The 72,089-nt window shown below is 35.7% G+C and overlaps 4 protein-coding genes across 7 annotated transcripts; 1 reads left to right on the plus strand and 3 right to left on the minus strand.

Moving 5' to 3' along the window:
• Window positions 1–15,584: 15,584 nt before the first annotated feature.
• LOC130048594 (ankyrin repeat and protein kinase domain-containing protein 1-like) lies at window positions 15,585–20,123 on the minus strand. The gene is made up of 3 exons (XM_056145567.1): window positions 19,619–20,123; window positions 18,300–18,905; window positions 15,585–15,616 (listed from the first exon to the last, which is right to left on the minus strand). Exons 1-3 carry the CDS (start codon window positions 20,121–20,123, stop codon window positions 15,585–15,587), a joined length of 1,143 nt encoding a protein of 380 aa, XP_056001542.1.
• Window positions 20,124–31,840: 11,717 nt separating this feature from the next.
• On the minus strand, window positions 31,841–42,984 carry LOC125655931 (interferon-induced protein 44-like). Of its 4 annotated transcripts, none has more exons than XM_056143412.1 (7): window positions 42,849–42,984; window positions 39,224–39,268; window positions 36,972–37,063; window positions 36,009–36,116; window positions 34,686–34,832; window positions 33,500–33,671; window positions 31,841–33,030 (listed from the first exon to the last, which is right to left on the minus strand). In XM_056143412.1, exons 1-7 carry the CDS (start codon window positions 42,871–42,873, stop codon window positions 32,726–32,728), a joined length of 894 nt encoding a protein of 297 aa, XP_055999387.1. In that variant the 5' UTR covers window positions 42,874–42,984; the 3' UTR covers window positions 31,841–32,725. The 4 variants fall into 4 exon arrangements, with proteins under 4 accessions (XP_055999387.1, XP_055999386.1, XP_048742427.2 ...); XM_056143411.1 differs by having other exon boundaries at window positions 36,009–36,206; XM_048886470.2 differs by lacking the exon at window positions 39,224–39,268.
• Window positions 42,985–51,101: 8,117 nt separating this feature from the next.
• LOC125656711 (uncharacterized) lies at window positions 51,102–53,127 on the plus strand. The gene is made up of 3 exons (XM_048887303.2): window positions 51,102–51,116; window positions 52,526–52,710; window positions 52,815–53,127. Exons 1-3 carry the CDS (start codon window positions 51,102–51,104, stop codon window positions 53,053–53,055), a joined length of 441 nt encoding a protein of 146 aa, XP_048743260.1. The 3' UTR covers window positions 53,056–53,127.
• An 89-nt stretch (window positions 53,128–53,216) lies between these two features.
• LOC125656710 (putative nuclease HARBI1) lies at window positions 53,217–54,340 on the minus strand. Its single transcript, XM_056145568.1, has 2 exons — window positions 53,750–54,340; window positions 53,217–53,423 (listed from the first exon to the last, which is right to left on the minus strand). The coding sequence occupies exons 1-2, from the start codon at window positions 54,338–54,340 to the stop codon at window positions 53,217–53,219; spliced, it is 798 nt and encodes a 265-aa protein (XP_056001543.1).
• Between the last annotated feature and the right edge of the window lie 17,749 nt (window positions 54,341–72,089).

The following is a 72,089-nucleotide window of genomic DNA, read 5'->3' on the forward strand; positions in this document are numbered from 1 at the left end:
TATAATTTGCTCAACTGAAGTGTCACACTTCTGTCAAAGGAAAAATGTGCAGAGAACAGTAAAAATAGATTGCTTCTCAAGAACAATTTCATAATTTACAAGACATGCAGTATCTTCATTATACCGTATCATAAAATATTAAGTTATATAAACCACGATCTCTGGGTTCTCTAGCCCTACGTAGGAATAACAAGCGTTAATTCATACAGTGCGTTTAATAGATCTAGATGTCTAGCCTAGCAGCTAGGCTAGCCGCTACGATCTTGAACGCAGCCCTGACATTAATGTGTAACCTTTTTAATGTCTTGATAACAACTGAAAGAAACTATCAGATTTTGCGTCTTTCATACCTTTCCTTAATCGTAAAGTTTAAGTATGTACTCGTAAAGTAATCGTGTCTATACGTAAAGCGTTCGTAATGACTCTGAAAAAGCGTAAAAGCGATTGTAACCCGACGTGAATGCAATCGTAAATATCACTTGGGCATTCGTAATAATCCGTAAACAACTCGTAAACTATCCGTAACATATCGTAAACTAGCCGCAAAGATTCGTACAAAAAACTTTTTACGAGTGTTTTACGGATTCTTACGAGCAGTTTACGTGTTCTTGCGACCAGTTTACGATACTAAAGTCTTACGGATTGTTACAAGTTATTTACGGGTTATTTACGGAAAATGAAATCCGTGGACAATCGTGAATTTTTTTGACATGTCAAAAAATTTGCCCCTACTTTCACGGATCCTTACGAGTGTGTGCGAGTTGTGACGAGTTATCAACGGATACCGACGAGTGATTTACGAATGCTTGCGATTGACTACGAGTCTGAGATCCGTAAGGACTCGTAAGAAAAATCCGCGAGTGTGAAGGTGGTATTATGCAAAATCCACATGGGTTCAATTTACAAAATCTGGTCCACTGCATAAGTATTTTCACCTCTGAAATCTGTTTCGCTGTCTTGTTTCAACGCCCTCTGGATCAATAACTTGAAGCAACAATCGAACACTCTCCTGATTCACAACAAAAGCATTCTTGATATACTTCAAGTGTAACAGTTTATATCCTTGTAACTGACCTGATTTATCAACTTGTTCCGTTATAAACATAGCCACAGCAAGAATATTCGAATAACCCTTGCGGCGAAACAAACCCATTTTTGCCAAAAGACGTCTCAAGCTTCTAATACTAATCACGATCCCATTATAAAAAGCTAGCGATTGCAAAATTTCGTTGTGGTTAGATCCTATCTTGAAATAAAACTTCACAAGCTTGTCAACTGTTTCTACGCCGTCCATATTTGTTGTTTGGTGAAAGTATGTCATTCATGCGGCTTAATTATGTCGTAATAACGACTTATTATCTCTTAATAACGACTTCTTATCTCGTTCGTATGATTTAGTATCTCGTTATTATGACTTAGTATCTCGTTATTACGACTTAGTATCGAGTTATTACGACTTAGTATCTCGTAATAACGACTTATTATGTTGTTCGAACGACTTAGTGTTTCTCGTACGTACAAGTTATTATGTCGTTCGTACGACTTATTATCTCGTAACTACAACTTATATCTCGTTATAACGACTTATTATGTCGTACGTACGACTAAGTATGTGTCGTTTATACGACTTATTATCTCGTGATTACGACTTATTACATATGTATGTCGTTCGTACAACTTAGTATCTCGTTCGTACGACTTAGTATTTCGTACCTACGACATAGCAAAAAAGTATATCAATTGGCAGCAATACCCTTACGTACGAAAGAAACTGGATGAAACGTCTCCTAATCATAAGGGAAAAAAAGCGCTATTTCTTTTGTCTTGAAATTATTGCGAAGTCGCAAAGAAATTAGTCAATCAGTATTGACCGTGTTGATATATACCCATAAGACCTATGGACATCCTATTTTTTCGTCGTCATTAATACTTTCTCTTTTTAGCTCACCTGAGCTGAAAGCTCAAGTGAGCTGTTCTGATCGCCTGTTGTCCGTCGTTTGTCCGTCTGTCTGTAAACTTTTTTCGACTTCTCCTCCAGAACTACTGGACCAATTTCAACCGAACTTGGCCATAAGCATCCATGGGTGAAGGGCTTTCAGGTTTGTTCAAATGAAGGGCCATTTCCCTTTCAAAGGGGAGATAATCACAAAAATGCAAAAATAGGGTGGGGTCATTTCAAAATCTTCTTCTCAAGAACCACTGGACCAGAACAGCTGAAATATATATGAAAGCTTCGTGACATAGTGCAGATTCAAGTTTGTTGAAATAATGGCCCCCGGGGGGTTGAAATGGGGTCACAATAGGGGATCAAAGTTTTACATACAAATATATAGGAACAATCTTTTAAAATCTTCTCAAGAAAGAGGGCCTCCGTGGCCGAGTTGTTAGAGCATTGCGCTCAAAATCACACGGCCTCTCACCTCTGGTCGGCGGGGGTTCGAATCCCGCTCGCGCCGGTAAGTGAGAACGTTTCCCATATTACTTTCGCAAGTTCGGTGGTCTCTTCCCAGGTATATTAATTGTATCCGGGTTCTCTCTTCCACCAAAAAAAAAAAACCCCACCGAAAAACTGGGCGCCACCAAATAACTGAAAAATTGTTGAGTGTGGCGGAAAACATCAATCAATCAATCAATCCATTTTCTAAAGAACCAATGAGCCAGAAAAGCTGAGATTTGCATGAAAGCTTCCTGACATAGTGCAGATTCAAGTTTGTTAAAATCATGGCCCCCGGGGGTTGGATGGGGCCACAATAGGGGATCAAAGTTTTACATACAAATATATAGGGAAAATCTTTAAAAATCTTCTTCTCAAGAACCACTGAGCCAGAAAAGCTGAGATTTACATGAAAGCTTCCTGACATAGTGCAGATTCAGGTTTGTTCAAATCATGGCCCCAGGAGGCAGGATGGGGACACAAGTGGGGGTCAAAGTTTTACATAGGGAATATCTTTATAAATCTTCTTTTCAAAAACTACCGGGCCGGGAAAGTTGAAATTGACATAAAAGCTTTCTGACATAGCGCAGATTTCAGTTCATTAAAATCATGGCCGCCGAGGACAGGATGGGGCCACAATAGGGGATCAAAGATTTACATACAAATATATATGAAGGATCTTTTAAAATCTTCTTCTCAAGAACCACTGAGCCAGAAAAGCTGAGATTTACATGAAAGCTTCCTGACATAGTGCAGATTCACGTTTGTTAAAATCATGGTTCCATGGGGTTGGATGGGGCCACAATAGGGATCAAAGTTTTGCATGTGAATATATAGGAAAAATCTTTAAATATGAGCCAAGGTGACTCAGGTGAGTGATGTGACCCAATGGCCTCTTGTTTCCTTAAAGTGTTTGAGCCTTCTAATAATTAGAGTTTGGAACACTTGATATGATACACCAGATTCGCAGAACTGATAAATAGTTTCTGTTGGTCAATTTCCAAATTTAAGACAAATGTTAATTACGCTGTGGAAAAATACACTGTCCGTCATGGTCATTTTTTGTATACAATGTTTAGAACTTCATTCACGCAATCGACCAAAAATCCTTAGAAACGGTTAAAATAACGTTAAAATTTGCAGCAGTATGTATAATTGTACTACATTATATTTCTAGAGATTCACGAACCTTTATCAATAGATATAAATATCATTCCTTGATCCTTATAAAAAGCAGAGTACTAGTATCTTATATAATTTTAGGGTTGTGCCGTGTCGACGTATTGCCCGGTGTTTTATCATCAATAATACTTAATTAATGAATGAATATCGTATATATAAGTGAAACTTGTGTATATCTATAAGTATGCCAAATTTCATTCTTGTAGCTTTGCCGATGATGATTTTATAGCATCAGTCCACGAACATTTTGATTACCATAACCCCTCATAAACTGATTTTCAAAGTCTTCATTTGATGGTGTGTGTATCATTGTGACATCAATTGACTGTGTGTATATCAAAGTCCTCATCTGATGGTGTGTATATCAATTTGACATCAGTTGACTGTGTATATGAAAGTCCTCATTTGCAGGTGTGTGTATCAATTTGACCTCAGTTGACTGTGTGTATATCAAAGTCCTCATTTGCAGGTGTGTGTATCAATTTGACATCAGTTGACTGTGTGTATATCAAAGTCCTCATTTGACGGTGTGTGTATCAATTTGACCCCAGTTGATTGTGTGTATATCAAAGTCCTCATTTGACGGTGTGTGTATGAATTTGACCTCAGTTGACTGTGTCTATATCAAAGTCCTCATTTGCAGGTGTGTGTATCATTTTGACCTCAGTTGACTGTGTGTATATCAAAGTCCTCATTTGCAGGTGTATGTATCAATTTGACCTCAGTTGACTGTGTGTATATCAAAGTCCTCATTTGCAGGTGTGTGTATCAATTTGACCTCAGTTGACTGTGTGTATATCAAAGTCCTCATTTGACGGTGTGTGTATCATTTTGACCTCAGTTGATTGTGTGTATATCAAAGTCCTCATTTGCAGGTGTGTGTATGAATTTGACCTCAGTTGACTGTGTGTATATTACAGTCTTCATTTGACGGTGTGTATGAATTGATCTCAGTTGAGTGTATGTATATATTAAATTGTTTTGCCTCGGACTAGAATGACGTTCTGTCATTAATTAAAATGCGTCACGTGATTGACGTCTAAACGTTGGCGAGTGACGAAATTTAGCAACTTTCTTATATATAATAATATGAAAAGGTTTTGGTCATCAACAAAACAAAACTCTTATTAAGTATGTTATTCTCTATGAAAAAATGTCAGTAACAAACCTAAAAAGTAATAGTCTTCATTTGATGGTGTGTGTATCGATTTGACCTCAACAGACTAAGGTTATCAAATCCTCTTACACGGTGTCATCAATCAAATGTTTGGATTGTTTCAAAGTGAATATATACTTATTTGACACTCTCTCTACTAAAGTTGTCTGTTAATGTCATATCTATATCGGATCATTGTTAAAATCCTTCTGATGTCTATGTCAGGAGAATGCCGACAGATATCATGATGAGCTAAAAACATTTCTGAAGTATATTAACAATATTTCAGGAAATACTCATTAAATGACATTCGACATTTGAAATTTCACAAATGTATATTGTGATTTTAAAAATCGTTCCAATATTCAAAAGAAATGAACATTAAATTTTAGAAAAATATATACATTATGCTTTCGACAAACTAAAACTGGATATGCAACATCAGCGGAAACCTCCGACGTATTTCGCATGCGCTATTCGTATAATTTATGCATGTGCAAGACTGGCCGTCGAGATGCAGCGTGAAGGGAATGTCGACATGTACTTGAATTTTCAAGTTTAATGCAACTATTCTATGTTGCAAAAATCCTTTCATTGTCTATTCGTTGTCCTGACAATTTCATGATTTTTCTCTAAAAGGAAAAACCTGCAGCATTGCTAAATACATATGCTTAAGTTTCCGCATATAAATTTCTCAAAATTTTAAATTTCCTCGGGGAGAGACCGGGCAACAAAGTCAATAGTTATTTTCATTTTGCTCTTTATGATGAATATAAGTACATTCGGTTTAAGATTTTCGTAGTGAGCTCGAAAATGTAATAGGAAAATATTCTCACTTTTATGTAAAAACTGCAAGAATGTTTTGATACAAATGAATTAGCTATAATTGCTATTCTGTAACGGTTTCAGTTGTCAGTATGTATATGGTGTCCTCAGTTGATTGTGTGTGTATCGGTGTCCCAAGTTGGCAGGGTGTATCTGTACCGGAAGTCCTCACTTGAAGGTGCTAGGTCATATTGTGAAATACTTGTCAAATCAAAATTTGAAATAGCACATGTCTTTGGTAATATTAAAATCAATATGTAGCCAAAAAACCATTACAAAATACCAGCTAGAAAAGGGGGTTCCCATTTGCCCGTGCTGAGTTAGAGGACCCAACTTGAAGGTGCTTACGTGTGTGTGTGTGTGTGTGTGTGTGTGTGTGTGTGTGTGTGTGTGTGTGTGTGTGTGTGTGTGTGTGTGTGTGTGCGCGTGCGTGCGTGCGTGCGTGCGTGCGTGTGTGTGTGTGTGTGTGTGTGTGTTGCTGTATGTGTGTTGCTGTGTGTGTGTGTGTTTGCATAGGGAATTTGAACATAGTTGATCGTCTAAAAACGAGAGTTTTGAGACAACATACAATCAGGGGAGACGTGCCCCTTCATCCTGTTTCATCTTCGGTCATATCTTATGAGCTATTTATACGACATCTTTTTTGTTTGGGATTAAAATCAAAACAAGCTCAAAGTTCACCACACACAGCAGAACATTCAATTAGGGATTCGGAATAATGTTTTGTCATGAGGCTGATATTCGACAGTTTTTTGTTAAGGGGATATGATTGTGACGTTTTTGAAGTCACTGCGCAACTCGAACTAACGTACATACGTCATGATTGTCGTGACATATATTGATTATGACTTTGACTAAAGTCATATTTTCGAAATATAAAAGCATAAATCATAACAGTTGGGGCCTTATTTTGATAAAATAATTTTTTATTATGTCGTTATGGTGTGTTTTTAGGAAATATGAGGTAACGACATAAGCGCGTGATTTTTGACGCCATATTTACGTTGTTTACGTTGACAGCAGACAGTTTGACAGATGTCGTAGTATCGCATGTTATTATATATTTCTAGATCTGTGTATTCTGTTCAAAATAGACTCAAAATAGAAATCAAAGACGGAGTCGCAACACGTCGAACAAAATATCTGCACAATTTTAAAAGTACATAGCCAAATTGAACATCAATAAACTTGGGGCTAAAAAATTCTGCAAAATTTTTATCATGACAGAGTAATAATACATATTTTGTATTATATTCCGAGATCTCGTAAATAATAAAAATAATTGAAAAATATATTTACCCGAGGACTAAACATTTTGTCCACACATAGGTACATGTGGTATCGCTCACGTTTATACCTCTACCGGTACATGTATATACTGTCTGCGTCTTGTGAATTATTTGTGGGTTCATCTATGATACATGTAACCTCATGTACCATAATAAGTAGATATATACAAAGCAGGCTACGAATTATTTAGCACTGATTTATGCATATACGTTGCGGAATTTAATTACCGATGATTTACTCAATAGGACTGGAATTGTTCCTATTCACATTCCCAATGTAACAATAAGAACTGTTACAGTTCCAAGAAAGACCTTGTAATGTGCTTTACAACCTGTAACTGTTGAGGATGTTACACAGCTGAGAAATACTCCATCCGGTGTTAATATTTTAAATTTATTTAGGATATCTAGAGGAGATGAAGCACTACCCCCCCCCCTTTTTAGGCATCTGATCCCACTTCTGGTATGTCCAGGGATCCGTGTTTGTCCAACTCTTTATTTTGTATTCCTTATAGGAGTTATGAGATTGATCACTGTTCGTTTTCTTCAACTTTCATTAATAGTTTTATGAAAATGTTTAATGCACCCAACTTGTTACACCTCCTCACTTTTCGAAACAGTAATAGGTTTCACCAGAATATCAGTTGAAACTTTAGAATAATTAGAATCAATAGCAATCAAATAATTTACACATACATCTAAAACAATATTTGCAGTTTAGAGGGGTACATAATGTAGATCTGCGATACGTAATTTCTTTACGGGAGTATCTAGTTGAATCATTAATGATCTAATTAGTATGTGTCCATCATCCGTTGATTCATGTCATTTCTATTGTATTTTTCACAGTTTACACTTTTACTATAATGAATTACATGCACTGATTCAATTACAACTAATGGCACAAGACTATCTTAGATTATTAAATACTAAGGCGCAATTACGGTGTCAGATTGCTACTTATTTGAATTATTTTTTCAAAGCAAAATAAGGCTGTGTTCAAAACAATTCGAGCCAAACATTTGATTATTGTGGTTAAAGATTCACTAAAGTATTAAAGTTTTAATGAGATCAGAACATTTAGGTTGGTCGGTGATATTTTAAAAATTTTAATATGATTTTAAGTGAGGTAGTTTTTTTTGTTTGGTTTGGTACCTTTATGCATTCTTTATATGAAATTTCAAAAATTCTGTATACATTCATACAGGATATGATTTTTTTTGCGTTTATCTGAACATGAACAATTTACGCTCAAAATGCGGGGGGAAAAAAGACAGAGGAAATTCAGCCTGTTTTCTTTCCAAATTGAATTCGTTTTCATGCCAACTAAAATATTTTCACAAATTAACCACTTTTAAGAACATAAGATTTAAACGTTGTGATTGATGTTTTTAAAAAAAATACTTTTTAGAGAAAAAAATCAATCCGATTTATTTGTAGCAATTTTCAATGACCTCAGATGACCTTCAGTTCATCATATCTTTTTATCCAAGTCATTGACATGCCAATATTTGTGGTTAGTCCTGTAGCTATGGATGCCATCTTTAAATCATAGTAAAAATAATCAAAATTTAATTACATTCCGTACATGTTTTTGACCATTTTCCTAGAAATCTCTATCCTCAAAAAGATATTTTTAGAGGCGCTGAGGAAATTCGAACTGAACTTTGGGCAATTTGTTTTTGCGTTACGTGGAAAATATTTTCACACCATAGTGTCTGCTCATAGACTGTTTGTATGATGGCCATCAAATATAGCCGTATTACAACCTGTTTGTTTGTTTGTTGTACATATTTTTTTTTTATCTACAACTGCTAAATTTTGGACTTTTGTGTTTTTTCAACATTGTTAGGTTCAGGGGTTGTTTTCATGGAAACGAACTCATTTACATCTATAAAAATTGCCATTTTTCAAACAGGAGAGACCTCCTTTCTATGATAAAATGATTTTCAGAAAAATGTAATTACTTTCATCTCAGCATCATATCCCCTTAAGTGAAGTTTCCATTGTTTGCTGTATGACATATTACACAACATTAAATACAGGAAACAACGAATGTTTAGAGTGGTGGCTTTCATTTCGCTAGTGAGAGATCCAGCACAATTAGTAGTAAAGATCAAATCAAGAAATGATCAGGAAAAACCAACAGTCTGAAGTCCTCGTTATCTGCTGTCTGACATACAGCCGCGTTATATACATATACTATAGTTGTATTATTCACAACTTCTAATATTGTTGCTATTTCATCCCATTATTTAACACGATATCCTGACGCCATGAAACATTTAAATAAATCAGGAACACTAATGGACACTAATGGGCGTATCTGACACACAATGAAAGAAAGATATTTGTGTCATTCCTCTAGGGTTTGAATATCAATTAACAGTAACATCAACCGTGCGCAGTTGCTTTCACTGCCAACATTCTTCATTGACATACATGTACATTTATAATCATATTTAATATTTTTTCGATGTCACACTTTTCCCAATGGACAAACTAATCAATTTGCGAGTTAAAGTTTCATAAAATTTTGAAATGTTTGATAATAGTTTGAAAATTGCAGAGGAGGACTCATGTTTACAATGTTTAAAGCGTTTTGCAAATTGCACAATAAATATATATGTAATTCATACAGTATTGACGAAATAATTTACAGTTACGTGATAGGCAAATATTTAATGGCTATGCTAACTAGTCGTCAATTTGTTCATCATCCTAAAGTGTTTTAGAATTTGATGGCATATTCTAAACATTCAATGTGGGTTTTTTTTTTACAAAATTATTATTTTGGAAAAATTGTTTGCATATTGCCCTGGCTATGTAAAACAATGTCATCATACACATTCTTAGTAAAGTTTCAAGTGAACTTTTTTGATTGATTGATTGTTGGTGCTTTTATGTTTTGTCGGCAATATTTCAGCCATTTCACGGCGGTTAATCAAATTAAATTGGTTCGGTGGTGATTGTTAGATGTTCGTTGACTACTCTTTTTCAAACATCAGGGAAATAATATTTTGCATGTCAAGGAGGTTGTCTTCCTTTACATGGAGTACCCTTCGACGTCCCATCCGACGGACATGAAAGTTGAAAATATGTAAACAAGTTAAAAACAACTACAAACAATATGTATAGTATTTCGCTGAAAGGTCCCAGGTTACAGGATTTCTCCAAAATTACTTCAACACTAGCTCCCATAAATCTAGTAAGAAAATATATTGCTCCCATCAGCCACGTACCTCAACAATCACTTGACTCTACACTAGTTAAGTGTTTCGACGGTGTGATACGATGTTATTATATTGAGCTAATTGATTTGATTGATCGATAGATTGAATTTTCGCTGCATGCAAAACCGCCTCATCAGAACTTTATTTGCAACTTCACAATTATCATGCAGTTTCATTATTCTAAAATGAGGTTGTGAGCATATCTCATCTCGTTGGTATGAACCACACGATAGGTACATTTTAGAACTGAGAAAACGTCTTTGTCTCCCAGGAGGATATGCGAGAAATTTAAATGGTTTTGCTTTATGAGCTGTATTTGGTGAAAAAACAAGGGGTATACCCGTTGTTTTTTTTGTTTTTTTTCATTTTTGCTTTAATTTACAGCTGATTACAGAGTTGGCTCGATCATAGTTATCAAGTACCCCTCGTACTTTTGTGATTGATTTCATTATCAATATAGCCTTTCACTAGAGGGTTTGTTTTGAAACTTTTAGAATTTCTTTAATTCAATTCAGTTGGTTTATTCACTCAAATCATTCATACAATGGTATACAAGGTACGTTACTATATAAGTTGGTATTTACACATTACCAAGGGTACAAGTATATAACTAATACATACACAAAATAAAGGTGGAGGACATAATGCATATAATTTAATATATAAACATGTTAGGAAGGATAGCAGACTAACTCATGGATATAGGTAGTTTTATTTTTTTTAAACTGTTTTAAAGTTTCATGCTGTCATTAACTCTCTACATTTCAGTGTATTTGGTACATGACAATATCTAGGAGCCCAAAATGCTCTCCGTAGAGCGGATAGTTATTTACATTCTTAAATAAAGTGGTATTCGTCGGTTAATTTACCGGTGATTTCTAGCAATTGCTATCTTGAAGTACATTTTCATCACTTGTGTTTCTCATATGACAAATAGTTTCAGCTTTTATAAATCCCTTATAAACTGAAGAATTATGTGCACTTTTTCGTTTCAATTTGTAGGTTTGATGTACATTTTCAAATCTAGAATGTGAGTTGTCTCAAATTGATGAGTTGAATTTGTTGTAGTGAATACATCATGGATTTCTTTTTTCTTAGTCATTAAACATAATGAAATAAAGCCACCATCATGATAACGCACGTGGTACGTCATTCGATGTTTACCTGGAAACGTGTTTGTAATTTCGTTGATTATCTGATGTAGTCGGATATCGCATACAGATGGGGAGCATTTAGACCCTTATAACACATCTAATTATTTGTTCATAAAATTTTCAATTTAAAAGCATTATTTTCCAAACTAATCTGAAGAGAAGGCTCAGATCGCGAATGGATGATGTATTTATTGAAAAGGCAGATTTGTCCGATTTACTGTAGTATGTTTCTACTCCAGTGATTAATTCCTCAAATTGCATATCTGTGTAGAGTGATATGATATAATAAGCTAGCTGACCGTGTATAAGTAATAAAATATATTGCTCCCATCAGTCAGGTACCTCAACAACCACTTGACTTTACACTAATTAAGTTTCGGTGGTGTGATGCGGTGTGTACCAGTGTGGCTGCTAAACCTGGTGGCCTTTGTTTATGCCAAGCACTAAATGCTGTGTGGTGCCAGGTAGAATCAGTTCACATCAGTAGAGTACGTTTCTTTTCTTATTCATTAATTTCGTTTTTTATTTAATAATTTCATTTTTTATATAATTTCGTTTTTTATTTAGTTTTAGTTTTTATTTAGTTATCTCTCTTTAAAGTATTTCCGGTTTTTTAAATTTAGTTTTGGATTTTTATTAAATATTTTCGTTTTTTTTTTTAAATTTAATATTTGCGTTTTTTATTCAATAATTTCGTATTTTAAATAATAATTTTGGTTATTATTTAGATTTGGTTTGCACTAATGGGCTTCCCTAGAAAACGCGTGTTGTTTCTTATTTTTTAATATGACAAAAGAAATTTTACCACATTACTTTTCGAGGTCAGTAGTTTGCTGGCGCAGCATCACGAAGACGGAATTAGTTTGAGTCGTGGCTTAGCTATATGCATTATACATATATAACCAGCCGTTCTATATCAAGAAAAGGCGAAGATAACGAACAACAATCAATTTCAAAATTTTTGTTTGGAATATACAATGAAGAGTTGAGTAAACACGGACCCTGGATATACATATACCAGCGATGGAACCGGGTGTCTAGGAGAAATAAAAATCACCTGTCGAAAGTTCACACACGCAATAAAACCTATATCTTGATCAGGTAAACGGAGTAATCCGTACTCAAATCAGTGTACCAAGAACCGCCTATATTTAACAATTGGTGTGAAATACGTCAGACAGTATTTGACCCAATGAAAGAGGTTATACTAGCAAACTAGATTGTTATAACGACAAAGTTTTATCAAGATGAGTATAAAACGATCGATTGGACAAGCATGGACTATATATTGTTGTATTACAAATGAAGTTAGACGCTAAATAACTAACTGCATTTTAATTGTTGCTCATCCTGTAATTAAAACATTACAAGAGTTACAGGTATAAGCTTTATCAATGATCTCAATATGTACAATAATTCCACCCTGAAATTATTTAGTTGCGATTCATGACCAAGCATTGCATATTTCAGGTCAGTTCCGTCCTTTTCGAAGTGAAATGAATCCATACGCAACTGGTGGTGAAATTCTAAGCCATGAAAATGAAATGATTCAAAATATTGCACCACACATTGCCGCAGTAGAAGAGAATGATTGTGCACATTTGAAATAGGAAGAGATTTTCTCAACTTCTTTTGGGACTGGTCTAGATTCATTTATACATATGCGATTATGTAACCAAGTACTCGTATCTTAGTTACAATATATTTTAGTAGACGACAAGAACGTTGATACAAAGGAAAGTGCGATGAAGCTGTTACAATACGTGGAATAAAGTTACTCACAAAATATTCCTCCCCACAACAGCTACTGCCAGAAAATAAACATCGGACAATAATGTCAGTAATTACTTTGTTATGTGCAATACTACATTTCCTTTCTATGTACTGGAGTATGTTTTGTTAGTTTTAATTAATGTCAATGAATTAAATTTGAAAGAAATGTGTATGTAACATTTCTTATATTTCTTGCATATACACGTAAGAATGTAGTTTATGTAAAACGTATACGGCACCAATATTCTTTTGCATGCTTATTTAATGCCATTACATATATTGAAGATGTGCAGCTATATACTATACTTATAATACATGTATGTAAAAAAAAAAACAATAAACAGCTGCTGCAGTTATGTTGAAGACATGTATTAATTGTCCCCCTTCTGTTCCAGGTGTAATGTTAGGTGAATAATAGCTATCCACTACACGTTAATGGGTGCTGAATTCCAGCCGACATAAATTGTATTCATATTTTTCTGGAGATATTTTCAAAATAACCAAAACAAAAAAAAATCAATATTTATTGCATGATAGGTGATGATAACGATCAGTGATCGATCTCTTAACTCTGATAAGGAATACAAAATAGATAGTTGGGCAAACACATACCCATGGATATATCATACATGGAATCAGGTGCTTAAGAGGAAAACATCCTTTAACGACCGGTCACATACACCGTGATCCCTATATCTTGATAAGGTGTAATTTGTAGTCAGAATCAGTGTGCCAAGAATGCTCTTACCATTGGTATCAAACAACGTCAGACATTTGACCAAATGATAGGTTGTATTGGCAAACTAGATCGTTATAACGGTCATAGAATTTGCAAAATGCTGACTTTAAAACGATACTGTTGAAACCCCTGTGACATCAACTTGTTTGTCAATAGCATGCATCGATTTAAAAACTGATCATACTAAGAACAACCTCTTGCGTATCGAATCAGTTGAGATATATAAACACCATATGCATGTGATAATGGAATTTTGCTACATATTTATGGGAAGTTAACAATGACGAACCTGAAATCATCCTCGTTTGTCATAAAGTTGAGTTATTAGTTTCATTTATTGCCTGCAAATTAACATGAAACTTACAATTAAAAAACAAAAACTAAAAAACGCCAACATGAAAATCGTGTATTCAAAATACATACTTATTTATCACAGAGCAATACGACCATTTTATTTACATCACTAACATATACTAAACAAATGATCAAAAACATATTACATTCTCCTTTTCGTGATCATCATGTTTCAAAACATATTGAATATATGTTTAATGTATGCTAGATATACGTTTACGGTATTTTAAACATATTCCGTATTTATATATGTAAAATTTATACGGTACCAATTTTGATGCACCAGATGCGCATTTCAACAAATAATGTCTCTTCAGTGATGTTCAAGCCGAAATTTTGGAAATCCGAAATAATAGCAATCTTGTAAGAGCTAAAATGAAAACTAGAGTGCCAAAAAAAAAACTGAAGCCAAACTCGTCCAAGGATAAGAGCTATGCATGAGGGAGATACCATCCTTAATTTTGAAATGAATTTCTAAATTTTATCCCAGCAATTAAATATTCATCCGTATTTTCAACCTAGTCACGAAGTACTTAGCTACTGGGCTGTAGAGGCCCTCGGGGACTAAACAGTCCATCAGCAGAGGCCTCGACCCAGGGGTCATAATGTAAAATTTATACGCTTATATATAATGCAAAAAGGAACCCATTAACATCATATGAACAAACTATACGTTTATCATAAAGTTATCTATACCATTAACGAAATTATCTTAATCTTATCATTCAATACCTAGAAAGCGCCTGATGAAAGGTGAAGATTACGACTAGTTATCAATCTCATAACTCCCATAAGCAATACAGAATGGGTAAACACCGACCTATACATACATGTACAATTAGTACAATCACTTTAAAGCGTTGTACAATGCAAAAATACTTAAACAAGTCATATGTAAGAAGAAAAAACATGGAAAAATTATACAAAATAGAAGCAACGTTGAATGACTTGACAAATAATTAAAAATGGAGCATATAAAATGTAACTACGAAAAAAAACCTGAATAAATATTGATACATATCAAGATTGTATTTGGTAGGATGGTAATACTTGTACTTGATCAGTCATAAACCGAATGCCTTCTTAAAGGGGTGAGTTTTAAGTTGCTTTTCAAAAGTGTACACTGATAGACAAGAATGGAGATATGATGGTGAACAGTTCAAGAGAACGTTGCAATCACATCTAAACGTCTGTTGTCATATTTGAAAGTTTTGGTTTGAGTAGAGTTTGCTTGTTTTCTGGTCTAAGAGATCGTCCAGGTTAGTAAATGTGTACAAGTTCATTATTGTATTGCGGCGCAATGTTGTTAATCGCTTTCTATGTATAGAACAGCAACCTGTTTGCAGTTATGTTGCAATTAGCTCTTTTTAAGCGTCCTAGCAACCACTTCCAAGAACGGCCTGTAACCTGTCGGAGGCTGCGGCTGACCTAGTATCACAATCAGTCTAAAACATCAGAGGTACTCCACCAGGCCATGCTGCAATCAGAGCCACAAGAGTCATGCATCAAAATTCTGGAGAAAGAGTTGACAATGTCAATGTGTTCAACTCTCTCGGCAGTCACATGACCTTCGATTGTAGCCTGGATATGGCAATATCAAGTCATCTGTCTAAATATAGGGCTTCCGTTGGTCGCCTTTCGACTAGAATGTGAGTGAGCGCGGCCTAAAACTGAAAACTAAAGTAACCTGCTTCAGAGCAGTTGTGCTGACATCGCTACTGTACAGTTGTGAGACCTGGACCCCATATAAGCGCCACATAAAGCAACTGGACACATCCCATCAAGGCTGTCTACGCAAGATAATGGGTTTCAAGTGACAAGATAGGACCAACAGTGCAGATGTTCTAAAACATGCAAATCTACCTCGCGTTGTAGCTTTGTTAATCAAGGCTCAACTCAGATGGACTGGTCATGTTATGAGAATGGGTGATGACCGTATCCCCAAAACAGTTGTTCCTCTCAGAACTTGTTACGGGCATACGTAATATAGGAGCTCCCTTGAAACTCTACAAGAATGTCGTCAATACTTCTCTCAAGGCTTGTGACATCAACGTCGATGGATGGTAGTCCCTGGCCAAAGACTGATGCATGGAAGATTGTGGTCAACAAAGGTGTCAAGCTCTATGAAACCACACGCCTTGATGACCTGGAAGCGAAACGTCAGGCAAAAAAAGATAAACAGCAGAGCACATCCTGCAACTTAAATTATCCGCAGTGTTGAAGATTTTGCTTATCCGCATTCGGACTCCGCAGTCACATTAGGCGACACTGAAAGCATCTTCGATTCGACGGCTATCCAATAAGATGGAGAGACATTAATTTTGTATTGAATTCGTTGTTCAATTTGAAGCCAGTGCAGTGACAAAAGAATGAGTGTTATATGTCCCCTTCTCTTGATGCAGATATGCATACGTGTTGCTGTATTCTGTGTGTGTTACAATTTGACCAGATCGGTAGCATTTATACCATAGAGTACAGCATTGGCATTTTAGAGCTTTGTTATCACAAGAGGAGAGAACAAAGTCTTACATGCATACTCGGTAATCTATCTTCGTATTCTTCCAATATTCTGAATCTAATAGTAGCATGAGCGAGACACAAATGAAATCTGCTTTTGAATGCTAAAGGTATTGCCAAACCAATTTCCAAGGATTTTCACAATGGGCGACGCACCAATGATTGTAACATTGAAGCTTGAGTGCCATCGGGATAGCAGTGGTGTTGTATGCTGTTCTCTGAACACATGTTGCTGATGGATCTAGAGAAGATGAAATACAATCTTGATACCGCATTCAAGATATAGTCTATGGAAAAAGCAGACCCAATGGCGGCTTTTTGGCCTTTCTAAAAAATATACGGCATAATCCATGATAGGGCTGAACCGGAAATACCAAAACCAAGTTCTAGCCATCACATTAGATTGGAATGATCAATTGCATCAAAGGCTGCACAAAGGTCTAACATGATTGATACAATGCTATGACAATGACATGGTGGACTCGAAGGAAAGCTGTTTCAGTTGAATGGCATCCACGGTAAACTGGCGTTATATTGTTGTGAAGATTATGTGACTCGAAGTGACAATCAAGACGTTAAGCTAAAACATTTTTTCGAGAATCTTGAAAAAAGAAAATGTTTGACACTGGTCGGCAATCACGGTACTACTCTAGAGCCAGACCAGAATTCTAGATGGGAGAAGGAACAACAGCTTATTTGAAGGATGAACAAAAGACGGACTAAGGGATCCATTCATGATGTCTGTTACGAGAGTAAGTGGACTTCCTTGGCATTATTTCAATAAAAATGTTGGCACGGAATCATGTTCACGCGATTTAGGAAATTCAAAATACGTAAATGAACAGCCACAAACGTTTTTTCAGCGTGTAGTAGACTAACGTCTAGCCTATTGCCAGTACAAAGATCCTTCCTGATTTTCCGAATTTAGCATTGAAAGAAGTTTCCGAATGAGTTACCTATTGCTTCCTCCAACTGATGTACCAACAGTCCTGCATCACAGTAAACTCCCAACATTTTACTCGAGTACTTAATATCGCTAAATGACTCGTATACGTTAAATCGTATGAACGTGAATTCGCGTTTCGTTTGTTAATCAAGAGTTCTTACATGCATTTTAGGAACAGACAATTAACAGAGGGTAATTTCATTCAGCTGATGATGCCTCTCGTATATTAAGGAATCTACAGTACACAAGCCACAATAAGAATGTTCTAGCCGCATCTATGTTTAACGTCCACTTAATTATCTGGCATTAGTTGTATACTTTAAACGTGTTCTTTAGCACCGTCTAGAGGAGCATTCCATCCATAAGTATCTACCCTACTGTAGAAGGTCAGGGTATGTTTGGATGATATAATTATTCATTTCGAAGTTGGAGTTTGCACGTGCCACGTAAACAATGTTGTAGCAAACATTGTTTTTATGTTTGACGTCTACTCCATTGTCTGCCAGTTGTAGTAGAATTTTAACGTTTCCTCCACGAGCGGCATGTAGAGCAGCATTCCATCCATTATTATCTACACTGTGTAGAAGGTCAGGGTATGTTTGAATGACATAACGACTCATATCTAAGTTAGAGGCTTGACAAGCCACATGAAGAATATTCCAGCCTCGATTATCTTTGCATTTGACGTCCACCTCACTATCTGCTAGTAGTTGTAGAATTCTAACGTTTCCTCCACGAGCGGCATGTAGAGCAGCATTCCCTCCATTATTATCTACACTGTGTAGAAGGTCAGGGTATGCTTGAATGACATAACGACTCATATCTAAGTTAGAGGTTCGACAAGCCACGAGAAGAATATTCCAGCCATCATTGTCTTTGTAGTTGACGTCCATCTCACTATCTGCTAGCAGTTGTAGAATTTTAACATTTCCTCCACAAGCGGCATGTAGAGAAGCATTCCATCCATCATTATCTACACTGTGTAGAAGGTCAGGATATGTTTGACTGATATACCGACTCATTTCTAAGTTAGCTTTCGCACATGCCACGTGAAGTATGTTCCAGCCGTCACAGCATTTATGTTCCATGTATACTTCATTATCTGGCAGTAGTTGTAGAATTTTCACGTTTCCTCCTCCAGCGGTGTGTAGAGCAGCATTCCATCCAGCATCATATATACTTTGTAGGAGGTCAGGGTATGTTTCAATGATACAACTACTCAATTCTAAGTTAGAATTTTCACAAGCCACGTGAAGAATATTCCAGCCTAGATTGTCTTTGCATTTGACGTCTACTTTATTGTCTGCCAGTAGTTGTAGGATGTTCACATTTCCTCCACGAGCAGCGTGTAGAGCAGCATTCCATCCATCATTATCTACATTGTGTAGAAGGTCAGGGTATGTTTGAATGATATAGCGACTCATCTCTAATTTAGAGGAATTACACGCTACGTGAAGAATATTCCAGCCTCGATTGCTTTTCTGTTGGACGAATACTTTTTCATCTGCCAGTAGCTGTAGAATGTTCACGTTTCCGCCTTTAGCAGCGTGTGAAGCAGCATTCAATCCTTCATTATCTACACTGTGTACAAGATCGGGGTATGTTTGGATGATATACCGACCCATTTCTAAGAGTAGAAACATGCCACGTGGAGAATGTTGCAGCCGATATTGTTTTTATGTTTGACGTCCACCTCACTATCTGTCAGCAGTTGTAGAATTTCAACATTTCCTCCACGAGCATCGTGTAAAGCAGCATTCCAACCAGTATTAGTAACACTGGGTAGAAGGTCAGGGTATGTTTGAATGATATAGCGACTCATCTCTAATTTAGAGTATGAACATGCCACGTGAAGAATGTTCCATCCATCATTGTCTTTGTGCTTGACGTCTACTTCATTATCTGCCTGGAGTTGTAGAATATCAACGTTTCCTCCACGAGCGGCATATAGAGCAACATTCCTTCCAATTATATCTACACTGTGTAGAAGGTCAGGGTATGCTTGGATGATATAACGACTCATTTCTAGGTTAGAGTCTCCACATGCCACAAAGAGAATGTTGCAGCCGTCGCTGCTTTTATGTTTGACATCTACTCCTTTATCAGCCAGTAGCTGTAAAATCTTAACGTTTCCGCCATGAGCGGCGTGTAAAGCAGAATTCCTTCCATCATTATCTACATTGTGTATAAGGTCAGGGTATGTCTGAATGATAAAACGACTCATTTCTAAATTAGAGGAATTACAGGCTACGTGAAGAATATTCCAGCCTTGATTGTTTTTCTGTTGGACGAATACTTTTTCATCTGCCAGTAGCTGTAGAATGTTCACGTTTCCGCCTTTAGCAGCGTGTGAAGCAGCATTCCATCCCTCATTATCTACACTGTGTAGAAGATCGGGGTATGTTTGGATGATATACCGACTCGTTTCTAAATCCGCATTACTGCAGCCAACATGCAATAAACGTTGTATATTCTCGACATGCTTGTCGTCACGTTGCTGATAGGGCGGTATGTTTGTCATCTTTACGTGTCTTTCTTATCCTAAAATAAAAATAATACAATGTAGAATTTATAGGTTTAAACGACGCAAATTGTTCTATTCTCTTAAATGAAAATCATTATTTTGAATGTCTATGTATCGGATATCCCTTCTATTGGTAGTTAGCTGTTGCATGATTTTGATTGAATAAGTGGTTTCAATCAATGATGATTTTCTAGGACAAGGTTTATAGGGAGGTGGTGTGAATATGTAAACTATGCATTCATAGAAATCAGGATTAAAAAATAGAGATTTGGACAAACACGGACCACATTATATACCAGACGAGAGGTAGGGTGCTTTGGGGGAGTAAGCGTCCCGTGTCAACCGGTCACACCCAACGTGAACTCTATATCTTAATCAGGTAAATGGAGTAATCCATGGTCAAAATAGGTGTTCCAAGAACGGCCTAACAAGGTGGGGAAATCCTGACTTTAAACGAGACTGTTTGGTGATTTTGGAAGCCCATATTGCTACCGATATTCGACTGTTTACCGTCAAGCTAGTCCGTAGTCAAAACCGGTGTTCCATGAACGGCCTAACAATTGGGATGAAACATATCAGACAACATTTGACTCAATGGCAGATTGTATAGGCGACATAGATCGTTATAACGACCATAAAAGTTGGGAAATCCTGACTTTAAACGAGAGTGGTCAGTGATTTGGGGGGCCTAAATTGCTACGGATTTTCGACAGTTTACTCTTACAAAACCTGAAGTTGAAATTTTGAACAAAAATCACCGAATATTGCTGACAAAGAGTAAATACGTTTTTCCCAAATGAAAGGTGAAGATACCGAATAGTGATTAATCTCATAACTCCTATAAACAATGCAAAATAGAGAGTTAGGCAATTCTAAGTTGCAATTTTACGCAAAAGTCACTGAAGATTGCTTACAAAGAATCAATACGTTTTTACTTCAATGTTATTTTCCAAACATCTGCACATGCAAATGGTTTTGTAAAGAATGCGTAAAACAATAAATGTATCCATATGAGTAGATATGTATCATATTATATTTTAATCAGTATATAGTTCGCAGTTGAAAGATGAAGAGAACGAACAGTGATCAATCTTATAAACAATGAACAATAGAGAATTGGGCAAACACAGACCCGTGGGTAAATCAGAGGTAGATCAGGTGCCTAGGAGGAATAAAAATCCCCTATCGACCGGTTACACCCGCCATGAGCCCTAAATTTATATCCATACGTAGTCAAAATCAGTATATCAAGAACGGCCAATCAATTGGTATCAAATACGTTAGCCAGCATTTCACGGAACGATCGTTTGTATTGGCAAACTAGATCTTTATGACGGCCATATCATTTGCAACATGCTGACCATCACCTTGTTTGCCAATAACCTGCATGAATTAAACAAGAAACCCACATGCCTTATTGGTCACCCGAGTACTAGTCAAAGGTCTCACTACTCCCAAGGGCTATGAAATCTAGGAAACAATATTCTCTTCCGAATATTTAAGCTAAATTCTAATGTTCAGCAACAGCACAAAACAAGATGTTTTCTTGAAACTTGAATGCCCTCAAAAGTACATACACTGATGAAAGCCTTTACATAATATAATATGTGTATTAACATCAAAAGATATGACTAATCTAGACCCATCCTAGCAACAACAAAAGATATTTTCTCAGGTAGAAGGTTTTGAATAAGTTTTCCTTCATAAGAATATAAAAACAGATCAGCTAACTAAATGAGCACAAATCCTGCCCATGGGAATTCCAATAGATGGTAGGAAGACTTGATTACCAAAGAAGATATTGTCAGTGTGGAACTCCAACATATTTTGAACTTCGGAGTACTTGTGCTTGGAATCAGAGTGGTGTTTAACAAAGTAATTTCTTGGATGACTGATCACTAGATAAGAATACTTGCGTTTTCCATTTTTGTTGAAGAAGCAACTGTCTATGATGTCAAAATATCTATTCTTTAATTCATCGTGTGAAATGGTCGTGTAAAAAGTTGAAAAACCATACGTTTTGGTGGTGGTGATTAGCTACGATGAAAACATGATAACAAGCACAATGATTACGTCAATGAATAACACTGGTTATATAATGCTACTACATATATCTATACGTCTTTTCATCGACTTCAGCAAACATATAACAGTTTCTCACGTACTATACAATACCATGTGAAGTATGACATTGAACATGTGCCCATGCTCTTTTGATCAAACTTATTTACTAAACATTCAAAAGTAAACTTTGATTCCCTTTTGCAATGTCATGATGACCTTGGAGACAGCCATTTGACCACACGTAAGTATATCCTACTCGTAACTATAGAAATGTGAAGATAACGAACAGTGATCAATTTCATAATTCCTATAAGGAATACAAAATAGAAAGTTAGACAAACACGAACCATTGGATACACCAGAGGTGGGAGGAAGTTGCTAGGAGTATGCATCACCTGTCGATCGGTCATACCCACCGGGAGCCCATATCTTGATAAAGCAAACTGAGTTATCCGTAGTATGTAAACATTCTGGAGGAGCGAATGTAGTGAAATGTTGCTACTTACTTTGTACAGTTGTCAATAATCTTCTCTCGAAATCTTTCCCCAAAAAATGAAACAGGTTATTATGAAAGGATATATAACTCTAGTCTAACACTCATGCCTGTGCATCTATTGTTTCAATACATGAAATGAATGAAAATTATTACTGAACTAAAATACCAAACATACCTTTTCCGTGGTTGATTGCTGACAACTGCCCGTCTACATCGTCTAAACGACCTAAGAAAGCATATCTTTTACCCTGCATTAGGAAAAATTAAATGCAGATGGAAATACGTAATTTGCTCAGGCAGTCTCCATTTCTTAGTATTTTTACTAAATTTCATAGACTTATCTTTTTCAAACATATTGCATCTCAAACGTGTTATTACATGTAGTAGATAACGTAAATAATTTTTTCTTACGTCGTTTGACATCCAGATGACTTGCAAAATGTCCTGCAAAAATATTGAAACATAGAATTACGTTTCATATAAAATGTAAATTTGGTTTTATCTTCGTACTCCGATAAAACAAATGGATAGTGTTCTATAACAAATTTCATCATGTCGGTAATTACTTATAAAAAAAGTGATCAGTGAATTGTGAAGATAACGAGCAGCAATCGATCTCATAACTCCTATAAAAAATACAAAATTGAGAGTTGAGCAAACACGGACCCTGGACACACCAGAGGTGGGATCAGGTATCTGGGATGAGTAAGCATTACCTGTTGACCTGTCACACCCGTCATGAGCCCTATACCGCGAGCAGGTAAACGGAGTTATCCGTAGTCAAAATCAGTGTGCCACAAACGGCCTAACAGTCGGTATAAAACACGTCAGACAGCATTGTGCCTAATGAAAGGTTGTATTGGTAAACTAGATCGTTATATAACGATTATAGAATTTGCAAAATGCTTACTTTAAACAAGACTGTTGAAACCTCCGTACTATTAACTTGTTTGTCAGTGGCCTATCTCGATTTAAAGACCCAACTTTAAGTTAACGCCCCCCAAATTTTACCTGTGTCGTGATCAATGATAAGCCACTGGTCAATCAAACTTTTAACAATAGAGCTTAGGTTGATTGACGTTTGCAGAGACCGTGGTCTACAGCTACCGGAGAAAGATGTTTTGATAACAATCATGGCTAATGATGACCGGCAGTCTTTAGATCTAGAGGAAAGCCCCAGTATACCTGAGTTTTGATAGCATTGACTCGCACCTAGAATATTTTAATGGCTAACGTCCCCTACACAATGCAATTTATCTATATACATATATTATAGATTAAACAATCAGAAATCAAACAATAATAATAATAACAAAGTTATTGGAATATTTTCTATTACTGATTTATTTTGACTTTATATTTATAATAAAAGGAACAATTCTTTATTGGCGCAGCACATCAACATGTATAATGGTTATATTGCCCATGCGTAAAACTGTTACAGTAGTTTTAAAAAATGCTTCTGTTTGGGATACCACATGGATTATAAATTACGCAATCAGAAATCAAACAATAGTAAAAAAGCATAACTAAGTTATTGAGATATTTCTATTTATAATTTATCACGGCTTTATATTTATAAAGAGAGAGAGAAAGAGAGAGAGAAAGAGAGAGAGAGAGAGAGAGAGAGAGAGAGAGATGTATAAAACTAGCAATAATAAAGATAGATGAAATAACATGGCATGGCAATAGTGTTGCATACGTATGACAATAATTACTCATTTAGTCAATGATTGAGAATAAGGGTGAGAGAGAAAGGGGGGGGGGGGGTAGACTAGCTATGTGTCAGCTTCTGTTTAGGATACCATCGTTACACAAACACTACGTCCACAGAAACCCTAAAGAGAGAGAGGAGGGGGTGTAGACTTCGTGTCAGCTTCTGTTTGGGATGCCATCGTTACACAAACACTACGTCCACAGAAACCCTAAAGAGAGAGAGAGAAGGGGGGGGGGGGGTAGACTTCGTGTCAGCTTCTGTTTGGGATAACACTATTACGGAAACACTACAGCCACAGAAACCCTACAGACGGCCCATATTAAGAGGTATCTTGATCATTCTTCATTTGGTTATACATGTACACATATTTACTTGGATTTATTCATTCTCTCGAAACATGGATGTTTTACCTACTACACCCACGACTCTGCGAACTCCCAGGACACCAGGAAGTGCCCGGAAACGCCGGGTAATATTATATTTAGGAAATTATTTATATACGATATATAACAGTTTAATTAGAAGTTTTAAAAAGCAAAGATTTAGAAATGGGCTAAACCTGGTATCTGCAATACATAAATATGACCAAGTTTGAAGGTTTACGGGAAATAGAAATGCGGTATGCATGTAGGTAGAAAATTTATTATTTTTTTTGCACAAATCAAGACACTAAGCATAATTTGTGATAACCTGAGAAATTTCCTGTGTATATCATAAAAATATACACAACAACCGATCCCTTGGTCAGGTAAATTCCAGGTAAATAACATTGACCATGGATAAGCTCCGCCCACATTCAGTGATCCGTGGAGAAACCATACGGTGGGTTTTTTTTGGGGGGGGTCTTTAAAAACTGATCATACGCTGAGCAAGGCCTTGGGTATCGAATCAGTTGACAAATATAAACACCATATGCAGGTAATAATGGTATATTGCTACATCAATATGGGAAATCGACGATGGAGAAGCTGAAATCATCCCGTTTGTGATAACGTTGAGTTGGTAGTTTGCCGTTAATATCCGCTTTCAATAAAATATCTAAGTATGAAGCAGAAGTGAACGATTCTGTGGTGTCTTTTGGTATTTGCTTTTAGAAATGTTTATAATCAAAATATCATGTTAAATGTGAAATATTTGTGACGTAGACCTCGTTCGATATGCTTTTTTGTTGCCATGACAACCAATTCCAATTCTAGTCATATTCTTTAAGGTTATATTTTTCTGTTTTTAATTAGAATATCTTCACCAACTAGTATAATGTTTTAATCGATAATGCTCTTTTAAAAACATTTACTACTTTTTTCACCCCACAGGTTTACCTTTTGTAATTCTTATACCACTAATATCCCCTTTTGTTCAAAGATCCAGAAAATGTAAAACACCACAGAATCAAGCCCACCTGCTCAACAAAGACATAAGCAAGTTTTCTATGTCATGCAATTTTAGACGAATTCCTTGTGTAGATACTAATATGTAACATGACTTTGTTTGGTGGCAAAGTAAAACCTCGCAAATGTTACTTTATTTCCCTGTGTAAAATGTATGAATGCATCTTTTACTTGTTTAAAGTTCACTTTTTAATATTTACATTTACTATGTGTCCAACTCTCTATTTTGCATTTCTTATGGGAGTTATGAGATTGATCACTGTTCGTTATCTTCACCTTTCATTAGTGATATAACGTCCCGTCGGTAAATACTCACGGTGATACAGATATATCTTCTTGTTTGTTCCCATAAATAGACTGTACTCTTAAAACTGAAAATCTGTAAAATTATTATTAATTTTGCTATAGAGTAAAGTAAGTTTTGCCAAGAATCTTGAAATTTAGACGTTGTAGTGTTGTAGCGTAGCGTAATACTCCCTCTGGTGAGAGATTGAAAACAACCAATCAACTATACACGATTTCGTTACAAAATTACGCCAGCTGACGGAAGAACAAACCCGATGTACACAAAGAACGAAAATGCTGATATTCGGATCATGTCGAATTCAGGACCTTCGACCATAATTATATGCATTTTTCCCGATGCCCCGTTTGTGGCTCTGAATTAGAAATAAATCTAACCTATCTATTTTAATTCTAATCTATTTTAATTCATTTAAATATATTTCAATCTATATAAATTTTATTCTGTGTTATCATATTGTATCCACAGGCACCTGAAGTGTGAAGAGCACGTACTTAAATTTCATTCTATTCTAGCTCCAATGAAGAAATACAAAATCAATCATTCATCCAAAATATATTATTTCCCCACCGATCACCCCTATAAGTCGTTCTGAATAGCCAGTTTCTACTTTCTGAAAGATTTTTTAAAGAATATTACTTGTCAGATACTCAACAGGGGATGCTTACTCCTCCTAGGCACCTGATCCCACCTCTGGTGTGTCCAGGGGTCCGTGTTTGCCCAACTATCTATTTTGTATTGCTTGTAGGAATTATGAGATTGATCACTGTTCGTTATCTTCACCTTGCATACTAAATGTGTAAATATGCGCAACAATGAATATGAATAGTGGGCTACATGATACCCACGTAGAGATCGATTCCTGAGGTGTAAATAACTTTAAAAGACAATTTTAAAACTTTACCGAAGGAATGTCCGTGAGTCTCTCGTCAGGCAAATCTGGTTCTACTTATGTCTTTCATCCAAATCCCACGTCATCAGTTTTATCCGGCCGCTGGACACAATTTAAACATCGACAGTGTAAACCACTGTATTTAGTAATGGGCTACTCCAAAATGTTTTTCATTGTTTTTAGAATATGCTCAAATCACTGCCATTTCCTTTAGTATGTAATTCAAACACTAAGTATTCATATAATATAATATAGATTATCAACTACACATGTATAAATTCAGTATTGAGTTTGTAGTAATGTGTCAATTTCTTCAGAAAATGATGCGTAAAATATATCATTGTATGCTACTTTCGAGAAAAGAAATAATTACTCACCGTCAAAAGCAGAATACCTCTTGTCTAATATTCTTTCACGACATTCAGGTGTGTCCCTACATGGCGGAGGGTAGAGGACAATGGAACAACAATCAATATATATTGAATTTCAGTCATCGACTTTCCTAAGACAAGTTTAAATGCCGGAACCGTGAATTTGTAGGGCTTTGGTGGGTGTGCACTTTAAATGCATGATACGTTATAATGAGAGTTGAATTACAATAATTAATTGGCTTCTTTCTTCCTGATATAAACTGCTCTATATGTTCTTTAACTTGTGAATAAACTGTTGGCTGTATTTTTGTTAACAAAAAGTGTATTGTTGCCCAGGTCTTAATTTTGTGTTCCTTATTATAGGAGTTGTGAGATTGATCACTGTTCGTTCATTTTTTCACTAAATTATTTTAAATGTTTATCTCTAATCATGACGTAATGAAGATTTTTGTACCTTCTCCTAAGCGTGTACCCGTAAAGTGCGAAACGAAATCGAAACGAAAAGAAGCGAACTCTTTCGAAAGGACACGAAACTTGTCGAAACAAAACGAAACCTGCCGAAACGAAACAAAAGGAAATCTACCGAAACAGAACGAAATGAGTTTAGTGTTACAAAATGCTGAATTCCTTTCAATATGCGAGGCCCTCGTATCATTAGATAAAATATTTTCCGTGTCCCGCCCTGTTGTCCATTTTAGCAACACCCCAAATATATGAAGTTGTCTCTAAACTTACTGTATTTCAATGATTATTTCTACCTGAATTGTAATCATATTATAATCAGTAGCGGCACCCGGCGGCTCCCCTCCACTAAAAGTTTTAAAAGGTAAATCATGGTCTCTTGTTCAGAAAAAAAGAAGATAAAAGAAGCAATATTATTTCCCACACTTAGATAAATAAATGACAAGATCTTTTACTTTATTGAGGTACTTTCATTCGGAGAACTTATATTTCTTATTAAAAATACAACCTTAAAATTTGTGTAATTTTTATAATTTCAAATCATTAAAAATGACTACATAGAAGACGTGTATTACTTTCAATTAAGGAAAAATTATATAGTACCATATTCCCTGGTAGCCCTATACAATCTGATAAATCCAGGAGTCTCTGGGGTCTTCGCCCCCTGGACCCACAGGCAGTTGTTTCGCATGGGTTCAAATCACATGTGTACTCTTTAAGGAGGTACTCTGTATCGTCATAATGGCTGACTTCATTTAAAAACATGGAGGAAAAAATCAATATTAGCAATATATGACTTTTCCTTTTCAAGTTAAATACATACCCAAGTAACTCAGTAAGTTAACATAAAATGAAAAAGAGAAAAATAAAACATACCGATTAGTGAAATGTAGGTCGTAGGTTGGAGTACGGTAGGGGTTTTAATTTTTTTTCAGACTATCTTCTACTTAAACTGTATTTTTTTTTACAAAATAAGGTAAATTTGAATATTTTCAACTTCAAATATTGGTGTACATATCCTCCACATTTCATCTATATCAAATTTCTATGGTGTAGCAAATATCCTTAATAGTAAATTTGAACCCAAGCGATATAATTACCTGTGCCTGGACCCACTGGGGCCTTTGTTTTATGAAGTTGCGCCCCCTAACCTCAATTGCTGGATCCGACCCAATAATATGATACTATATAATTTTTCCATACTTGAAAGTATTCGTACCTAAGCTGTTCAAGATAAAATTAAGATGCTACACGTCTCCTAGCTTTTCAACTTTCTCAGACACCAGCTTCTTCAAACAATTATTGATGCTAACCGATGGACCGCTTGAAATGTATCAGTCAACCCGAAAGATCACATAATAAATATATGTGATAACTTTTACAGGGATCACAGGATGCCCGTCCATACCATTTTTATTACAATTAACGAATTCGGTTTCCTTCTGTTTCGTTATATTTCCTTTTGCTTCGTTTTGGTTTCGTTTCGGCAGGTTTGGTTTGGTTTCGGTAAGTTTCGTTTCAGTAGATTTCGTTTCATTTCCTTTCGCACTTTACAGGTACTCCTCCTCAGCTTATGCAGTAATCTTTATGAAAAATCCAAAGAATCAAAGTACTGATAATACTGATAGACGGTGGCGTGGGTTGGGAAACGCTTAGCTAAGGTGACCTTAATTAAAACAATATATGCCTGAATGAGCAATCAGTAATTGTGATTCATTTTGTGGCGATAATTCAGTAATGGTAAAACAAGATAAACGAGAGTTTGTCGAATAAAAAAGAAGAAACATGTACAGAAAGTTCGAAAATGCAGCTGCAAAAATTGAATTAAGACCTTGCTTTGTAAATGAGTAATTTTTTTTCTCATGAGTGGATAAAGGGAACTTTAAACTAATATATATATATATGCACTGCTTTCCTCTTGCTCTTATTGGAATATATTTCAGAGCTTAGATAATGATCACCTTGCAGAACGGAGAATGGTATTGGAATTGGTACCGTATACGTTTTACATTATGACCCCTGGGTCGAGACCTCTGTTGGTGGACTATTAGTCCCCGAGGGTCTCTACAGCCCAGTAGCTAAGTACTTCGTTACTAGCTTGAAAATACGGATGTATCTTTAATTGCTGTTATAAAATTTAGAAATTCATTTCAAAATTAAGGATCATATCTCCTTCATGCATAGCTCTTATCCTTGGACGAATTTGGCTCCACTTTTTTGGCACGCTGTTTTTGGCTATATTTAGCTCTTAAACTTCATAGTTATTTCGGATTTCAAACATTTCGGTTGAGCATCACTGAAGAGACATTATTTGTCGAAAGGCGCATCTGGTGCATCAAAATTGGTACCGTATAAGTTTTACATACAACCTGTGAATGGGTCAAATCTTTCATATCAATTGTTACGTCGTCCATATAACACTAGTTGTTTTTTTTTTTACTGCGGATTACTCCGTTTACCTGATCAAGATATAGAGCTCACGGTAGGTTTGACCGGTTGACAGGGAATTATTGCTCCTCTTGGGCTCCTGGGCCCACATCTGGCATAACCAGGGGTCCGTGTTTGCCCAACTCTTAATATTATATTGCTTATACGAGTTTTGACATTGATCTGTGTTTGTCAAACTCTTGATTGGTATATTTTATAGGGATTATGAGATTGGTCACTGTTCGTCATCTTCACCTTTTCATTAAAGTATGTGACCTATCCATTTTGAAATAGCCATATGATTCTAGCATGCTGTATCATTAAAAAAAGAATAAATATTAAACTGAGAAGATTATATATATATATATATATTTCTTATTACAGGTCACGAAAATTACCTTTTTCTATTTTATAATATGTTTACTTGATTAGTAGGATTGTATTGTGTACCAGTATGTATAAAATGGACACAATTGTGTCCTCTGTTTCGAAAGACATTTCAAATGAGTTATCCAGCTTGTGCTTAAAATATTGTCATATGGATTTTTAATCTTCAAATTGTTCTTTGTCATGTTATTTCAAAATTGATTATGATAGATTGGTGAAGTTCTCAAAAGCTAACTTAAGGGGGTACTTTATATCGTCATAATGGCTGACTTCCTTTTAAAACATGGATTGAATTATATATATGAGCAATATCTGCCTATTCATTTAAAAAATCATTGCCTAGCTGAGTTGCTCAGTAGGTTAGCACGTTGATTGCTGAACGTTAGATCGCAGGTTCGAGTCCAGCAGGGGTTTTAAATTTTACTCGATTGCTTTCAATTAAAACTGCATTTTTTGACTAAATGAAGTAGATTTGAAAGTTTTCCATATCACAATATTGTTGTACATATCCTCCACTTTTCATCCATATCAAATTTCTCTGTTGTAGCACATCTCCTTAACTATACCTCATATGTTTGAAATAGTTATCATTTTTTTTATAATTCTCATATAACAAAACATTATCGTATATTCTAATTATTGAAGAAACATAATCCTTTTATATCGTTATAACCTGTTTTTGTGAAATTCTGATAATGCTTTACGGAAAACTGCAATTTTCTGACGTTGATAATAGGTATATGTGTGCCAATTGCTAACAACAGATTATAAATAGCTCAACATACGTAATCATTTTTATTTGTTACTAAGATATATTATTTGAAGATTCTCTTCCTAACAAATGTATGATGCAGTATGTCCTCCATGAATTATATCTCTTACTTTTTTTTCCCTTTGTTTGTAGCTATAATATGTATATCTCTTGTATTTTCTTTTTTATTATTCATATCATTTTTGTCGATTCATGAAGACGGACTTACCAATATCTTATATTATTTAATGTACCTCATGTACCACCGATGGATGGTGTGAGTGAAAATAAATCAACTTGAACTTCCACGTTCTTTTACCTAATTTTCAAATATTTGTTTTGCCTAGTTTTGGATGGCATTTCTTTTCTTCCTTTCTTCGTTCCTAGGTTTTGAGAATCTCATGCAGCCAATCATTGAGAATATGATTGAAGAAATCAGTTTTATCAGCAACACATTACTCATTTCCTCTTTATTAGTTCATGCATGTACAGATATTCATTGTAAGCGGGTAAAACAAATCGAGAGGATAAAGGGTTATATATGTAGATAGATAAAGTATTATTGTAGACAAGTGGTTGGTATAGAAGAGACCATCTGTATCTTTCCCACATCGTATTTACATATTTTGTGACAGCTTAGAGTTTGTAACACGAACCAAAAAATAGAAAATCATGTTATTGTTTACCAGATGCCGCGATATAACTCAAGTGCTTATCAGATATCGCTATTAAACAGTGTTTATCAAATATCGCTATATGTGGTGTTTCAGATGTCGCGATATGACTTGGTGTTTATTAGATATCGCAATATGTTGTGTATCAGATGTCGCGATGTGTTGTGTTTATCAGATATCTCGATATTGACTTGGTGTTTATCAGATATCGCTATATGTTGTGTATCAGATGTCGCGATGTGTTGTGTTTCTTAGATGTCTCGATATGACTTGGTGTTTATTAGATATCGCTATATGTAGTTATCAGATATCGTTATATGTTGTGTATCAGATGTCGTGATATGACTTAGTGTTTATCAGATATCGCGGCATGACTTAGGCCCCTAGTTTATTACATGTTGCGGTATGAGATTTTTAAAATCGGTCGCAATGTGATAAACATATAGGCAACAGAAATGGTTGCATGACTTATGAACCACCCTGTATATAGTTTTCATATACTCTCAACCAAGTCTATAATTCTTTACATCAACCTCAACAAAATCAGCAATCCATGTCTACCATATGCAGGTCTTTTTTTTTTTTAAAAACACATCCATACTTCTGAACCTATTTTCCCCATTTCTAACTGATTGGTCAGTTTGATTTGACCCCAATTATATCCGTTCAATGCTTTTCCTCTCTTCTCTTTTCGGCTGCCATTTTATCCAGTTGTTCCTCCATGTAGTCGTCTGCAAAGTCTGTCGTCTGCTGCAAGGCTTTCAAAATCAGGATATCAGTATTCGGCTCCAAACCAGTCTCACTTTCGTAATTTTTGATCGGCATAATATAACCACGTGGTAGTCCCATGATGTCAGACATCTTGTCAATGGCGTCACGGACACCTGAGCTGTAGAACATATTGGCGGTATCTTTGTCTACTTTCGGACACACTTTGTCCATTTTCGTCATGTACACCACTTGAGGTATATCTGTCAAAACAGAATACAAAATGGGATCAAACGAAATGCCTTTGTCAGTTACAGATACAATCAATAATCAACTCGCAATTTTTTTTTTTAAAATCCACATTTCTCTCAAATTATGTATTTCTTTGTAGATGGAGACACTACGCGTGCATTTACACTGATAAATGGAGAGACGACATGTACGAGATCGATCACTGTTCGTTACCTCCACCTTGTCGTGTAGTTCTAAACCAGTTACGTTTCTATCCGAAAGCATGTGTTTCTAACAAAAATTTCATATTCCGGGTTCAAATGATGTGTTTTAAAATAGATTTTTAAATCTTGAAACACGCAGACATTTCAATTCAAGTCTTATTGTTATACAGTGGTGGATCTAAAGGGGGTTAGTTCAATATGTTCATCACCATCCTCCATTTCGACGGTAAAAATCAAACTTGGGACCTCAGGGTCCACGCATAAAAATACCACTCACTTCTCTGATTCATGCGGCCCTGTAATTCCTTCAGTTGTTTTAGGATTTCCTCAGGCATGACGTCAATCGTACTTCCGTCGACAACGAACGCCACGCAGTGAATTTTGTCGCTAAGTTGCGGATTCCGAATGAAGCCAAAAGTCTCTGTTGTAAAAGGTGATGATGGATTAAACTGCAAAAACAAGAGGTCTGTGGGCTACAATGCTAATCAAAATCACCTTACTGTTGACGTTTGAAAGAATGAAGACGTCAAATATTCAGAGCAATATTAATTAATCTAACACATTTAAATACGGTATACATAGTTTTGTATTGTATTCGTCACAATCAATATTTTATGATTCGAAGTATGTCATGGTTTGATTAAAACTTATACCAAAATAAAAACGAGGTGGAAAATACACATAATGTACTATTGAAAAACTTTAAACCTAAATAAAATTTAAACCAGCATGAATTTTCTCAATCTTCTGAACAATTTTGGCAAGGACTTATTTTCTTGTCGAAATGTAATAAATCACATCAGCTTGTAGAGGGCCTGACAGTGATTTGGTGCAAAAATTCGCTTATCTTTGAAAACTCGTTATGTATACATTTTTTTCAAAAATAAAAGCATATCACTCTAAATGTTGGCGGTGGACTTCATGCTCGTTACAAAGATAAATCACACTGGAATCTTCTTCACACATCATAGCTATAACGTGGGATTATCTATTTATGACATTGGAAATGTATATTGCTTTTAGCATAATTTCACTGAAACAAAGCTGTTCCTTAATAGCTAGCTACCTCGGATATTTCACCATTTACGGTGAGGTTCACATTAGCAAATTTTGAAAAACAAATTCCCACCCCGTATGTTTACATATGTATGTACGCGTAACTTGTAATATGTCCGACGAGTTAATCGCCTTGTATTGGTGTAGTTCCCGTCAATGGTGAAATGTCCGAGGTAGCTAGCTATAATGGAACGTTAACAGCTTTGTGTCAGTGAAATTATGCTGAAAGCAATATACATGTCCAATGTCATCAACTCAAACACATTATCAGTACTATCTAAATATTTATTTTTACGCGAGATACTTTGCGTCATCAATACCCCCACCCCGAGCAAATTTACTAAAAGCACGTACATGTATGTTAAGTAAAAATAATCCGTCTCATGGTAGTGTTCATACAGTTATACCTGGTGCCTGTCCGGCACGTTTCCGTCCAGTATGTAGCCGATCTCCTGGGCTTCTATCTTATACTCCTCCTCAAATCCACGAGTGTCGCACAGGCGAATCTTCAGGTTCTGCCCAGTGTTATGGTCCTTCATGGTGTACTTTCGGAACTTCAAAGAAAATCAGACTGTCCAGAACGTGTTAAAGAGGTATGCTACACCAGAGAAATTTGATATGGATGAACAGTGGAGGATATGTACAACAATATTTTGAAATTGAGAACTTTCAAATTTACTTTATTTAGGCAAAAATGTAGTTTTAGTACAAAGCAATCTGCTAAATAATTAAAACAACTAGCTACTGGACTCGAATCAGCGATCTACAGTTTAGCAGGCGACGTACTAACCAACTGAGCTACTCAGCTAAGTGATGATTATGAAAATGAATTGACAAATATTGCTGATATCTATAGTTTCATCTGTTTTAAAAGGAAGTCAGCCATTATGACTATGTAGAGTACCCCCTTAATAAAAAAAATAGGGCTAATTTTGAGGATATATTAAGTAGCCCCAATTTTATTGCTAAAATTAGAAATTTTATAACTATATTAGGGTAATTTTAGACATCTAAATGGACTTACGTTTGCAAATTTGACGTATGAAACGGAGCGGATCAGAAACTCGCGAGAAAAATTCACCCGAGTATCATAGCCCATACAGGGAGTCTCATATTTGAATTTAAGTCTCAATATGAAGTCCTTTGTACACATGTTTATGATCTTTCAAAATATGCACACAATTCCTATTCATATAAATAATTTTGACATCCCCCGACTCTCCTCCAAATCCACTGAATTACAGATGCCATTACCGACAACTCTCCTCCAAAACCACTGAATTACAGATGCCATTACCGACAACTCTCCTCCAAAACCACTGAATTACAGATGCCATTACCGACAACTCTCCTCCAAATCCACTGAATTACAGATGCCATTACCGACAACTCTCATCCAAAACCACTGAATTACAGATGCCATTACCGACAACTCTCCTCCAAAACCACTGAATTACAGATGCCATTACCGACAACTCTTCTCCAAATCCACTGAATTACAGATGCCATTACCGGTATCATACATTGCATTCAATATATCCCCCATGACTATAAAAGTAGAGAGGAACTTATTTTGTATAAGTTTTATTATGTGGTCATATTGGCCCTGCCCTAAGGCCTGGACCTTTGACCCAGGGAGTTCACAATTTAGTGAAGAGATTCATGAACATCATCATAATAATGCATTTAGTCTTTATATATAATAAGGCTGTATAGAGTTTGAATCTTACCACGGTTGTAAGGCTGTGTTCGAAGCTCCCACAGCGGGCCTTACTGGTGATCTTGCCGCGGAAGATCGAGTTGACAGAGTTGAAGAAACTAGATTTCCCCGCACCTATCTGACCAATCAGAAGAATGTTTGCTGCAGACACATTAGTCTCGCTATTAGGTTTGTAATCTACAACTGCTTCCTTTAGTTGCTGTAACGTCTTTGAAAAAATAATAGTTAACGATGTAAAATGTAATACAGTTTGATGCTTTGTTCGTTGCCCCTCCCCCACCCCTTCCCCTTCCTACAGACTCTACAGAGTAACATGTTGTATACGTAATAATGAGAGTATTATTTTATCATATTATGACAATATTTATATGATCTAATACATGTACAGTACCTCCCTACACCACTTGTGAGATGTGATTTGTAAGAAAGAATACAGATGTACCTCACAACCACCAACGTCGGTTGGATGAAATGGTGAAGATAACGAGCAGTGACTATCTCATAACTCCTATAAGGAATTAAGAAAATGAGAGTTGGGCAAACACGGATCCCTGGATATACCAGACGTGGGATCTGGTGCCTAGAAGGAGTAAGTATTCCCTGTCGACCGGTCACACATCAATTCGATGTATAGTGGTCTCATAACTTAAGCTCATTCAAAGTCATCAATCATCACAAATGTACTTTTTAAGATATGAAATATATATTATTAGCCCAGTTTGAAATTTGATGTGGCGTAGTGACAGACGAAGGACAGAGCGACTGAACAAATATTCTACCATGTTTCATGTCCTGTCGCGACACCAGCAGATATATAACTAAGTGATGGTCAAAACCTTGTTTAAAGGTTTAAAGTGGTAAATCAAATTCCTGCACGGAGAATATATTTACAAATTAGACAGAGTACTTATTAACTATTAAATTTTTTAACCTTACAATTTGTTAATAGATGCAAGTTACACAGAAAGTGTACCTCCGTGTTGAACTCCGGAAACTTCCTCCACGGTTTGTCCAGAAGTACAGAATTTCCCACTTTTACCGCAGACCTGATCGGGTTTGGCGAATCTTAAAACATAATCAAAATAATTGAATGTCTTGAGTAACTGATTTACAGCTGGACAGTGGTACACATGCGCGTGCACGTACAATGTAAGCATAGGATACGACTGATGTCAGCGTAAACTATTTGTTTCCTTTTATTCTCTGACAGTAGAGGATTTCGTTTTCTCTAAATAGCTATAATGTACATGTACCAGGATTGTGCAAAAATCAATAAGATCTGATTATAATGGGTCCGTTTGATGTTGTATGCTTGATATGTTTATCTTCTGCTTTTAAATTGTTTACAATTCATGCGTTTACCATTTACTTGTATATATTGAAAACTACGCATGCTTAAATGCATCCAAGCAATTACTAATTATTATATATGCTGATAAGTATTCAAACGATTACTAATTGTATATTTACGTTTATAAGTATTCAAGCGATTACTAATTATGTAGTTATGTTAATGAGTATATATGTGTAATTACTAAATATGTATTTGTAACCGTCATGTATTTTAATGAAAACACACTGGTGGTTCGGGTTCTTAAAGTTCTTTATTATATCCTAATTTTGGAGGATGATCTAAGAATATATAAAATAATTAAGTACTCTCACTCTATCATTCACACTTTTAGTTATATTAAAATAATGATTTCAAAATATTTATAAATTAATGTAATAGATAAATATTTACCAATAGAGTAAATTCAAACTCTTACCGTAAACTCGGAAGGATAGAAACTGTAGTAAAACTTAATTTCTTTGATATGACGATATACATAACTAATATGGTCACTAAGTCCGGGTATGAGTGTTGCTGGGTTAGGCTTTTGGAATTGGCACCTAAACCAGTAATGCAACTCACGTGATACTCGCACCCATACACAAACCGTATTGACCTTTCACACTTCTTTCTCTGCCAATCAGCGTTCATCCCGATGAATATGAATGAAATGAAACGACTTACGATGAAATGAGTAACGTAATGAAATTATATTAGTATGTTAAACATGAATTATTTCATCCTTTGACCCCCCCCCCCTCCTCTTAGTGAAAATGTCTCCTGACATTTCTAAGACCAGAACTCATGATCAGGACTGTAATAAAATTCAATTCAATATTAATATTGATAATGATACCAATGCAACTGATCTGGAAAGGAATCCTCTTCTGTAAAAAAGAAGATCAAATAACAGAAGCTGCAACATGTAAATACTCATGGCCGCAACATGCAAGATAATCAGTTTTAGTGCACATTGTTATGTCATAAATAAAATTAAATCATATACTGTTCTGAAAAAATATATCATTCATCCATTTAAATTAAGCTAATGTCCTAACTAATCACATGAATAAGTACGAAATATCCTAAAACTATCTCGACTGTTTCATCCTGTGACATTCTCCCCTAAGCAAACCATACTTTCGCAGTTTGTTCATCTACAACCCACTCTCCATATCTGTCTGGAGGTTTTCGTACGCGATCTGAGCGACGGATTTGTGGACTGAATGTAGACCGGCTCAATTCACTATTTCTTGACGGATTATTTATATTTACATTCGAATAATCTGCAAAAGAATTTTGTGTTAGAGCTATTCTGAAGTTCAACAGAAGAAAATGTTTCTTGCTGTAGTGAGGGTCTACTATCGTCAACACTAAAAGTATATATTGTCCCTTAATCATCTGATCTCACATGTTCACTTGAACTATTGAAACAAGTATTGTGATTAACACCTGAAGTGTTTAAGACATCTCTATTCGTAGATGATACGGGTTTGGAAACAAATATAATTTGATCCCTCTCTGAATCACTTGATTCCGAGTCGCTATCGGTACTGAGGAGTCAAGTCAACTCGTACCCAGGTCAACTCGTACCCAATAGGTCAACTCGTACCCAAAAAGTAAAAGTCCCAAGAATCTGGTTACGAGTTGACTCCTCCTCTTCAATTGATGACAACTCGTACCTAAGCGATATGTCACTTATATGCGCATAGATATATTGCATTATGGGCAGATTCTTGGGTACGAGATGACTTTTGCCTTTTTGGGTACGAGTTGACCTATGGGTACGAGTTGACCTGGGTACGAGTCGGTCAGGGTACGAGTTGACTAGAAATCGGTACTGATACTCCCGCTTTGTTGTTTCTTATCTGTTGTATTCCTAGTGTACTTACTTCGCTTGGAAACAGATTTGGGGATTTCTGAAGTGTAATCATCACCTGAAAGACACATAAAGGGTAATAATAAATTTCTGTGTAAAAACCTAAGATTTACCTTTGCCAGATGATTTTTGAACTTTGTACACAGGAATATCGTCATTTGGAATGTCTAAGGCGACAAAGGGATCTTTTTCCCATTTGTCTGATAGTTTACGTTTCCCTTTCTTTGCTTAAAGTCTAACCAAGAACCTGACGGTTACATATGTATGCTTATGAGTATTCAAACAATTAATAATTATATATTTATGTTAATGAGTATCTATGTAATTACAGATTATGTATGTATGCTGATGAGTATTTAAGAAATGACTACTCGTGTATTGTTGTTGATGAGTATTCAAAAAATCACTATATACATATCCACATTTAAATGTAATTGTATTTTCATACTTATGTGTGTTCAAAATTAATCATATTCATTTCTATATTCAATTATGTTTATATGTAATTTGGTCCGTGGGGATCCGGGCTCGATACCGGAAAACTCATCGAACGACAACTCGCCGAAGGGTATAACTCATCAAAAGTCACTAATCGAAAGTAAAACTCGCACAACAAGTCATGGAAAAGAATTTCATTTTTCGATGAGTTATTTTTCGATGAATTGTCATAGACGCATCCGGGCTAGAATAAGTCCTCAGTATCCCTTGCTTGTCGTAAGAGCCGACTAAATGAGACGGTCCTTCGAATGAGATCTCAAAACCGAGGTCCCGTGTCACAGCAGATGTGGCACGATAAAGATCCCTCCCAGCTCAAAGGCCGTAAGCGCCGAGCATAGCGCCAAATTTTGCAATCATTCACCGGCAATGGTTATGTCTCCATACGAGTGAAAAATTATCGGAAGAGACGTTAAACAATATACCATCAATCAAATATGTATGTAATTTTCTTTATATGCATTCATTTATGGTAACATGTAATTTTCTTTATAAATCATGAATTTATTTATGCTTATATGTACATGTAATTATATCCATCTTGTCCTAAAAACGTTGATGCAGTGTTTTCCATTCATTTCATTTGAACAGGCCCATTTAGAATTGTAACAGGCCAGGGGGGGGGGGTATGGAAATTTTGGAAAATTAGACGCAAAATCCTGCATTCTGAGGCATTTCAGGGGGCAAAATGACCCTTGTTCATATGCCACTTTTTAACCTACATTTTTAAATATATACCAAAGGGTTGAACATTTTTACCTCAGACAAGTTAGTCACAGTGGTGTTAAATACACACCTTTGCGATGTTTTGACTGGAAGAAATCATGTAATGTATTCGTTCGACGCTTCATTATTTTTCACTGCCATGTGCTTCTCACGCGCAAGGTGAGAGTTTAAAATATCGTCCAATTAAAATCGCCGTTTCAAAAAGCTCTCGATAAAAACATAAACAAGGAAGAAATATGAAAGATATTTATAGCCAACCAATTGCTACCGCATACATTCTTTGCAAAGATCGATCGTGTAAATCAACATCACTGAAATTGACAACATATTATTTTTTGATTTTTTACATTTGAACCGGCCAGAAAATCGTTTGAAACGGTCAATTTGGCCGGCGGCCGGTTCTTAGGGAAAACACTGTGATGGATTTCATGAAAGTAATGATGAATATTTAAAACATCTTCATTGTATCCACATTATTGTCAGATGTAATAAATCAAGGGAAGCATTTATCAAGCTATAAAATATTGTGCTCAAACCTATTGTATGGTATCAGTAAAACATCAATAAAAGTAAAATGAAATTACCAAACAAAAACTAGAAATCAACAAGAAAATACTTGTGTCATAGTCTTTAAGAGGTTTGATTTCGATTCTTTTATATTCCAGGATACAGTGTTTTTACAGTGATATGTAACACCCCACCCCAACAAAAGGAAAAAAACGAACTAAAAAAAATGTGGATGTACATGTTGCAGGTATACTCAGATATCAATCCGCGCGTAAAACCAGTCCAAGCTTCTGTTTAAGGATGTATGCTACACCAGAGAAATTTGATGTAGATGAAAAGTGGAGGATATGTACAACAATATTTTGAAGTTGAAAATTTTCAAAAATACCATATTTTGTCAAAAATTACAGTTTTAGTAGAAGGTAATCTGAAGAAAAAAATTTAAAACCCATGCTGGACTCGAACCTGCGACCTACAGTTCAGCAGTCTGTATTCTAACCTACTGAGCTACTCTGCTATGCATTTAAATGAAAAAGGAAAAGTCAAACATTGTTGATATCGATTTTTTCATCCATGTTTTTAAAGGAAGTCAGCCATTATGACGATGTAGAGTACTACCTTAAAACAAGATATATGATCTGCTCTAATATTCCGATTATCGACATCAGAATATTGGAGCGGATCAAAGATCTGATGAACAACATTAGAATAGTGAGCGGATCAAAGATCTAATTAGCGGTATTTTAATATTGGAGCGGATCAAAGATATGGTTTTAAGTAGATTGAGCTTCACGTCAATCAGATATGCTGATTTACATATTAGTACACACATTTAGACTTCAGTTAACAATGTTCCATCATGTTCAGATAAAATGGTATCATTATAAATGTACTGGACGTTCATGCTCTCACATACACCTCTGTCAACGTATCGAGAGTTTTACGAGATTTTTGTAAAAGGGCACGTTTGTTCGAATAAAGTATGCTTTCGACTTGAGTTACAAAAATATACGTAATGAATAAATATTGAGCAGATGTCAAGTCTTTTTGTGACACAGGAAGCATTGATTTGGGTTGAAACACGGAAATTAGGTTGTTATATTACACCAGGCATATACATGTACATGAAGAATGAATAGTAATGGTAAACAACACTACAAATAATTGCTTGCCCTACATTTTCCTGATATTCCATAAAGTAGTTCTTAGTTTTGTTAGTCATAAAAAGTGGATTTACATGTCGAATAACATTGCTTATTTTGAGACGTTGACAGAGGTGTATGCGAGAACAAGGAACGACAACTCTGGGTAGATATTTATACTTTGTTATTCTACAAATCACACTATTGAAACGACTCCTCCATCTTGATTACTAAAACTAGTTTAAATGTAACAAATTCAGGTTACACTGAGGGACATTTTGGAAATAATTTGACTTGCAACATAGGCATGTTGTGTCTCATTTAAAAAAAAATTAAAACTATACACTGTGAAAAATGAAATTCAAATAATTTGACTTACGATACATTAATTAATCTTTATAGAATATATCATGTGTAGGAGGATTTGACAGACATGAAATTATAATATTCATCCATCAAGTCTAAAGTACTGTGGGAGAGCATAGCGCGTTGTTGTGGGAAGGGAAACAACTCGCAAATTCAGTTCATTAAAAATTTGTGCAGTATAGTTTCTCCGCTTACTTGTTCAATGTCGTGCTTCATAACTTTCTTTTTAAAATCTAATTCACCAGTTTTATATTTCTTTCAGTTTGAGGTATATACCTATCATCTTTATCAACATCACAGACAAAGGCTTAGATTCGCCTTTCAAATAGAAATAATCTAAACTGGCATGCAGTATGTGAAAGAGGTATAAATTACTTTAAATTTCAAATGAATGAAACTTACTTTTCAGAAATTGGCTTTTGTCCATCTTGCATGAAAATCTCAAGTTCTGTTCAGGGAGTGCTGTTTGACGAAAGGACGTACTGCGTTTCGATTTCTAATGATGTGAGTGAGTTTCTAAGACGCAGTTCACTCTGCTGGGTCTATTTAGCGAGGTCATGTGACCAATACCTCTGGGTCACTCAACCTGAACAGAAGCCTGTTCAGCAGAGCGAGCGCTCGCTTCTGAACGTTAGAGCTCACGATCGCTCGCGAACTTGCTCCAAATGTAGTTCGCCTTGGAATTCAAAAAGGCGTCTAATGTGTTGATAAGTGGATCTTTCATTTTATTTTTGACGAAAGCTGCCTGCTAATAGTTCTGTATATTCCGGTATGACGAATTTGAATAGGTATGAACTTTACTTGCGTCTTACAGTTGACAGGAAAAGACAAGGACTATGAAAACGATAGTTGACCTCTGAGAAATAACAAATTTTACCACTTCTTGTCTCTATGTAACATTTTTGGGAGTTGATTTTATCAACTCCTCTATGAAGTCATTCGGCTCAAAATGGTGTGGACCTTAGCACATCTTGCAAACAGATGTAAATGTTCAGCGCTGGCAGCAAATAATTCGTAAACCGTTTACGTATTACACGTTTAATACATAATTTCTGTTAGATTGACTTTTCTGCCGTCGGTAAATTGAGTATGTAAATCAAAAAACGACCAAAATCTCACTAGAAATTCAATCTAATGACAACAGCGATATTTCACACTATCAACAAACCCCTACATCAAGACAGAATATCACCGATCATAATATACTGTGTAGATCAAAAGCACCCCCCCCCCCCCCGGACTGAAAAATGACCCCCTAGCCGTAGAAAAATCGGATAATAGCTAGAGCCACGAAAGGTCAAAATCGGCCCATTCTTTGAATTTAATGAAATTGTCAAAATTTAATCTTATGACAATGTGCTTCATGAAAAAATGAAATATAGCATGATGTTGCTTCCTTTGATGGAAAGGGTTACTTGGAAAGTTGCCTTTGTATAACGTTGCGTCGGCAGACAAAATATAACGTCATTAAAACATGTGCGAGGGTTGTCTCAAAATTGGACAAGCGGCGTTTTTCAATAATCTAACGTCACTTGAGAAATAAAACTTTTACAACATGAAGAGCAAAGAGTTTAATATTAATTGACATTGAATAGGAAAAATTCAAGTTTTTCATTATAGGGAACCATAAAGCGGCGCAGTGTAAAAAAAATCGATTTAATATAATCGAATCGAAATTACAATCGCTGGGAGAAAAAAAAAACTTTGTTCATTTTATTTCTGACAGTATATTTTTATAGAGGAATTTGGTTTAGATATTTATTTATATACCTGGAATTTTCTTTTATCATTATGACGGAATATTTAAATGAATTATGATATATCGTGCGATCTAGGACGTTTCGGTGTTGGGCAGTAGTTGTCGTCAGCTCCTTCTTCCGATTTAGAATTTGTAGATTTTCTGTCCGAAGCGTAGTATTTGTGTCTACATGCATTACACAATGTGTCATGTTCATGTTTGACAGAGACAAAAAAGTGTTTTTTGTAGAAAGCACCTTTTTTCAACTTCATTTATCAATAGTTTATGGTTTACGCGGTTTGTAATATCGTTCAGCAACTGTTTTTACATTGCACGCATTTCTACACATCTTTGTAATAAAATGTTATAATGATTACTTATAATTAAGCTCAGTGTTTAACACTATATCGGATATACATACTGAAATGTACAGCTTAATTTACTATACTGTGTACTAATCAGGGGCGGGTACAAAGGAGATGTCACTCGTAATATAAGGGGGGGGGGATTTTTCTTTAAAATGTTTATACAAATGGAGGTGGGGTAGGAGTTGCAACCCCCAACCCCCTCTAAATCTACCACTGATTTTGAATTCATTAATCAAAACCAATTAACCATACACAGAAAAAAAACTATTATATTTTTCGTAATATACATTAGATACTGCAAGATTATTTTGCTTGGTAATCAAGAATGATATTTTTTCATGATGCGCCTGAGTAATATAAAAAAAAAAAAATCAAACAAAGTTTGAAAAATAAAATATAATTAGGGTGTCCGCAGATTTGTTTCAATTGTTTTCTCACATTCAAAGTCAGTAACTCAAAGATACAGTTCGAGCGTTTTAAGATTTGATCACTTGACCAACTTCATGACATATCTCCCTCATGCATAGCTCTTATCCTTGGACGAATTTGGCTCCACTTGTTTGGCACGCTGTTTTTGGCTATATTTAGATCTAAAACTTCATAGTTATTTCGAATTTCAAACATTTCGGTTGAGCATCACTGAAGAGACATTATTTGTCGAAATGCGCATCTGGTGCATCAAAATCGGTACCGTATAAGTTTTACATATCCCAATAACATTAAAAAAAATGGTATCTAATTTCTTAGATAACTTCAATTCAAGTGATATACATTTATGGGTACTCTTACATGTATATGTTTAGAAATAATACGCACACCAGAGGATTTGAACATAGGACCCTCTGCTTACAAAAAAAGTCCATTTTCCACTGCGCCACCGTGACTCGTTATTATATATGTGTATAAATTATATGTAATTGTTCGTTAAGCTACAGGGTATATATAATATGTGTGTAACATTCAACAAGACATTTTTGTATCATAAACATTACATTGTAAGCAGGTATTTTGACATTATTTAAGAACATACAACATTAATTTCACATCTATATTTATCGGCACGACTGAGTTATAAATAGGCTCGTCTTGTAACTTCATTCGTCTGCGAAGTCTTTATCAGTCTGTTTATGTACACTAACTCGTTATGTTCTATATTTGGGGATGGGTATTAAACATGGGCAAAATACGATACTTTACTTTACTCATGACATCAAAATATAATTATTCGATGATCATAAAACTAGTCCATGTACTGAACACGGTATGTTGACGCCCAGTCCCGGCCATTTGTTTATATGCATCGGCGCGGCGATCTGTCAAAACAGTGGCGGATCTGCGTATTATCATTTGCTCATCAGTCAAGTCGTTAGATAATGCTATCGTAAAGTCTGCGGATCGAATAACATGATTATGCGTGTTTTTAGGAAACGAAATGTAATCACTTACCTAGTAACCCTGGAATTCTGGAAGAAAATCGTTTCTCGTGTGTTGTTTGGAATAATTCGTGCCGCTGAATCCGGCCTGTTTGATTTTATAAATTGTTTACATAACAACTATTTAATTAATTTTCGATATGAGCAAGATTACAGACCACGAAAATTTTTATACAGAAAAATATTATGTATTCAGAAAACTCATCGTCCAGATATCGTCGTGGTTTACGTTCTTGCTCATAGTAAGAAACTCAATACAAATGCTTGAAAATCGATAACTTCCCATGATTTCCCAAATTTAATATGCTGAAATTGGAGCCCAATATCTTGCTAAAACAAAAAACAAACAAAAAACAAAAAAAAAAAAAAACAACAAAAATGGACCGAACCAAAATCAAAAAAAAAAAAAAAAAAATCAAAAAAAAAAAAAAAAAAAAAAAAAAATATTGTTTCAGCAAGATAGGATAAAAATCAAAAGCTTTCATCCATTAATTATAATTTTTACACATGTGTAATTTCCAAGGAAAATGGGGGCCAGTTTTTGTAGCTTGTCCTATCTAGTCCTTTACGGGTTATGTTAATCGACTTATCTCCCTTTAATTGTATTGCGCTTCAATGGTTACGGAATGTAGGTGATAGTTAAACATCAATTCATCGGCGAAATAAAAGTAATACGAGAAGATAATTGTTGTCAAGTCTTTTAACTATTTTTATTTGCATATTCAACATTTGAGATAAATTGTACCTATCTTTAAAAGCAAAGGCACACAATGTTGTTGATTATTGTCATCACAGATTTTCGAGGATGATCATCCGAAATCTATATTTCATTCATCGATCAAAGATGTACATAAAACTTTTCAAAATAATTGGGATATATGCTTTGAGGGGTACCTGTAAAGTGCGAAACGAAATCGAAACGAAACGAAATCTACCGAAACGAAACAAAATCTACCGAAACGAAACGAAACCCACCGAAACGAAACGAAACCTACCGAAACGAAACGAAACAGATTGTATGATCGAACTCTTTAAATTATAATAATTGAAAATGGTATCTAAGGCCCCTGTTAAAGTTTACACATATAAATAAAATTCGCCTCCCCTTTGATGTAGGCTTTCGGCTTGACTGATACAAAGTTTTAAGAGTTGGAAAGGGGGGGTTAAGCACAAAGTACATAAATACCATGTGCAATTAGCTTCAGATCCATAAATTTCAGAACGGAAGGTTACAGTCTCACAGGTCAGAGGTCTGGGGAAACACACTAAACGAGGGATGGGGTCGTCGGCGTTGAATCCGATTTTGGGCATAAATACATGTTTCAGTATTTTTTGCTCTAAAGACAAATATATGTATACATGTGGATATTGTGTATTTGTATGTAGTATATCAAACGGTGGATTCTGAATATGTCCTCTCGTTCTCTTTGTGATTTCTGCTTAAAATCCCCTTGTTCATAAGCCTTTTCAGTTTACAAAATGCCGACCTCCTCCTAATATTATTGCATTTAAAAAAAATCCGTTTTCCGTCCCGTTTTCAATTCCCCGTCTTAGCAACATCCCAAATGTATAGAGTTTTTCCATAATTGAAAGTACTCGCACCTCAGCAGTTAGAGATAAAATAAGAGGTTAAGAGCTCTTCCTGCTTTCAATTTTCTCAGACATCAGCTTCTTCAAACAATGTATCTATGCCCAAAGGCGGATCCAACGTCGGCGACCCCACCCCTCGTATAGTGTGTTTCCCCAGATCTCTGAGACTGTAACCCTCGGTTCTGAAATGTATGAATCTGAAACTAATTGTACATGGCATTTAATCAACTACGGATATGTACTTTGTGCTTACTCCCCCCTTTCCAACTTTTAAAACTTTGTAACAGTCAAGCCGAAAGCCTACATCAAAGGGGAGGCGAATTTTATTTATATGTGGTAACTTTCACAAGGGCCTAAGATACCATTTTTAATTATTATAATTAAAAGAGTTCGGTTATACAATCTGTTTCGTTTCGTTTCGGTAGGTTTCGTTTCGTTTCGGTGGGTTTCGTTTCGTTTCGGTAGATTTCGTTTCGTTTCGGTAGATTTCGTTTCGCACTTTACAGGTACCCATGCTTTGAGATCCTATGTGAAAATCTATCATTTTATAATGTTTTATAAGGACACGTTTATTTTTGATATGAGAAACTACATGTATCATCATTCGATGTATAAATTATTGTTGTGAAAGACCTAAAACAAGAAATTTACGTATGGCCACTTTCATCGAACAAATTAAATCCAACATTTATTTGTGCAGTTCATTTCTTTACCCATGTCAGAATTGTTAATTGTTTCGTTTAATGTGGCCAAACTGAAATTTTGAATCAAAGTAAAAAAGAACCAGAGCTACAAAGTACTAAAATTGGCCCTTTCGCCAAAATAAATGAGACTTCCACAGTTAATGCTCTAGGATTTATGGGCTATTGAACAATTTATTTTACAACTATATCTTTTCTAGTTTTCGTTTTACAGTCGTTTAAACTTTGTGTTGTTTTTCAACAAAAAAGCTATATAACGTCATGATGTTGACGTTATGAGAATCACAGTGTAATACACGAAAAATGGACGCATAGGTTAATATATATTTTTTGGGCTTATTCTGGTTGTAAATCACAATTATTAAAATACTAGGAACTTGTATATTTTCTATCACGATGTTTAAATTTGTGATATATCTCCCTTCCCCTCTACATAACACTTTACAAATTTTTCCCGCTATATTGAACATAATTGAAAAATCGTGATCAAAAATTAAAATTCCTTTCAGTGAAAAGACCACAGCAAATAGTATTGTTTTACCGTCTATCTCAAAGACGAGTTTATATTTTCAAGTTGCATATATCTATTTGTATCAATTTCCATTAAAATTGATATTAATTGACGATAAAAAAAAAAAAAAAAAAAAAGAGAGAGAGAGACCACTGTATAATTTTGGTTAAACTTGAGTAATTATAGTAACTAATTAGAAAAATGGATATTTTGAACATCCACCTCGTACATGTAAACTAAAATTTTAAAAATAAAACACGGTGGACCTTTAAAATTGTCGGCACCTCTGAAGTCTTAATTTTCTGAGCGAGGTAGACCTTTAAGTCCACGGAGGATCTAAGTGCATACATGTATCTGACATCTGTGTCTCCTTTGTGCCACCGTGCACCTTCGTGTGATAAAAAAAAAAGATAATAAATACTATAAAGCGAAATATTAGTGGGTGAAAATTAAAACGTATAAAACGGCGACTTGTATATATTCATACATTTAATGATATATACATGTATTATTGTAAATTTAAAATAGTAATCTAAAAAAAATGTACCTTCACTGTCTATCTTTAAAGAATTATCATACTGATTTAATAACTTAAATTGTTTACATGTTGGAGTTTGCTATTCGAAACAATTCATCTTAATTACTCTTAACTTATGACGTCCGTTATGTATTAATTTTTCACGTTTATATGTTTGAAGCAGATAAATTGTTTTTAAAACCCCCAGAAATAGAGTGGACAGTGTCGCTAAATGGATTTTAATTATCTCTAAATAGAAACCTCAACATGTTTGTAAATCGGGATTATTTCTTGTATATAAATATATCAAGATATTGATACATATCCGTATGCAGACTTCCCCGCAGACGTTCACGCCTTTATGAAACGCCCAAATTCTCGACATCCCGTACGTGTTAGTCGGCACATTGTTTCACAGCACGGGCAGCACGAGTTCACCAAATAAGAGACTTTCAGGATCATTTGACTCTAAAAATGAACAAATGTTTGATAGCTAGGCACGTAACATCGGTTTAAAAAAGAGAGGGGGCAGTCCTAACTTGCGCCAGCCGAATAATTTAACACGGAAAAAAGGGAAATTAAATATATCAGAATGAAGTGGAATGGTTAATAATAAGAAAAATATTGTTCATTTTAAGATTTGATTAAACTTCCCGTACCTGTATACAATTACAGATTTCTCTCTCTCTCTCTCTCTCTCTCTCTCTCTCTCGATCGAAGTTATAAATTCAGTACAGTTGTATAGCGTGTATGAATAGACGCAGCTAAAATGCAAATCGTCAAATCATTTTGTCTGTATATTTTTTGTGTAAACTAGTTGCATTTGACACCGATAGTGCAGTAGACTTGGATGGGTACATGTGGCGATCTATCCACTGCACACTTAAAGGAATTGAATTCGGGAGAGGGGATTGGGACAGTTTGAGTGGATGAAGACCACCACCCACCACCGCCACCACACACATGTACACAATTTAAGGTTTCGAAGATTGGACAATTTAAGCACCATTTCCTGTTGCTATTGTAGGCTGGATTATTAAATTAAGATATATTTACATGTATTGGCAAAACACATGTCCAGTTTATTAATTGGCAACACATATATAATATAGCATTCAGCCCGTCTGTCATAATTTAATTTTACTTGTATCACGCAATTTGACTTGTTGAGCACGCTGAAAAAAATATTTGTTTATATTGGATAAATGTAACTTGGTATGGGGACACACCTCCTTGACAACCAAGAAGATACTACTTTTCCTTTTCTAATTTTACATTGGACAATGGAACACTGATGCGTTGATAGGCTTTCGAACTAGGCCTATGAAATAGAAAATCAACGAAATTAAACATGCACAATAAATACTGTATTGTCTTACACCCCCTCCCCTAAAAAAACCCCCACACACACGCACGCACGCACGCACGCACGCACGCACGCACGCACGCACGCACACACACACACACACACACACACACACACACACACACACACACACACACACACACAACAAAATGCAGTTTTTAAATTGTTTACAAATAAAGTTACATAAAAATAAAAAAAAAAAATAAAAAACTCTTGACATGTACGACGATAGCATATGTGGAATTAAAAAAAACACGGTATATCAAGTACATGTATTTTCATATGGGGGTTACTTGATCCGCCTATCGAACCATAAAATGCGTCATGAATGTTTTACAACAGATGACGTCATGTCTCATCGATAACATGTGGATTTGCTATCTATGAATTGCTTGTAAACATAATTTACTGTGTCGGATTTAACAGGCGCAATGCTGCATGTTATGGTAAGTCATATTGTAGTTTAAATCTGTTATTTGAATTCCCTTTTGCCTGACCAGGCCATGCTAATATTCAGCCCGAAACTTTGATATACTGTAAAGAAGGACTCGCTACCAATGTACGTAAAGTTAGGTTAAATAAAACAGTTATTTCGAATGTTGACAGTCTAAAGCTGCGTAGTAACAATTTTGTAAAATAAATAAAGCAAAAATTATTCGATATGATATCAGTACCATACAAGAATACTTGCGTGAAGCCTGAATATTTTCCGATATATCCCAAAGTGACAGAAGACGCCATGTACATTTCAGTCACTAGGCCTAACAGTTTCGGTAACTCGTTTCGTTCAATGATAATGTTTATGATAATAATGTAAAACTACCAAAATTGTACACAGTTTTTAAGCAACGATGCAATGAAGATGCTTTGTGAACGACTTCAAAAGATGAAAACAACTAAGCATTGAAAATGAACATCTATAGTAAAAGGGCAAAACAAGCTGCAACCGAAAACTTTTATTAGGTGAGGGAATTTCCCTTGCTTTAAAAATAAATACCGAACTAAAATGACCTATATACATGACACGAAATAAAAAAACGTAGTTTCTTTCTCCATAAGATACTTAAATCAGCAATATTATCTGTAAAATTCAAGTTTACCATCACCAGCGCATTATAACCGTGATATTTTTTTAGCAATCCGGAATATGATTTTTTGAAAAATAAAAATAGTGCTCCTAGCTCGCCCTAAACTATTTTTGCATTTATGGTCAATTGAAAAGGTGTATATTATAAAAATACTTTAAATATTCTGGGCGAGATGAAACCCGTATGACAAAACCTTTACAAAATAACCAGTTTTTGGTGGAAAATGACAAAAATACGGTACCATATCCGGTTCTAGTATGTATACAGCTTTAGTTGTGCTCCTATTTTTAAAATCTAACATGTTTTTTTAAGCCCCGGATTCTGATACATATTTATAACACCAATACTCCTATTCAACACTTACTTTCATTTTTATATATTTTAAGGGCCATAATATGGGGTTTGTGAATCAGGTTCTTTGTCATTTTTTAGAGAAATCTGTGCAAACGTCACGTGTTATGACATCTACTACACAGTTATGACGTCACGGAATTAACATTTTGATATGAATACATTTACTACGATGTATATTGACAATATTTAGTGCAATATTTGTTTGTTAAGTTTGAGATAATTTTTCATAAAAATACAGACCGATTTTGACCCTTCGTGGCTCTAGCTCTTTGTAGAAAGAAGATCCAGAAGTCATTATGTTGCGTGTCATACCTGAAAAATAATGCCCCCAGTTTTTGTCCAATCAAAACAATTGTAATAAATAACATTAGAATTATACTACATTATTTATCATTACTTGTTTTTGGCACCAGCGTATTTTGTTTAATTTTGTAGGCAGTGGACCAGCGGGAAAGCCTTTAACGCCATTAGCAGAAGCAGTTGGGAGTGTTATTGGTACCAACAATATAAGTATCAGTGGGATCCCTGGTACAGTTGACACAACATATCTAATGCTCGACAGACCAAAGATCAGCACGGAAACCACAGCGAGTACGATGTATGTTCAGGAATTTTATACACCATTTCTTAATTCTTGGATTGGAAATTGAAAAAAACCCAAAAACTTATCAATGTATAAGAATTCGATTCCTTTTATTTCAGTGAATCAGATGGCCTTGTGACTCAAGATCTCCATGTCATCAGCACCAGTGAATCTGGAGATGGGCAGCAACAAATAAACTTTGTTACTGTCCCACAGCCAAACGCATGTCCTACCAATGTTTGCACCCACACCGTAATTGACCCGCATCTGCAAAAGCAGAAGCTAGAACTAGAAATTGAGAATCTCACCCTCAGAAACAAGTTTATACGACTTCAGATTGAAAGAATTGAAGGAGTATAGATACAAGTAGTGAATTATAAGCGCTTTGTCACGAATTTACTCACATTTAGTATTTATCAAATAGTTCTATAATCTTGAATTAAATAATGTTGCCAGTACTTTTTTAATTATTTGTATCTTTTCATTTACTGTTACGCAGTGACCATTGACCACATACTTGTTTACATAAAATGAGCAGAAACAATGTGGTTTCTGTAAGCTCGACCATCTGTACCCTGGATATCTGCAACTATGTGGTCATTGGCATTTCCATTGTCATTGTAAGCATCTGCGTTGTCATCATCGTCAGGGAGGGGCAGATTGAACATTTTTGCGATGTTATGTAAAACTCCGCATGCTATGATGACATTGCTGGCACGTTGAGGATGCTGACGTATTTATCCATGAAGAACATGGAACCGTCTTTTTAAGTGACCAATTGTCAACAATAAAAATTCGACTTGTATCTTTCGTAATAGTTAACATGAATGATATCTATGTTTGTTATGCAGAATGGGGAGAGCGAATTTAAACTGGGTCGAAATGCCTCGGTACCGTTTACCGAAAGCAGCAACCCCAACAATTTGGATGAACAGCAGCGTCCTCGTCATGATGGGTGTGCTGCTAGAGAATATGAGAATATTTCTCGTAATATAAGCGATAAGTGTTTATTTTTCAAAGTGCTCCGATATATATTAGGCCCTAATTTCCTTACCTGTTGTACCGTGACTGTGGACCAGCTTGTGGATTTAAAAAAAGGTGTCAGCAGCCAGTCTTTCCCAGGATAACCGCTATCACCGAGAAGATGGCATTTCACGGGCAATAAACGTCGTTGAAAGTGCTGAAATAGACCACTCTCCCTCAGTATTCTGGCATCGTGAGTCGCTCCCGGCCAGCTTGCTACGATGTCTAAAATCTTATAACAGGTATCACATACAATCTGTACATTTATACTGTGAAAGTTTTTCCGGTTGACATACTCCACTTCGTGTTCACTGGGAGCTATAATTCGCACATGAGTTCCATCAATCGCCCCAACCACGCCTGGGAAACCAGCAATGGCAAAAAAGTCAACCTGGTGCTTTCGAATAGTTCCTGGGTCCATTGGAAAGGAAACGAATCGCTTGACAATTATTGGTTGAACAAGAGCGGTAGTAACTCTTTGAATTATTCTTGAAACCGTTGACTGGTGAAGACCAAAGTTGTCACCACTACATAGCTGCATCTTACCTGTAGCATAGTATCTCAAGGCAACCATGACTTGCACAATTGCAGGTACACTGTGATTTCTGTTGGTCAAAGGCATAATGTCATTTTGAATTAAATGTTATAAATTCAATTCCTTCCTGATCAAATCTAAATCTGTGCTGCAGTTCTGCTGCTGTCATTGATTCTAAGGGATTAATTCGTGGTTTGAATGTTCTCTGTTTTCTGTCAGCCATTTTGTTCTTGCTAAGCAATATGCTTAAGAACTTAAGACAAGTAAAGACCATGCTTAACTTTAAGCATATACTAAGCATATACTTAAGAGTTAAGAAGTTTTATGCAATCTGCTAAGCAATATGCTAAGTAAAATCTCAACCTGCTAAGCAAGAAATTCATACTTAAGTATATGCTTAAGGACTTAAGAATGTTTATGCATACGACTCCAGTAGAAAAATGACCCCCTCCCTTTCTTAGCAGATTGATCTATTTTAAAGGAGTTGATACGGGTTTTCAGGTCATTATTTACCCAGAGTTATCGTTCCTGCTGCCCCTCTACTCAAAATTCCATGTGCAATTTTTTTTTGTCACGGTTAATAAAATAAAAGTAAGAACTAGTTCATTAAATTTGTGGAAAAACCACTGCAGGTTCCATGACCAATTACAACTGGAAAACCCCCCCACATATTTCAGGGACAGATCCAGGGAATTTTCAAAAGGGGTTCTACCATAAATTTTAGTTTTCAAAAGGGGAGTTCCATTCTCAAAATGTGTTATTTTTACCTCATTAAGCAACATTTTGTAATGATTGGCAGAGGTACAACCTATAAAACCTCCACACCTCCCTCTGAATCTACCAATGTATTTATGTTATCTATTTACAGGTATAGATCTTGTGTAATTCAAACACACACATAAAAAGAGCTGCGTCTAAATATGTAATACTTCTTGTGTAACAGAGAGGCGTCACATCTTCTTAAAACTGGTGAATTGACATACATGTTTTGCAACTGAAGTCAATAGCTTATTTCATTTACGCATCATTATCGTTTTTCAAGAATTGAAACATGAGTAAGTGTTGATAAAGGTATTAGTGAGTTTGCGAACGATGACTTTGGGTAGACTATAGCATTTCACTGGATAGTTTATGCCTACCAGGGGTGTAGGACAAGGGGACGGGGGCACGTGCCCCCTTACTTTTGGAAGAGGGGGGGGGGGGGGCACAAGTGGATTTGTGCTCCCTCACTTTTTTAACACAAAATAAACATAGATTGATCAGATGAGAATATACCACGGTTAAAAAAGTACTCAATTCTAATATTCAGGTTGTCAGCACTCAAAGCATTATTTCATGCGGTTCAAGCCCAGTATTCCGATGGTCCGATAGTCCGACGGGCCGGTAGTCCGACGGTCCGATAGTCCGACGGGCCGGTAGTCCGACGGTCCGATAGTCCGACGGTCCGATAGTCCGACATGTTGACCATCACTAAAAATGTTAATTAATAGAGTTAAAATTTATTCATGTCAGGCATTATTTTAAGGAAATTACCAGAAACCGCCAAAATCGACACGGGCTGATTATAAATCAGACAATCAATTTCTGACCAAAATCATTCAAGTGTGAACTTACGGCGGCGTAGAAAGGCCATATATAAATATATTATTCGTTCGGACGAATTAGCTATTTGTTCGGACAAATTAGCAATTTGTTCCGACGAATTAGCTATTTGTTCGGACATATTAGCAATTCGTTCGGACGAATTAGTAGTTCGTTTGGACGAATTACCGATTTGTTAGGACGGAATAGAAAATCGTTCGGACAAATTAGCAATTTGTTCGGACGAATTAGCTATTTGTTCGGACATATTAGTAATTCGTTCGGACAATTAGTAATTCGTTCGGACAATTAGTAATTCGTTCGGACGAATTATGGATTTGTTCGGACGAAATAGACATTCGTTCGGACAAATTAGCAATTTGTTCCGACGAATTAGCTATTTATTCGGACAAATTAGTAATTCGTTCGGACGAATTAGCTATTTTTTCGGATGAATTAGCAATTTGTTCGGACGGATTTGTTACTAGCTATAAGGCAACGCCAATGCCGTAGTCAAATACCGTAAAGTGTTGGTAGGAGAAAGCACAAAACTTAGATTGGGGCACATGCTAAAATGGGATTCAATTCCAAAATTTTCCACATAAACGTCATGAAGATGGCGACGGTAACCTACATAATCACCCCAACCCCTGAAATAACAAGCTAAAAATGGTAGGAATCCCTACAACCTGCTCAGTCTTAAAAGTTTGAAGTAGGCCTCAAGTCCCCCCTCCCCCCCTCCCCCCCCCCTCCCCCCCTCCCCCCCCCCCCCCCAATCCACGGGCAAAAGTTTATTAAATGAAAATTTTCTGTATAACGGGGCATAACACAATCGATAAGGAAATTAATTTTTGTATGGGACGACAATAATGCAATTATGCGCCAATCAGAGCCTATCTAACTTTTTCAACGCAAATCTGTATATCCGAATTTTATACCAATTTTATGGTATACCTTTCTTGCACTAGAATTAAGGGGAGGATGTTATCAAACAACATTTGATATAAAGATGAGGATCTCGTTTGGGGTCCCAGAAGTGTAAGGAGGGGGCGCATACATACTCTTGTCCCCACTCCTTACTTTTGAAAGTGTTAAGGGGACACGAGCAGGCGCGTGGCATCGTCTTTGAAAGGGGAAAGCTGGGGGCCAGCCAGAAAGGATTGGTGGGGGGGGGGGGACAACCGAACCAAAAAGAGTTTTAACATGTAAAAAAGAAGAAAGGGAAGTTTTTTAAAAAGTGAGGAAGGGATCAGCCCCCCCCCTCCTCTGTTGCTACGTCCCTGACGAGTGTCCGCTGTCAGCCCTCCCTACAAGCCTATAGATATCTGTATATATATGTATATCTACATAGTTGTCTATAAGGACACGATGAAAATGTTCCTTAAATTCAGCATACATACATACAGACAGACAGACATACAGACACACACACAGCGAGTAGGAATGAATGAACACACGGGTGATGGAAAAAGGAATGAAGCGTAATCAACCGTGGGCTTCCGACGATGCCGAAATATATACATGTAGATGTAGGTGGGTACCTGTAAAGTGCGAAACGAAACGAAATCTACCGAAACGAAAACCCATCGAAATGAAACGAAACAGATTGTATAACCGAATTCTTTGATTAGAAATGGTATCTTAGGCCCCTGTGAAAATTACCACATATAAATAAAATTCGCTTCTCCTTTGATGTAGGCTTTCAGCTTGACTGATACACAGTTTTAAAAGCTGGAAAGGGGGGAGGTGGTGAGTAAGCAAAATGTACATATCCGAAGTTGATTAAATAACATGTGCAATTAGTTTCAGATCAATAAATTTCAGAACGGAGAGTTACAGTCTCAAAGGTCTGGCGAAATACACTAAACAAGGGGTGGGGTCGCTGGCGATGGATCCGCCTCTGGGTATAGACACATTGTTTTAAGAAACTGGTGTCTGAGAAATTTGAAAGCAGGAAAAGCTCTAAACCTTTTATTTTATCTCTAACTGCTGAGGTGCGAGTACTTTCAATAATGGAAAACGTTAGATAGTATATCATATTATATGAATGCAATTCGGTAAAATATATATACATGTGTTATTAAAAATTATTATTGATATGTAGCGAGTCTAAATATAACTCTATACATTTGTTTTGTTGCTAGGACGGGGAATTGAAAACGGGACGGAAAACATAATTTTTTATGCAATAATATCAGGAGGAGGTCAGCATTTTGTAAACTCAAAAGGCTTATGAACAAGGGAAGCAGAAATTACAAAGAGAACGGGAAGACATACTCAGAATCCACCGTTTGATATACTACATACAAATACACAATATCCACATGTATACACATAGATTTGTCTTTAAAGCAAAAAATACTGAAACGTGTATTTATGCCGAACTGTAACCCTCTGTTCTGAAATTTATGGATCCGAAACTAATTGCACAGGGTATTCAATCAACTTCGGATATGAACTTTGTGCTTACTCACCCTCTTCCAACTTTTAAAACTTTGTATCTGTCAAGCCGAAAGCTTACCACAATGGGGAGGCGAATTTTATTTATATGTGGTAACTTTAACAGGGGTTAAGATACAATTTTTAATTATCATAATTAATAGAGTTCAGTTATACACCACTTTTAATTATTATAATTAACAGAGTTCGGTTATACAATCTCTTTCGTCTCGTTTCGGTGGATTACGTTTCTGTAGATTTCGTTTCGTTTCGTTTCGCACTTTACAGGTACCCGATGTAGGTCGAAGCCGTTCAAAGTTTTCCCACTGTGCGATGTTTTGTTCTTGTGACGTAAAAAATCGCTCTGGCACACGGCACTTAATCTGTTTTCTGCTGCCTATTACTTAGCGATCTCTTATATGTGGCCACAAATTATCGGAGTTTCGGACTATCGGACCGTCGGACTACCGTACCGTCAGACTATCGGAGTGTCGGTCTATCGGACCGTCGGACTACCGGACCGTCGGAATACTGGGCGGTCACCATTTCTTGCATGTAGACCTATTCTCTCCGTACTACATTTTTTGTTGACCTAGTTACGTTTTAAACCGTCATAAAATTGTTAGTTGCAAAAAAGATGTTCTCACGGTGAAAATAGTTATATCTCATTTATATTAGAAGGGGATCCCCCATTGCAATGTTCAAAAGTGCAGTATGTTGTACACAGTACAGGGGAGTAGGGGAAGGTACAGCCGGGGCACATGCCCCCACACTTTTCAAAGGGGAAAGAAGTATGGTTGTGCCCTCCCCCTTAAGTAAGACTTTTTTACAATCTGATTAGAATAAGATCCCCGATCCGCTTCTTTGTTTTTATATTGTCTCTATAACATAAAAACAACGGAGCAGATGGAGGATCTCATTTTTATCAAATTGGTATTGTTAGTTAGTATAGCCACAAAAAAAAAAAAAAAAAAAAAATGAGTCATTACAGTCGGAAGACCCTCCAGAGGCCATGAATCTTGAATTCTTCAAAATTCTCTCTTAATGATGTCAGTAGGAAATGGCATACAAGCAAAATATATAAAGTGTAAAAAAAAAAAAAAAAAAAAAAGTGACAAGGGAAGTGTAAAGCACCCCCCCCCCCCATTCGCGAAATAGGATTTTGGAGTGTCAGAACTATATCTTACATTTGTACGTGTTTTTTTTTTTTATTTTACTTTTTTTTTTTGCTTGTCAAGTCAAGATGTGCTTAAGGTGGATTTCTTTGGTGCCCCTCACTATTTTTAAACAAAATTACAATTTCTAATATGTTTTAATCTGGTTACGTTTCATATGCTTTCGGATTTTATTATACTGGGAACTAAGATTTTGAAATTACTGTCTTTGTGTGTGTAGATTTTGTTTGAATTTATTGTTCAACTACCGTAAGTTAGTATTTTGCTATTGTTTCTATCAATGATCAATTGTAAATAGATCATATCAATTGTTTTATTGCCTTTTATTAGTTAATTCTGCTGCTGTATAATCAAGGGTAATTCTGACTCAGAACAGTATAACTTTGGATAAATCTGCATCAATTACTGAAACGATTTGTTTCAACATTCGTAAAAATATGGAATCTTTTTGTCCTATTTTTTATTCTGACACAAAAAGATTTTTATGTAAAACTTGTATACAAGACATCAACGACTGTGAATGAAAAATGGGTTTCCTTGAAATTATTGCTATGAAGGATCATTGAGAATGAATAAGAAGAACATTAAAAATGTTGATTTGCCGCAAGAGCAAAACAAGCCAACCAGGTAGTCAGGGTAAAATCCCCCTGTCTTCAATTTCATCCATTCTCAACTATCTGGTATTCTGTCATCATTTATGGTGGTTTTTCCTATTTGAAAATGTGCGCTTTTTAGAAAATTGCGATATGATCCAGAAGCTCTCCTCGGGCTGTCCCCTTTCTGAAAATTCCTCGACTCGGCGATTATTTCCGTTGCATACCGACTCCCAGCAATTAAAGTAGAAAATCTACGACTACCTGTAAGAAATGATGGGATTCTCCGAATGGATTATGAAATTTGCCACAAAAAAGTTGTGTAACTAAACAATGGATGCTTTAGGAAGCTATGGTAATGGTTACTGTTAGAGGTAAATGCATTTTCGACGACTCTGGGTAAGGGTTTCCGATCGAGTTTGACATTTTTGCAGACAACAAATTGCGAGAGTTAGAAACTGTGCTCCGCTATTATATCCAATGGCAGTATTTCGGGGGGGGGGGACCCAAAAAACGCTTATTTTGTTTGGGATATGCACAACATTAATGTCATCCATCAGAAATTTTCAACAACAACCAAAAAAAATTAAATCAACTGTTGTAAGTTATTGGGGTGGGTTGGTGGGTGGATCCTTAACCCAAACACCTATGAATATTATTGGCTGGTATAACGAGGAGTTTAAAACAGGGGTGGGTTTGCACATTTTTATTTTGACCGCAAACCCAACACAAAAGTACGGAAGCCGATAGGTACCAGGGTATAGAATTGATATTTATTTAACTGGCGGCCGCCACTTAATTTATGTGGCGGCCGCCACTTAATTTAACAGGCGGCCGCCACTTATTATAACTGGCGGCCGCCATATAAATTAACTGGCGGTCGTCACTTATTATCTGGCGACCGTCATATAAATTAACTGGCGGCCGCCAGTTATTTTATCTGGCAGCCGCCACTTAATTCATATATGGCGGCTGCCAATTGCAAAAACAATGTAATTCGTATCGCTGAGTGATTATTTTGGAAATATTTAGAATAGTACGCAAACACGCAGTATCGTTTTTCAAAGTGCATAGGGACAGTCGGAGGAGAAATTGTCTTCTACAATTGTTGACAAGCAGAAAAAGAACCTAAAATGTCTCTTGTTCAAACTTCGTACTCCTAAATTTGAGGGAGAGATCTCCGTTCATCCTTCAATTTATCAGTTCATTCATTATTACATTTTTACCATTCATTACTACCACCAAAAAGAGTGGGGTGGGGGCCAATTAATCTTATTTCACATGTGAAAATAATTTAGTTTAAATGTGAAAATAATAAAAATTGAACGTTCAAATAAATGGAGGGTCAGCCCTGTGGTTCTACGTATTTAGCAGTACAATCGAAAAACAATAATTTAATGCTCTTAATTATATATATATATATATATATATATATATATATATATATATATATATATATATCACATACATATTACTAGGCATTGGGGATGGATTGCACCCCTTTCATTTTGAGAGAGAGATAGAGAAAGAGAGAGGAATTGAATAACTGGTGACAGCCATATAAATGATTTAAATTTAGTGGCGGCCGCCAGATAAATTAAGTGGCTGCCGCCATATAAATTAACTGGCGGCCGCCACATAAATTAACTGGCCGCCGCCAGTTAAAGTAAGTGGCGGCCGCCACATAAATTAAGTGGCGGGCACCATATAAATTAACTGGCGGCCGCCACTTAATTTATCTGGCGGACGCCAGATAATAAGTGGCGGCCGCCAGATAATAAGTGGCGGTCGCCAGTTAAATTAAGTGGCGGCCACCACATAAATTAAGTGGCGGCCGCCAGTTAAATAAATATTAATTCTATACCCTGGCACCTATCGGCTTCGTACTAAAGTATCAGAATAACAAGATTAGCATTTGATGTAGATTATCTATATAAACAAAATCAATGCCCGAAATGGAACCGGAATTATATGAAATTGAAATGCATGCATGATTGCAGGATCAAAATTTCCCTCTAGCTTTATGCATGCCATAATTACGGAACGCATTGACGTATACAGTGATGTCTAAATACATATAACTTTTACCTGTAATAGACGCTGTCTCTATAGAACAAAAGCTTCAGGTGGTACGAAAATTTACATCTTACGAAAAATGCATTAATATCTATATTGCGAATGAAATTGCTATCAATTTTCATTGGATTATTAAACATACACATAACATATTCATACATATCATATCTTCAACATTGGATCAACATTTCAACGAAAATGTATTTAATGAAGTGTTTACACATATCAAAAATTTAAAAAACTTAAGCATTTTTATGTCTTTCTCTTTGATAAATTATAATTACCGAGAAGTACATCTAAGTTTTATACTGTATTTCAATTGATCTTTTATTAAAATCAAATGCGTTACGCAGTGTATATTACTTCGTTGCATTTTTACCTTGTGGTAATTATAAATTATTGAAGAAACAAATAGAGAAAATGTTAAGGTTTTGCCAATTTTGAACTTCATCGAATTCATTTTTACACCAACTTATGTCAATCTTACAAGCAAGTTGAATGATGGTATCTCAGTTAATGACAATTTCAATCGTGACATCCCGTGGGTATTCGGGTTAGAATGGATTCTCAGTTCTCCTTTGTATGTCGTAAGAGACGACTAAATGGGGTGGTCCTTCAGATGAGAGCGCAAAAACCGAGGTCCAGTCTCATAACAGTTGTGACATGATATAGGTCTCTCTGCCTGCTCAAATGCCATAAGCACCAAACATAGTCCTAAATTTTGCAGCCTTCACCGGCAATGATCACGTCTCCATCTGAGTGAAAGAGTCTCGTGAGAGGGATGTTAAACAATATTCAATCAATCAATCGTCAATCGTGACAAAGATAATGAATTTTCTTGGTAATGTGTACATTTTTGTCCTAAGTGAAGCTCTTCTTCTATGGAGACGGTACTTTTTACAGGTGTTTTACAGTTAGACCTCAGTACTTAAGTCAATGATTTCTTAGATCATGCGATGACAAAAGCTAGAGGGAAACTGCGAGCCTGGAATTATGCTTGCATTTCAATTCCATGTGTTCCATGTCGGGTATTAACTTTGTATACATATGTAAATCGACGTTCCAACTCAAATTTCATTCTTATCATTTTGTTACAATTGTGCTGTATTTGCGTTCAACATGAAAGTGTGTAAGCCCACGCAATGTTTTAAATGCTTCGTTTAACCATCCTATTTGTATCACAAGTGCTTGGGTCCAGGACCGGTTCAGGACACACACACACACACACACACACACACACACACCCAACAAACTTTCACTTGGTGAATTTATTATTTGTTGTTGAAAATCTTTCTGAAGGATGACAAAAATGTCTTGCTTACCCCAAACAAAATTAGCATTTCTTTCAAAAATACCCCTACGAGATTTTATAACAGAACAAGGTTTCCTACTCTCTGTAAACATGTCAAACCCGCCGAGAAACACTTGCCCAGAGTCGTTCAAAATGCATTTACCAATACAAGTAACGATCATCGTAACTTCCTAAAGCATTCATGGTTTGGATACAAAACTTCTTGTGGCAAATTTCATAATCATATCGGAGAATTCCATTGTTTTTTACAGGTAGTCTCAGACTATAAACTTTGATGTTGATATGTTACAGAAATAGTCGACGAACCGATTACTGTCTAGAAAGGGGGAATCCCGAAGAAAACTTCAGAATTCAGGTATTAGAGAAAAAAGATACTTATCTATTTAATTGCATCCATTCTCAACTATTCAGAATTAGATATATAGTATCGTCTATATCATTAATGCAGATTTTCCTATTTGAAAATATGAGATTTTTAATCAATAGCGATTTTTTGCATTTTTTTTTTTTATAGAGTTTGAAAAATTCAGAAATTCTCTTCGGGTTTTCCTCATTCGAAAAATTAATCGACTCAGTGGCTATATAGCATACCAACTTCTGGCCATCGAAGTTGAAAGTCCGAGACTACCTGTGAGAAACGATTGGATTATGAAATGTACTAAGATGAAGTTGTGCATTTCAACCATGGATGCTTTATGTAGCTACGGTGACTGTTACCTTTAGTGGTACATGCATTTCTTCATGTACCTCACCATGCCAACCAGGTAGTAAAATAATGATTGCCTTAAATTTCAACCATTTTCCACTATTAGGAATACTATTATCGTTTATTGTACTTGTAGTCCTATTTGAAATATTTAGCTCTTTCAAATACCAAATACTGCAACAAACGGTATTTGGTATTTGAAATGTTGCGCCCTTTTAACCATCTCGATTCTCTCGAAGTCTATTTTTTCATAGAGCATACGGTTTTCCCCTTTCGAAGGATTATTCGACTTGGCGATTATTTCTGTAGCATATGAACTTCCGGCCATCAAAGTTGGCAATCAACATCTACTTGTAGGAAACGACGGAATTATCTGATGGGATTGCGAAATGTGGCACAAACAAGTTGTGCATTTAAACCATGGGTGCTATAGAATGCTACGGTAATTGTTACATTTAGGGTTAAATGTATTTTCAACGACACTATAATGTGGGAGTTAGAGACATTTCTATGTTATAATATCCAGTGAAGGTATGTTTGGAAAAGGGACTTATCTTGAGTTATTTTGGACTTTTAGGGTATGCAATACATTGCTGACATACATTAGAAGATTTTCAGCAGAAATAATTAAATCAACTTAAGAAAGGGGTTCTTTTGGGTGGGATCCTGAATCCACGTACATGTACTTTGACATATATAGGTTGGTAGAACGAGGCATTTACACAATGGTTGGGACTACAAACTTTTATTCTGAACACAAGCACAGCATCAAAGTAACAGAATAATACGACTAAAATTTGATGCAGATCATTCATTCATACAAAGTCAATACCTGACATAGAACTGGAGTAAAATGAAATTGAAATGCATGCATAATTGCAATATTAACATTTTTCTTTAGCTTTGACCATGGCATGATATAAGAACTCGTTGACCTAGGCATTGCATTGATGTCTAAATGTAATACACCTGTCACTAAGTACTAAGTGTCGGCTCCATAGAATAAGAGTTTCACGTGTGAATGTATATTGCGATTGAAATTGCAATTAACTTTGAAAGCATCATCAAGCATACACACGAGCTTCACATAGATATTATATATTCATCATGATATCAACATTCGAGGAAAACTTAATTCGATGAAGTCTTTATCTCTGTCAAAAAAAAAAAAAAAAAACAAAAAAAACTAAACATTTTTTTTTATATCTTTTTCTTTAATAATGCAAAATTCCCACGAGGTACAAATAACTTTCCTTTTCAATAAATATTGATCACAATGAAGAGCCTTCTACATTGTACATGTTTTTCTAGTATTGATGGATGTTTTTACAAAGTGGTCTATATAGATATTTATTACAGGTGACAGGTCTATTGCATTTATACATCAGTGCATAAGTCAATTAGTTATGTAATCATGACATGACCAACGTTAGGAGGGAATTATGATCCTGCAATTATGCATGCATTCAATTTAATGTAATTCCAATTCCATTTCGAGCGTTATCTTGTTCATATGAATAATCTACAACAAATGTTAGTTTTATAATGTTTTTTTTACTTATATGCTGTTCAAAATGAGAGTATGCAGTCCCACCTATTGGTTTAAATGTTTTGTTTTACTAGAATAATGCTTGGGTTCAGTGCCACTCTTCCCAAAATAATCGATATTTACTTATTTTGTTGTTGCAAAAAAAATCTGGTGCAATTCAACAATTTCTTGCCCATCACAAAAATACAAATAAATAAAAAAAATCACCATTATTGGATGTTATAAAACAACCAGGTTTCTAACTTTCACACAATGGCACCTGCAAAAAAAATTCAATCAGGCTAGCAAACACTTGGCCTGAGTCGTTCAAGATGTATTTACCAGTATAAGTACCATTCACTGTAACTTCATAAATCATTTATGGCTTATATGTACAACGTTTTGAGGCATATCGTGGAATATTCCATTAATTTCTACTTTTTATTTACATGTACTTAATTTAAATTGTTTCCTACATCAATGTTAAATATACCGTTGTTGATGTCCCTCGTCGACTTTAATATTCTCCAGATGGGAACTTATTAGTCAAATATCAGAAAGTCAAAGTTCTAGGTTTCCACGTCACTCGCATTGTGTTCTGGGATTTCTGATCCCAAATACGGGTATTTCAATGCGTGATATTATATATGAACGAATTGATACATTTGCTAACTCACAGACTATTGCATATAAAAACTTCAAGCTGCATGAATAGGAAAATATAGTTTCATGACTCATACAGAATATATATCAATAAGGGTATTATGACATAATAAGAAAAACAATTAATTTGACTTTCTTGAGCACATATATCACATGATGTCATTATAATCGAAGTGTATTGTACAATACCAGCCTGCGTATCAAATAGTTTTATTTTTAAAGTTTTAGGTGCTTCATTTTTGTTTTGATACGGTTTTTTTTTTATCCCTGATTACCTAATTACAAGATTTTGTATGAATCAACTATTCAATATACATAACGAACAGCGATCAATCTCGTTACTCGTATAAGCGATACAAAATAGATAGTTGGGCAAACACGGACCCCTGGACACACCAGAGGTGGGATCAGGTGCCTAGGAGGAGTAAGCATCCCCTGTCGACCGGTCACAACCGCCATGAGTCCTATATCCTGATCAAGTAAACGGAGTTATCCGTAGTCAAAATCAGTGTGCCGAGAACGGCCTAACGTTCGGTATTAAACACGCCAGGCAGCATTTGACCCAATGATAGGTTGTATGGACGAATTAAATCCCTATAAAGACCATAGAATTTAAGAAATGCTAACTTCAATCGCGACTGTTGAAGTCCCTGTACCATCAGCATGTTTTTCAGTAACTTGCCTCGATTTGAAAGCTGACCATACGCAGAAGAAGCTCTTGCATATCGAATCAGTTAAGAGAATCTCGTAATTCCTATAAGGGATACAAAATTTAGAGTTGGACAAACACGGCACGGATTCCTGGAAAAACCAGAGGTGGGATCAGGTGTCTAGGAGGAGTAAGCATCCAAGGTCGACCAGATACCATTGATATCATAATTGTTTTGTAAGAGTTAACTGTCTTCAATCTAACATCATGAAATAACTACTTTTTAAAACAGGAATATGATTTGACTGCAATTTGATTGAAACACGGACTGTCTACATTTGATTTTTTAACTTAGTTTATATTAACACGACACTTTCTTCCAATCCTTTTCTACACACACGAATTTTAAAACAATGAACATCAGCCACGTTTTGAAAGTTGTACAATTTAATGACAAAAACAACAACAAACAAACAAACAACAACAACAACACAAGGTGGAACCCTGAATCAATTGAAAACTGATAGTTGCGTACCCCTGTGGGCATTGGTAATTTGCAAAACGGATCAAAGTGGCAACTACTAATTGTTATCGCATATCTGCTTTCAATAGATTTTCTTTAAACGTGAGGGAATTCGTACTCCTTCTCATTGGTGCTTGTAACTGTTTTCCATATTCAAAACTTGATATATGAAAAATGAATAATCTCCGTAATTGTTTATTCGTTATCATCGACGAGTATCCATAAATACCTCATGTATCAATGATATGAATTGATGTGATATATCTACAGAATATCCAGTTTGTAATTCAAGTTCTGCGAAGTGGAGACGTTCAATGGGATGACGAAGACTCTGGAAATGACAAAAGTGAAGACAGAGAATTACCAAGTGGACGTTTTACTTGGAGACGTCACCAAGACCGGTAAAGGGCTACAAAATGTAGGCCTTTGTTCGTCGCATACGGCCATTGAGCAGTGAGGGTTCTTTATCACCTACTGTGATATGAGACATCCGTTTTTAAGGCCATCTCCGAGGACCCATGACATTCACACTTGATGCCGAGAGTTTGGCAATGGAACTGTTTTAACGACCTAGGTCTGTCGCGGCCGGGATTCGAACCCCGACCTTCTGCATACAGGGCGAACACTCTACCCCTACACCACCTCAACGGTGGTAATGCTATTGGTACTAAATTCTGATTATAGATATTTAAAAACAGCAGGTGTCATTTAACAAAATTGTAAAATTTCATGATCCATTGTAAGGGTTTTAGTTCCGGGTGGGATCAAAATTACTATAGTGACCATTGTCTTTAACAACATCATACAGTTTATAGTTTACCATGTTGAAAATTTCAGGACATTGTTTCCAGTCCATATTTGTTATTTCCTTACAGAAAATGTTTTATTTAGTTGTGCGAAAATAAAGAATAACGCATGAACTTTTTTAAAATGTTGTTCCTGCTTATTAACATTACATACAAAATTCATGAAGTCAGGTTAGCGCTTTTCAGTACTTTCAGTACTTAAATTACTATTCTTCAATGTATTAAAGCAATGCATGTATCTTGACAGTGATACTTCTACGGCAGATTGATATAATGATGTAAAAATTATACGGTAACAATTTTGATGCACCAGATGCGCATTTCGACAAATAATGTTTCTTCAGTGATGCTCAACCGAAATGTTTGAAACCCAAAATAACAATAAACTTGTAAGAGCTATTTTACAGAAAAAACAGAGTGCCAAAAATTGAAGTCAAATTCATTTAAGGATAAGAGCTGTGCATGAGGGAGATAATCCTTAATTTTGAAATGGATTTCTAAATCTTATCACAGCAATTAAATACACATCCGTATTTTCAATCTAGTAACGAAGTACTGATGCAGTTCTTTAAATATTTAAAAATTTCTGTGCATATGGCAAGTACAACACACATATGGAGAGAGAGAGAGAGAGAGAGAGAGAGAGAGAGAGAGAGAGAGAGAGAGAGAGAGAGGGGGGGGGGAGAGAGAGATCATTCATATTACAGGGACTGTGAGTTTCGACAAAAGGAATTTATTTTCCATTTTGTCCTGGGTTTCTGGTTTTCTAGAATCCCGGAGTTCTGCGACAGACATGGATTCGAAATTTTCAATAACGACGTCTATTGAATTGTGGGATATTTTTCTCATAGTACAAATGTTGATAATTCCTGTAGACGGCTATTCTTTCTGGTTCCATCAATAACGATGACACAGACACACTCTGATCAAAACCAGACCTTTCATCTTGCCCCTTTCTTATATCTCCACATGAGGAGATAGAAAAAAGGGGAGTGCAATCGAAGGTCTGGTTTTAATTAGACTAGTACATACACGTCTTGCAATGTTAAAAAGGTATAATGCGTCTTACATGTTAGGGATGGCAACCATATATCTGGGATATGCCTAACGAAATCTAAATCGTCCCTCATGAAGTTGCAACTCACAATCCCCTTGATTAAAATATGTACTCTTCTGTGCAACACTGCTTCCCGATTTTACAATTCGAACATCTAAAGGAATCTAAGTTGGGTACTTCAGGGCCGTAAGCGAAATGTTATGATACTGTTTCGTTAATGACATTTTAAAGATATTTAAAGATATTTCTCGATTGGGCTGTCATGAAATGAAGATAGCGATCATGTCACTTTAGTTATAGCTAAAGTTGGATATCTTCTAGATGCTTACTCCTCCTAGAGACCTGGTCCCATCTCTGGTGTGTCCAGGGGTCCGTGTTTGCTCAAATATCTATTTTGTATTGCTTATAGGAATTATGAGATTTATCACTGTTCATTATCTTCGCCTTTCATTTTAATGATACTCGCTTTTTTTAAATCACGTATACGCCATATATCATTCCACATACTATCCTGATGTTTATTTAAGGTAAGGATTAAAAGAGTATATTTACATGTCAAATATTCCTCATAAGCTTCTTTGCTTTTTAGACGGGGTCATGTGACTGTTAGTTTACTGTTAGTCGAGGCCTCAAAACGGCAGCCGTGCGGAGAACACATGAATTGAATCTACGTGGAAGAAAAGAGTGCATAAATTGCGTTGATCAATGTGTACACAGATTTGAAAAATATAAGATAAATATTTAAAAAATACCAATATTTTTTGTTTTTCATTGATTTATTAGATGAATTTGAATTATCTTTCAAACAGAAAGAATTGTTGTTTCCATGAGCAAATATTCTTACTTTGTTTACATCCGGTCTTTTTTACGGAAGAAACCGAGAATATGTGAATGTATCCGGAGTTTGTCGTGTTCTTTATTCTATGCACGCAAAAAAAAAAGTTTTAATGCAAGCCAACAATATTAATCAGACAACTGTACAGGCGAGTTGTTTATGACGTTTTTCTTATCTATTTTGAGGTCAAAAGGTCAAAGTCTCTTTTTTTCTAGATACTGTAGATTTGAGATTTCCTCTAACTTTTATACATGTACTTGCTGGTGTATGCTTATCAGACTTCAAATACTGATGACATTCAAGATTCATATTGCTTTTGAAATCTAAAGACCAAAGTACAAGGTCATTATCACACTAAGTACCTATTACGGTTATTCAAAGCTTCATACTTATAAACTATATAAAATACGTGCATGTTTTTACTTCGTGAATGCAAGCGTGTATAATTTTCAAAACTGCAACTCGGCCATACGCATCTTTGATGCTTAATATTTTGAAATTATATAATTTACAGCTCTTTATATTATATTCTTTAAAAAAAGATGTCTGGCTTGTGAACTTGTATATTTATGATTGACTACAACTGTATCTATCTGTCATTGCATAGGAAACGTCTCGTCCTAATGTGTGTCAAAAAATTGATATTATGTAAATAATTCATTAAAATGTTTACAATTTAATGTAGATATTTACAGTTTTAGTAGTTTAGAAACTATTTCTATGCCCCCGAGATCGAAGATCAGGGGGCATATTGTTTTTGTCCTGTCTGTCATTCTGTAATTCTGTCGGAAACTTTAACCTTACTAATAACCTTTGCAGAGTAAGTGATAGAGCTTTGATATTTCACATGAGTATTCCTTATGACAAGACCTTTCCGTGGGTATCAACATTTTTGACCCTGTGACCTCCACCTTGGAGTCTGACCATTTTATTTTTAAAACTTCAACCTTGCTAATAACGAGCTAAGTGCACAAGTTAAAATGGTGACCCTCACTATAAGATACAATCCAAGAATATTGAGGTTCAATAAGGAAGGAACTATCTCGGCGAAATGATAATCAAGAATATCGAGTTCTGGATCATATTGATTAAACAAAACTGGCCGCAAGACTAGTAGGTCACAATACAAGCATTGCTTTAGATTTTCGTTTTGGCCTTAAAATCATAAAAAAGGAACAGACTTCAAGAAAATTTCGATTTTGAACACTTCCTTTCTTGTATCAAAAAAACACGAATAGGAAGTTGTACGTAGATTTGATTAAAGTATTTGTCTGGAGAGTTTTCATATGAATTGTCATATTAACATAACTGCACCATTTCTGAAAGTTATGCATTGAATAATTTGACCCCGTATTTTAGTACTTTCAGGACTTTGATTTAAACTCCGGCCATCCACACCAAGTCAAGATGAACTTTCCTTCTTTGAGGTAGAGCGCATCTTAAATTCGATAACTTTCCTATATTCTCGGAATTTCATTGTTGTTCGGTATTGACAAACGAATAAGGGACACCAACATCCAAGGTTTATGATTTTTATATTATATTTTATGAAACAAATTTACATATCAAATGATACATGTAACATCTATAAAAATCGAAATTAATGGGTAAATGAAATGCACGTCAATTTGAGTGAAATATCCACTAATTAGATCTGGACAATCACAAAATTTATTACTGCAAAGGAATACATTATTTAAAACTCCTTTCATGGTTGATGTTTAACATTTTTTCAGGTATTTTCTATTAACAGAGACTTAAAATTAAAAATTAACAAAGGAGTGTATCATTTGATTGATTTTAAGTTCATACAATTATTAAATACCTTCGAGCCAATAAATCTTAAAGTTGTGTAGAGTGGCCCATTAAAAGAATTAGATATGATGCATGAGG

The sequence above is a fragment of the Ostrea edulis genome, chromosome 7, assembly GCF_947568905.1.
Source record: "Ostrea edulis chromosome 7, xbOstEdul1.1, whole genome shotgun sequence".
NCBI classification, from domain to species: Eukaryota; Metazoa; Mollusca; class Bivalvia; order Ostreida; family Ostreidae; genus Ostrea; species Ostrea edulis.

Excerpts from the sequence above, each read along its gene's own strand:
- LOC130048594 (XM_056145567.1), bottom strand. The coding sequence starts at position 20,123 with ATGACAAACATACCGCCCTATCAGCAACGTGACGACAAGCATGTCGAG. Across the intron at positions 18,906-19,618 it reads CTCTAACCTAGAAATGAGTC|ACAATAAAGTAGACGTCAAA; the intron begins GTTATATCATCC and ends AACTACTGGCAG. Across the intron at positions 15,617-18,299 it reads TCTACAACTACTAGCAGATA|CATGGCCTGGTGGAGTACCT; the intron begins GTGAGGTGGACG and ends CTCTGATTGCAG.
- LOC125655931 (XM_056143411.1), bottom strand. The coding sequence starts at position 42,873 with ATGGACAAAAGCCAATTTCTGAAAA. Across the intron at positions 34,833-36,008 it reads AACACAGCCTTACAACCGTG|TTCCGAAAGTACACCATGAA; the intron begins GTAAGATTCAAA and ends TTTTCTTTGAAG. Across the intron at positions 33,672-34,685 it reads ACGTGCCGGACAGGCACCAG|TTTAATCCATCATCACCTTT; the intron begins GTATAACTGTAT and ends TTGTTTTTGCAG.
- LOC125656711 (XM_048887303.2), top strand. Across the intron at positions 52,711-52,814 it reads GAAACCACAGCGAGTACGAT|TGAATCAGATGGCCTTGTGA; the intron begins GTATGTTCAGGA and ends CTTTTATTTCAG.
- LOC125656710 (XM_056145568.1), bottom strand. The coding sequence starts at position 54,340 with ATGCCTTTGACCAACAGAAATCACAGTGTACCTGCAATTGTGCAAGTC. Across the intron at positions 53,424-53,749 it reads CCACAGTCACGGTACAACAG|CATCCTCAACGTGCCAGCAA; the intron begins GTAAGGAAATTA and ends TAAATACGTCAG.